General features: G+C 42.7%; 1 protein-coding gene across 4 annotated transcripts; it reads right to left on the bottom strand.

Annotated features, from left to right (window-relative positions):
• Positions 1-17215: 17215 nt before the first annotated feature.
• On the bottom strand, positions 17216-68912 carry TRMT9B (tRNA methyltransferase 9B (putative)). Of its 4 annotated transcripts, none has more exons than XM_056551682.1 (4): positions 68641-68912; positions 34215-34369; positions 20287-20460; positions 17216-18329 (listed from the first exon to the last, which is right to left on the bottom strand). In XM_056551682.1, exons 2-4 carry the CDS (start codon positions 34366-34368, stop codon positions 17323-17325), a joined length of 1335 nt encoding a protein of 444 aa, XP_056407657.1. In that variant the 5' UTR covers position 34369; positions 68641-68912; the 3' UTR covers positions 17216-17322. The 4 variants fall into 4 exon arrangements, with proteins under 4 accessions (XP_056407657.1, XP_056407658.1, XP_056407660.1 ...); XM_056551683.1 differs by lacking the exon at positions 68641-68912 and adding an exon at positions 57750-57794; XM_056551685.1 differs by lacking the exon at positions 20287-20460.
• Between the last annotated feature and the right edge of the window lie 3177 nt (positions 68913-72089).

The following is a 72089-nucleotide window of genomic DNA, read 5'->3' as shown; positions in this document are numbered from 1 at the left end:
GGAGATAGCGCGAGTCTCAAGAGAGACATGCGTGACCAGAGCATAAAAGGAGGGGTTACAGCACGCCAGGTCAATGCTTGAAAGGGAGTTACTACCAACGTAGAAACATGAATATTGTAAGAGGCGAGGGAATTTACATCTGAACACATCTAACCAACCCACCTCAGATAGGAAGGAGGCCAGAGGAGTAGAAGTGGGAAACAGAGACAATGCGGGTGTCACATGGAGGCGATCCAACACAGGGTCCGGAGTTAAATTATATGCACCCAAGCATAGCACCCGAGCATAAGGAAAGCCCGCTGCGAAAGTGACCGCCTGATGCAGCACCTCCAATGTGGCCGGAGGGGGATTGTAAATACCTAATAAAACAAAAGGCGTATTATTAATGAAGGCATGCACAAAGACATAACGACCCAAGGGGTCCACCCTAGTCTGATCCACCTCCCAGCACAAGGACCTATGGACTAACAGGGAAACTCCCCGGAAGTAGGTGGAGTACCATGAGTGCCCCGCCCACTGTATCCACGGTTTGTGAAATACCCACAGGTGATCGGGGACCATATGGGTCTCCTGGAGACAGACAATATGTGGGTTAAACATGCGGATATGGGAGAAAACCAGCGATTTCTTTTTAACAGATTGGGGGGGAACGGGGGGGGGAGGAAAGGAACAGGAGGGAGAGAAGGGGGAGAGTACTCATCAGTGGAGCAGGATCAGGAATCTCAGAAGCTCAGGAAGACAAGTGGAACAGCATCATCAGGAGACCTCAGCATCGGGGGGATCCTCGCTGTCTGCGCACCCAATCTGCAGCTTCTCCCGGATCATTGAAGAAGAGGGCACGGTCGCCATCCACAACGCGTAATCCAGCCGGATAGGCCATGGAGTAGGCGATCCCGAGGTCTCGCAGCTTTCTTTTCACCTCCACAAAGGTAGCTCTGCGCCGCTGCAGATCCGCAGAGAAATCTAGAAAAATGGAGATCCTGGCATTATCGAACTTCAGATCAGGGGTCCTCCGTGCCACCCGAAGGATTCAGTCCCGGTCGTTGCAGTTCAGGATACGGGCCAACAAAGGCCGTGGCGGGGCCCCAGGAGGAGGAGGCTTAGCAGGGACGTGGTGTGCCCTTTCCACCGTGAAGGCAATAGAGAATGGCGCATCTGGAAAGGAGTCCTTTAACCACTGCTCCACAAAGGCCCCAGGGGTAGTACCCTCAGCACGTTCAGGCAAGCCAATGACCCTGATGTTGTTCCTACGCAGCTGGTTTTCGAGATCGTCCGCTTTCTGCTAATTCTGCATAATTCCAGCTGGGAAGTCATGTCAGTCAGGGAGGCAGGGACAGGAGCCAGAGTATCTTCAATGGTCAAGATTCTGCATTCAGCATGGGAGACCTACATACTCTGCCTCAGCAGTCCCACATCAATCTTCACCTCCTCCAGCTTCTACCGTAATAGAAAATAGCTCTACCGTAGACATTCTTTGATAATTCTGGGCCTTGGTGTTTTTTGTTTTTTTTATCTCTAAAGTGTTTTGCTACTGTTGTTTCATGTATCTTAGGTTTTTGTGTAACCTCTTTGCTATCTTTCTTTTGTAGGAATCTCCTTATTACCGATTTGTGTTCAGTTAGATGTACTTTTGTCTTGTAGTTTGCCCTATATATGCTGGGCCACACAGGTATTTTAGCATGTAAATTCAAATTTTTTTTTTTTATAAACAAGTATAGAATCCTTTCACCGGTATTTTATGGCCATATTTTGGATGTTATGTGGCTAGTATAGAAGGATCAGCGTAGATTTTAATATTTATATAGGCTCATCTATAGTGCTCAAGCATTCGAATTATCAGTGCCGCACAAAAAGTCCTTCAAATTTCTTCCTCTATGTAAAATATAAATTTTGTGCATATATAAAAGGTTCCTTTAATGTATTTTCACTTTAGTTTGGTAGACAGGTGTGTAGGCAGGTAGTATGGAAGGCAGGTGTGTAGGCAGGTAGTATGGTAGGCAGGTGTGTAGACAGGTAATTTGCTAGTCAGGTATGTAGGTAGCATGGTACCTGTGCCAGGTTGAGAGAAAAGGATAAAAAAAAAAAACAAATACAGATACTTACCGACTGTAGATCAGCGATCTACCAGCCACGTCCTGGTTCCTTCACAGTGCAAGCGCGGATGAGTGACATCATCGCACCTGCACTTCGTGGGGGAAGAGTTCTTGCTCTCCTGTCAGCGTAAGCCGGATGTCTGCGACTGACACCGGCAGGGACCTTGCTGGTGTATGTGCATACTGGTGAAAGTGGCGCTCACTCATCTGGGGATTCGGGACAAGTGTCTTGGATCACCATCAGCGAGCGAGCCGGCATCAGACCTGGGGCTATGGGGGCCACACCCGGGGCTATAGCCCTGTTAGCCCCCCCCGGCGATGCCCCTATATACAGCTAAGATTAAAGGGAGGCTTTAATTTACCTTTCAGAGACAGTGCACATCACGCTCAGTTTTCTGTGAGAGTAGACATAGCGGGAACCTGAGCATGTGAGTAAACCTCTGCTGGACACAGGTATTAACCCCTTCATAGCCTGAAATTATGAATAATTTAACCAGGGGCGGACTGACAACGTCCAGGGCCCCCGGACCAAAAAAAAGAAAGGGCCCCCTTCGAGGCTCTGATGCTGGTCACACTTCTGCCACAACCTTATTCCACCCAAATTCCAGTCACCACCCCTACACACAAAATAAACTCAAATATATATATATATATATATATATATATATATATATATATATAGATATATACACACACACAATATATATATATATATATATATATATATATATATATATATACACACATATTTATATATGTATATATATATATATATATATATATATATATATTTATATATATATGAAACACTTTAACATAGGTAAAATAATTTTCCATGACCAATAATACCAGTATACAAGGAGAAAATATATATCACCACACAATAACTGGATAATCATGCCATTCTCTACACAATCTTCCCAACTATAGGCCCACAAACTGTAGTAAGGCCCTTCTTGGTGTCCTGCACAGTAAAAGGGCAAGTAGGAAGGTAGCCAGGTGAATAGGTAACTAGGTAGATAGATTAGTAAAGCCAGATATGTAGGTAGGTGAATAGCTAGGTAGGTAGGTAACCAGGCATATAGGCAGGTGGCTAGCTAGGTAGTTAGGCAGCCATGTATGAAGGTCAGGTATGTACACAGGTAGTTAGGTAGCTAGGTATGTAGGTAGGTAGCAAGAGATATAGGTAGGTAGTTAGGCAGCCAGGTATGTAGGTAAGTAGTTAGGCATCCAGGTATAAAGCCAGCACCCCCCTCCACCCAGTGGCGGATCCAGAGTCCAGTCTCGGGGGGCATTATCAGTGTATCTTGTCTTAGAGGACAGACAGTAGTGGCCCCTAGTAGATCATGCCCCCAGTTAGTTTATGTCCCCCCCAGGTAGATAGTCATGCCCCTTGTAGATAAACCCCCCAGATAGCTGCCCCCTGTATGAAAACTCCCTATGTAGGTAGTCGTCCTATTAGTTTGGTAATTTGTCCCGATATTAGCTAGGCAGGAACATAGTAGTTCCCCACATATGGTAGGCAGAAGTCCCCTACATATGGTAGGCAGCAGAGTTCCCCCACATATGGTGTAGGCTGCAGAGTTTCATCACATTAGGTGTAGTCAGCAGAGTGCCCCCCCATTAGGTGTAGGCAGCAGAGTTCCCCCACATTAGGTGTAGGCAGCAAAGTTCCCCCACATTAAGTGTAGGCAGAAGAGTTCCCCCACAAAGTGTAGGCAGAAATGTTCCCCCACATTAAGTGTAGGCAGCAGAGTTCCCCCACATTAAGTGTAGGCAGAAGAGTTCCCCCACATTAAGTGTAGGCAGAAGAGTTCCCCCACAAAAAGTGTAGGCAGAAATGTTCTCCCACATTAAGTGTAGGCAGCAGAGTTCCCCCACATTAGGTGTAGGCAGCAGAGTTCCCCCACATTAAGTGTAGGCAGCAGAGTTCCCCCACATTAAGTGTAAACAGAGTTCCCCCACATTAGGTGTAGGCAGCAGAGTTCTCCAACATTAGGTATAGGCAGCAGAGTTCCCCCCAGTAGGTGTAGGCAGCAGAGTTCCCCCACAGTAGGCATGGGCAGCGGAGTTCCTCCACATTAGATATAGGAAGCAGAGTTCCCTAACATTAAGTATAGGCAGAAAAGTTCCCCCACATTAAGTGTAGGCAGAAATGTTCCCCCACATTAAGTGTAGGCAGCCGAGTTCCCCCACATTAGGTGTATGCAGCAGAGTTCCCCCACATTAAGTGTAGGCCACCGAGTTCCCCCCCCATTAAATGTAGGCAGCAGAGTTCCCCCACATTATGTGTAGGCAGCAGAGTTCCCCCATTAATAGGTGTAGGCAGCAGAGTTCCCCCACATTAAGTGTAGGCAGAAGTGTTCCCCTACTAAGTGTAGGCAGCAGAGTTCCCCCACATTAGGTGTGGGCAGCAGAGTTCCCCCACATTAGGTGTAGGCAGCAGAGTTCTCCAACATTAGGCATAGGCAGCAGAGTTCCCCCAGTAGGTGTAGGCAGCAGAGTTCCACAATAGTAGGTGTAGGCAGAAGAGTTCCCCCACAGTAGGTATGGGCAGCAGAGTTCCCCCACATTAGATATAGGCAGCAGAGTTCCCCAACATTAGGTATAGGCAGCAGAGTTCCCCAACATTAGGTATAGGCAGCAGAGTTCCCGAACATTAGGTATAGGCAGAAGAGTTCCTCCACATTAAGTGTAGGCAGAAGAGTTCCCCCACATTAAGTGTAGGCAGCAGAGTTCCCCCACATTAGGTGTAGGCAGCAGAGTTCCCCCATATTAAGTGTAGGCAGAAGAGTTCCCCCACATTAAGTGTAGGTCACCAAGTTCCCCAACATTAAGTGTAGGCAGCAGAGTTCCCCCACATTATGTGTAGGCAGCAGAGTTCCCCCACATTATGTGTAGGCAGCAGAGTTCCCCCATAGTAGGTGAAGGCAGCAGAGTTCCCCCACATTAAGTGTAGGCAGCAAAGTTCCCCCACATTAAGTGTAGGCCACAGAGTTCCCCCAAATTAAGTGTAGGCAGCAGAATTCCCCCCACTGAGTGTAGGCAGAAGAGTTCACCCCATTAAGTGTAGGCAGCAGAGTTCTTACACATTATGTGTAGGCAGCAGAGTTCCTCCACATTATGTGTAGGCAGCAGAGTTCCCCCATGGTAGGTGTAGGCAGCAGAGTTCCCCACAGTAGGCATAAGAAGCAGAGTTCCCCCACATTAGGTATAGGCCGCAGAGTTCCCCCACATTAAGTGTAGGCAGCAAAGTTCCCCCACATTAAGTGTAGGCCACCAAGTTCCCCCACATTAGGTGTAGGCAGCAGAGTTCCCCCATAGTAGGTGTAGGCAGCAGAGTTCCCCTACATTAAGTGTAGGCAGCAGAGTTCCCCCACATTAACTGTAGGCAGAAAAGTTCCCCCGCATTAAGTGTAGGCCACAGAGTTCCCCCAAATTAATTGTAGGCAGCAGAGTTCCCCCCATTGAGTGAAGGCAGCAGAGTTCCCCCCATTAAGTGTAGGCAGCAGAGTTCCTCCACATTATGTGTAGGCTGCAGAGTTCCCCCATGGTAGGTGTAGGCAGCAGAGTTCCCCACAGTAGGTATAAGAAGCAGAGTTCCCCCACATTAGGTATAGGCAGCAGAGTTCCACAACATTAGGTATAGGCAGCAGAGTTCCCCAACATTAGGTATAGGCAGCCGAGTTCCCCCACATTAGGTATAGGCAGCCGAGTTCCCCCACATTAGATATCTATAGATATACATGTGGAGTGAGGAATATATACATATATATATATATATATATATATATATATATATATATATTCCTCAGTCCACTTTCATTACTTATTACTAGAGATGAGTGAACTTACAGTAAATTCGATTCGTCACGAACTTCTCTGCTCGGCAGTTGATGACTTATCCTGCATAAATGAGTTCAGCTTTCAGGTGCTCCGGTGGGCTGGAAAAGGTGGATACAGTCCTAGGAAAGAGTCTCCTAGGACTATATCCACCTTTTCCAGCCCACGAGAGCACCTGAAAGCTGAACTAATTTATGCAGGATAAGTCATCAACTGCCAAGCCGAGAAGTTCGTGACGAATCGAATTTACTGTAAGTTCGCTCATCTCTACTTATTAGTATTATTTTATTATTAATTACTTAGTTATTTTATATTTATGTATGTATCCCTTCTCCTATATATTGTTTATATATTTCACACCTTTGAAAACCAAATTTGATCTATATTTATTCATTGTGGTAATGAGAATTTCTCCATCTTACTTATGCCCAATGTCTCCTACATATCACTCTCTTTCTGTATTTTTATTTTATTCTATTTTTATTCTCAATTACACCAACATTTACTTATGTTCAAAGATACTGAATTTAGTCTATATATGATCTATTCCTCACTGTGTCTCGATCCTGGTGTTCGTTTTTTACCTGAAGACCAATTAACAAGTGACCAAATATACCTCTTGAGAATGAGATCAGAAACTTCTAGAGCATTACCCATTTGCAGTCACTGAGGAAAGGTGCTAAGGTATCCCCTGAAACATATGTGACACACACCCGTTTCTTATCAACTCTCTGCATCCCCATCATTGACTTTTTCAAAAACCCATGGCACTGTAGCTAATCTCCCTGGGCGTGGACGGAAGATAAAAATTGAAAGGTGTCAATGCAGGATAGTCCGGCTGGTGGATAAGCAGCCCCAAACAAGTTCCAAAGATATTCAAGCTGTCCTTCAGGCTCAGGGAGCATCAATGTCAGTGCAAACTATCCGTCGACATTTAAATTAAATGAAGACTCAGGAGGACCTTGGTATCTTAGCACTTTTCAGTTAACCTCAGAGTTCTCTATCTACTACTGTGTGCTGCACTATTTGTTTTTTCTTGTAATTAGACTGGAGTACTCCCCCCCCCCCCCAAAAAAAAAATCCCCTTGGTGGGATTTGAACCCAGCATGCAGTCTTCTAGAGTCACACTCAGTAGTAAACTTTTGACAGGACATATATATTTCAGAATACGAGCGCTCCACACTGTTGGACTTCATTTATTAGTTGTGGTTTAGCTTTATACAACACATTATTCCTCACAAAATACAAGTTTCAATTTGAAACAGGTTCCTAGTATGAGGTGACCATTACACATCTGCTGACAGATACACATATCACAGAATACACAAACATTTAACTTTAGTCTATAAATATATTATTACAGAAGTGACATCACTACTTTACTAATATGAATAAGAACAAACTGTACATAGCAGCATTTTATTGCGTTGTCCACTTCAAAGCGAATCTCTCATCAGACTTATGCTACTCTTTTCATTAACAGCATAAAATAAGGGCAGGTTCCTGGTTCTCTGCGGTGACTGTCAGCTGTAAGGATAGTGGGGAGAGGCAGGTAAGTACTCCCCTCATGAATACACCAGTCTTGTAACTGTGTCCAGCATATTCGTCAATTTCTAATATTAGCTTATTTTTAGCACTGTTTTGGTGAATCTGAGAGCATATCTGTCTCCAATCTATATTGCCCTTACTTTCTGATAACAGATCTTTATTTGATTGTTGTCTGTATTTCACTATCCATTTATGTGTCTTTTAAATAAGACTGAACTGTTGCATGGGATAAGAAAACATTTCAACTACTCTGGAAACTAATGCAGAGGGGAGGGACACCCATCTATTAATGGAGACCTGCTTCAAAGAGCATCTCACAGTCTGGAGGAACGTGGAAAGACTGTTCTTGACAGCTCAATGATTTAAATTATGACTTGTGTAATATCAAATTTCTCCTGCAGTGGTGCAGTACGAAAATTAAACACTTGCTGCAGGGTTCAGTAATAGATTACAGCTGATCGCTAAGGGTCTCAGCAATGGGACTTCATGTGAACAGACTATCATCATGGGACCCATATAAGAAAAATCAGTTCTCCAATGGACAAGTTCATATTCATTAATAACATATTATGAAAATGCCCTGTGTTGGGTCCCTTACAGTTGTCATGCCAGATTAGATTTCACCTCACATTTTTCAAGTGTACCTGTCGTTAACAAAAACTTTTTATATAATGTAGATCATGCCATTATATGTATATTTGTAATATACATTGGTTAAAACATTTGTATAATTTTGTCCCTACAGCTATTGTCTGTGTGTCTATATGAGGAGTCCAAATACAGGAAGTACAGTGGACAAGCAAGGTTCTGTACACTGAGGACAAGCAGGGCTTTGTACACTGAGGACAAGCGGGGCTCTGTACACTGAGGACAAGCAGGCCTCTGCACACTGAGGACAAGCAGGGCTCTGTACAGTGAGGACAAGCAGGGCTCTGTGCACTGAGGACAAGCAGGGCTCTGTACACTGAGGACAAGCGGGGCTCTGTACACTGAGGACAAGCAGGGCTCTGCACACTGAGGACAAGCAGGGCTCTGTACAGTGAGCACAAGCAGGGCTCTGTGCACTGAGGACAAGCAGGGCTCTGTACACTGAGGACAAGCAGGGCCCTGTACACTGAGGACAAGCAGGGCTCTGTACACTGAAGACAATCAGGGCTCTGTACACTGAGGACAAGCAGGGCTTTGTGCACTGAGGACAAGCAGGGCTCTGTACACTGAGGACAAGCAGGCCTCTGTACACTGAGGACAAGCAGGGCGCTGTACACTGAGGACAAGCAGGGCTCTGTACAGTGAGGACAAGCAGGGCTCTGTGCACTGAGGACAAGCAGGGCTCTGTACACTGAGGACAAGCAGGGCTCTGTACACTGAGGACAAGCAGGGCTCTGTACACAGAGGACAAGCAGGGCTCTGTACACTGAGGACAAGCAGGGCTCTGTACACTGAGGACAAGCAGGGCTCTGTACACTGAGGACAAGCAGGGCTCTGTGCACTGAGGACAAGCAGGGCTCTGTACACTGAGGACAATCAGGGCTCTGTACACTGAAGACAATCAGGGCTCTGTACACTGAGGACAAGCAGGGCTCTGTGCACTGAGGACAAGCAGGGCTATGTGCACTGAGGATAAGCAGGGCTCCGTGCACTGAGGACAAGTAGGGATCTGTACACTGAGGACAAGCAGGGCTCTGTGCACTGAGGCTCTATTACATGCTCCAGGCCCACACATCAGGATGATTGACAAGCCAGGAGCCAGCACAGAGCTTTGCATGTCCTGCACTCACTTCCTGTATTTGGACTCCTCACAGAGACATACAGACAATAGCTGCAGAGAGAGCAATTTTTTCACCCAAAAATATTCATATTTTTTAAATAATGTATATTACAAATATACATATAATAGTATTATCTACATTATACCAAAAGTTTTTGTCAATGACAGGTACACTTTCAGTAGCACTTTTACACCAGTATTGATAGAGCTCCCCAATTGTGTGTTATCTGTAGATAAGGTACCCTGCCTCTCACTGACGTCTGATAGCAAGGTGTTCATTCCAGCTGCTTTTTCCCAGCTATCTTAACCAGTTGTTAAAAAGATGGTTTACAGAACTGAGAAGTATGACACCAATACAATTGAACAGCCTAAGGGTGCATGCACACTACGTTCTTAGGATACGGGAGCGTATACGGCTGGGGAGAGGGGGGCAGAGTCGGGGGCGGGGCAACCGCATGCTGCCATATGCGGTCCCGTACCTAATGTATTTCAATGAGCGACCAGAGTGAAACGCTGCCTCCAGTCGGCTCAGTTTTGCCCTGTATACGGTTTCCCGACCAGACCTAAAAACGTAGTCGACAGCGTTTTTAGGTCCGGTCGGGAAACCATATGCGGGCCAAAACGGAGCTGATCGGAGACAGCGTTTCACTCCGGTCGCTCATTGAAATACATTAGATACTGGACCGCATACGGCAGCATGCGGTTGCCCCGCCCCAACTCTCTGCCCCCCTCTCCCCAGCCGTATATGGTCCTGTATCTTAAGAAACGTAGTGTGCATGCACCCTAACAGCACTGGCAGTTCAAGGGAACTATCAGTTCCCTACCATGCCACTTGGTAGTTTTTCAAAGATGACATTTTACTGACTGCATAGTCCCACAGGAGAGACCACAGATTTATTGGACTCTGTTTACTGGGTGCACAGCATGTGCCATTATTTTTAGGGGAGAAATGTAGAGCATTTGCTTTAGGGGGATGTGTGGTGTTTTATTTTCAGTGGCACAGAATAGAAAAGCCGTATAGAAAAGAAAAAAAAAAAAAAGAGACAGGCTCCAAAGATGTCATTGAATCTAAATGTTTAATTTGCCTCTGTCTAATGAATCTGAAAACTGGTGCTATATGTTTGTGCACAGCACTGTTTGAGATATAAACAAGTAAATCCAATCAATAGTGGTGAGCTTAATTCTGGTGCTCTATTTATGTACTGAGCTTGGTTCTGTTGCTATGGGTACATGCTGGTTCTGGGACCATATCACTAAACCTTAGTTCTGGTTCTATATTATGTGCTGTGCTTGGTTATGGTACTGTATTTATATACTGTGCTTGGTTCTGTTGCTTGGTTTATGTATTGAGCTTGGTTCTGGCAATGTATTCTGGTACTGTATATTGAGTGTGGTCTTGTATTGTATGCACTGAGCTTCATTCTGTTTCATATATGTAATAAGCTTGGTTATGATGACAAATTTCTCTCAAATGATCTTGCATTTGGTGCTTTACTATACTAAGCCATGTGGCATCGTTGTAATGCTGTACTGAGCTTCATTTTGTTGTGTGTTTATCTACTGAGCTTAAAGGGGTACTCCGGTGCTTAGACATCTTATCCCCTATCCAAAGGATAGGGGATAAGATGCCTGATCGCGGGAGTCCCGCCACTGGGGACCCCCAGGATCTTGCACGCGGCACCCAATTTGTAATCAGTCCCCGGAGCGTGTTCGCTCCGGGTCTGATTATCGGCGACCACACGGCCGGAGGCGTGTGACGTCACGTCTCCACCCCCGTGTGATATCACGCTCCGCCCTTCAATGCAAGCCTACGGGAGGGGGCATGAGAGCTATCACCGGAGTACCCCCTTTAACCTTTAATTCTGGCAATATATGTGCAATGACATTAGATTTGGTGCTGTATTTATGTACTGAACTTGGTTTTATCACCATATGTCTGTATAAAGCTTGGTTCTGGCACTATATACAGTCATAGCCGTAAATGTTGGCACCCCTGAAATTTTTCAAGAAAATGAAGTATTTCTCACTGAAAAGGATTGCAGTAACACATGTTTTGCTATACACATGTTTATCCCTTTTGTGTGTATTGGAACTAAACCAAAAAAGGCAGGAAAAAAAGCAAATTGGACATAATGTCACACCAAACTCCAAAAATGGGCTGGACAAAATTATTGGCACCCTTTCAAAATTGTGGAAAAATAAGATTGTTTCAAGCATGTAATGCTCCTTTAAACTCACCTGGGGTAAGTAACAGGCGTGGGCAATATAAAAAACATTCCTGAAAGCAAATAAAAGGAGAGAAGTTCACTTAGTCTTTGCATTGTGTGTCTGTGTGTGCCACACTAAGCATGGAAAACAGAAAGATGAGAAGAGAACTGTCTGAGGACTTGAGAACCAAAATTGTGGAAAAATATCAACAATCTCAAGGTTACAAGTCCATCTCCAGAGATCTAGATTTGTCTTTGTCCATAGTGCGCAACATTATCAAGTAGTTTGCAACCCATGGCACTGTAGCTAATCTCCCTGGGCATGGACGGAGGACAAAAATTGATGAAAGGTGTCAACGCAGGATAGTCCAGATGGTGGATAAGCAGCCCCAAACAAGTTCCAAAGATGTTCAAGCTGTCCTGCAGGCTCAGGGAGCATCAGTGTTAGCGCGAACTATGCATCAACATTTAAATGAAATGAAACATTACGGCAGGAGACCAAGGAGAACCCCACTGCTGACACAGAGACATAAAAAAGCAAGACTACTTTTTGCCAAAATGAACTTGAGTAAGCCAAAATCCTTCTGGGAAAACATCTTGTGGACAGATGAGACCAAGATAGAGCTTTTTGGTAAAGCTCATCATTCTACTGTTTACTGAAAATGGAATGAGGCCTACAAAGTATAGAACATAGTACCTACAGTGAAATATGGTGGAGGTTCAAAATGATGTTTTGGGGTTAATTTGCTGCCTTTGGCACTGGGTGCCTTGAATGTATGCAAAGCGTCATGAAATCTGAGGATTACCAACCGATTTTGGGTCGGACTGTATGGCCCAGTGTCAGAAAGCTGGGTTTACGTCTGAGATCTTGGGTCTTCCAGCAGGACAATGACACCAAACATACGTCAAAAAGCACCCAGAAATGGATTGCAGCCCTTCCAATAAGAGAGACCTGGAGCAATTTGCAAAGGAAGAGTTGTCCAACAACTGTAAGAAGCTTATTGATTGTTATAGGATTATAGGATTGTTATATAGAATTTCCAAAGGGTGTGCAACCAAATATTAAGTTAAGGGTGCCAATAATTTTGTCCAGCCCATTTTTGGAGTTTGGTGTGACATTATGTCCAATTTGCTTTTTTTCCTCCCTTTTTGGTTTAGTTCCAATACACTCAAAGGGAATAAACATGTGTATAGCAAAACATGTGTTACTTTTTCTGTGAGAAATACTTCATTTTCTTGAAAAATGTCAGGGGTGCCAACATTTACGACCATGACTGTATATGCATTATTTTTAATAAGATATATGTAGATGTACTTGAGGGTTGTGTTTAAAAGCCAGGTGATATGCCCCACCCTTGTCACATTGCACTGTCCAACCAAATAAGCTATGCACGCCTAATGTTTAGAAGGGGCACATATAGGTCTATATGTAAGGGGGGAGTTTAATATAGCGAGTGTGGGTGGGTACCTGTTTTTTTATACATTGTGTGACAATCCAATTAAACATTCTATGCACTTGACACACAAGTTAGGAAAGATTATATGATAATCCTGTTACATACAAAAATATTTATTTAGTTCACATTAACATATAATGTATTTTTTAGTACTGTAATTGTTTGGTTTAATTATTAGTTTAGGAATAATATTCTATTGTACACTATTCTGCAGGGACCCCACGAGTATATATTTGATGGTCCTCCTAAGCAAGAACTCGAGCTCCTAGTTCTAGGTAATATTGCTGAATATGGCTTAACAGGACGCAGAATAAGATTGTTGTCTCACACAGGCCTTGTGATATTTTGGTGTACTATGAGTTAAAATGTTCCATTAAATTTTACCTTTGTGTAACATATACTATTATATTTTTCCTCATCCTTGACATATAAATTTCCTAAAATCTACATATATAAATTATAAATAATAGCCCAATTCTTTAGGGATACATACACTGTATGTTTCTTTCAGAGATATGGAAATGCAATGAAATATACAGTATGCTTCTCCTTGTCTGCTTTTAAGGATACCTACAAAAGAAATGTATAAGGACCTTTCCTTAAAGGGGTATTCCAGGCAAAAACTTTTTTTTTATATATATATATATCAACTGGCTCCGGAAAGTTAAACAGATTTGTAAATTACTTCTATTAAAAAATCTTAATCCTTCCAATAGTTATATGCTTCTGAAGTTTTCTGGCTAACTGCTCAATGATCATGTCACGTCCCGGGAGCTGTGCATGATGGGAGAATATCCCCATAGGAACTGCACAGCTCCCGAGACGTGACATCATTATTGAGGAGTTAGACAGAAAACAACAACTCAACTTCAGAAGCTAATAACTATTGGAAGGATTAAGATTTTTTAAAAGAAGTAATTTACAAATCTGTTTAACTTTCCGGAGTCAGTTGATATATAAAAAAAGTTTTGGCCTGGAATACCCCTTTAAAGGGGTACTCTGGCGCTAAGACATCTTATCCCCTATCCAAAGTATAGGGGATAAGATGCCTGGTCGCAGGGGTCCCGCCGCTGAGGACCCCTGTAATCTTCCACGCCGTACCCCGTTAGAATCAGCCCCCGGAGTGTGCTCGCTCTGGGTCTGATTACTGGCGATCACGGGGACGGAGCATAGTGACGTCACGGCTCCACCCCCGTGTGACATCATACTCCGCCCCCTCAATGCAAGCCTATGGAGGGGGCGTGCCAGCTGTCACGCCCCCTTCATAGGCTTGCATTGAGGGGGCAGGGCGTGACGTCACACGGGGGCAGAGCTGTGACGTCACTATGCTCCGTCCCCGTGATCGCCAGTAATCAGACCCGGAGCGAGCAAGCTCCAGAGGCTGATTCTGACGGGGTGCGGCGTGGAAGATCACGGGGGTCCCAAGCGGCGGGACCCCCGCGATCAGGCTTCTTATTCCCTATGCTTTGGATAGGGAATAAGATGTCTTAGCACCAGAGTACCCCTTTAAATCCCAAGGCAGACCTACTGATGTATTCTGATGACAAAGCCGCATGGCTTCAATCAGCCGCTTTATGTATGAAGAAATTCACCCCTGGAATCTGATGGAACACTGTAAAACTTTCTGAGGGTCACCCTTTAGAAAAAACCTTTGCATATACCTCCATATGACATAGGAGGCACATGCGGGTATAGTAGACTCTTTCTATGGCAGCCCCATTATGGCCTGTATACTGCCCAATCATCCTGGCTTCTTTAGCTGGTAGATTAGAACAGTATCTGGCTTGTCTTTAACTCTGCGGGAACTATATACTTGTTGCAAACAAGTTTAACCCTTTATAAATTATAAAATTTGTATATGTCCTCAAACAAAGAAAAAACTCCCTATAAGCCAGCCTTAGGGTGCATTTAGGTGCGGTTCTGCTGCAGATTTTGCTCCCCACTGATTTCAATGGGTTGCAAAATCTGCTACAGCAAATCTGCTGCAGGAAATACACGTGTGAACTGACACATATAATAGAGCTCATTTAGTGTAGCAAGCAGGGAAGTAAAGTGAACAACCTCACACTTCTTCTTGATCATTCTCATGAAAACTCACACCTCAATGGATTAAACATTTTTACGTGTCTCTGCAACATGTCAAAAAAAATTTTTCTATAAAGGACAGGAACACTTTGAATATTGTATGTTGTTTTTGCATATATTTTTCTATAGACTTTTACCAAATGTCTGTCAATAGCATAGTAGCCAACCAAAAATATACAGAAAAAAAAACACAGAAAAAATGCTTTAAAAAACAACATTGTGGAATGCTGTTTGAAGGTGCCCTGAAGTATATATTTAATTGCTTTGTAAAGTAAGCAGCATTTAAGTGAATACATGTGGTTCATCTTAGGTAATTGCCTAGTAAAAGAATAATAATAATAATATTCTACATAGAAATCCTCTAATTATCCTATTATTACCTATTACCAGACAGAAAGAGGTAAATGAATCAGTAATGATGGGTGGCAGCTACGGGAGCATCATGTAACAATGCCTTTTTCCAGAATCAGTATTGCTTCAATCCAATCCTTGTTAAAAAAATGAATGAAAGAAAAGTTATAATAGGAAACAAGAATAGTAAAAATACACCATTATCAACTAATGGCTAATCTGTATAAAACATTATTTCAAGTATTGTTGTTTGCACATGTAATAAATAAAATAAATAGCAAAATTATTATTTTTGCAGTACAAAACAAAAATACATTACAGTGGGGATCAAAAGTTTGGGCACCCCAGGTAAAAATTTGTATTAATGTGCATAAAGAAGCCAAGGAAAGATGGAAAAATCTCCAAAAGGCTCAAATTACAGATTAGACATTCTTATAATATGTCAACAAAAGTTAGATTTTATTTCCATCATTTACACTTTCAAAATAACAGAAAACAAAAAAATGGCATCTGCAAAAGTTTGGGCACCCTGCAGAGTTAATATCTTGTATTGCCCCCTTTGGCAAGTATCACAGCTTGTAAATGCTTTTTTTAGCCAGCCAAGAGTCTTTCAATTCTTGTTTGAGGTATCTTTGCCCATTATTCCTTACAAATGTCTTCCAGTTCTTTGAGATTTCTCGTCTGTCTGTCACGCACTGCTCTTTTACGGTCTATCCATAGATTTTCATTTATGTTGAGGTCAGGAGATTGTGAAGGCCATGGCAAAACCTTCAGTTTACACCTCTTGATGTAATCCCCCCGTGGATTTCGAGGTGTGTTTAGGATCAATATCCATTTGTAGAAGCCATCCTCTCTTTAACTTCAGCTTTTTCACAAATGGCATCAAGTTAGCATCCAAAATTTGCTGAAATTTTATTGAATCCATTTTTCCTTCTACTCGTGAGATGTTCCATGTGCCACTGGCTGCAATACAACCCCAAAGCATGATTGATCCACCACATGCTTAACAGTTGGACAGAGGTTCTTTTCATTAAATTCTGTTCCCCTTCTTCTCCAAACGTACCTTTGCTCATTCCGGCCAAAAAGTTCAATTTTAACCTCATCGGTCCACAGAACTTGTTTCCAAAATGCATCAGGCTTGTCTATATGTTCATTTGCAAAGTTTGAACGCTGATTTTTGAAGAATAGGTTTTCTTCTGATGACTCTTCCATGAAGACCATATATGTACAAGTATCCCTTTATAGTGGAATAGTGTACCACAACTCCAGTGTATGCCAGAGCTTTCTGGAGAGATTGTGCAGTCAAACGTGGGTTTTGAATTGTTTTTCTCACAATCCTGCGGGCTGTTCTGTCTGATATTTTTCTTGGTCTTCCAGATCTTGCTTTAACTTCCACTGTTCCTGATGACTGCCATTTCTTAATTACATTCTGAACAGAGGATATTGACATCTGAAAATGTTTTGCTATCTTCTTATAGCTTTGTGAGCGTCAACTATTTTCAGCTTCAGATTTCTAGACAACTGCTTAGAAGAACCCATGGTGCTGATTGTTGGGGCAAGGTCAGATGAGTCTGAGCATTTAAAACCTTTGAGATTGACATTACCTGGTCTTCCCAGATGATGATTGAGAACAATCCATGACACTGGCAGGTCTCAACTTTGCAAAGGGGGCAGTGCATGCTATAAATTCTGCAGGGTGCCCAAACTTTTGCAGATGCCATTTTTTTGTTTTCTGTTATTTTGAAAGTGTAAATGATGGAAATAAAATCTAACTTTTGTTGACATATTATAAGAATGTCTAATCTGTAATTTGAAGCCTTTTGGAGATTTTTCCATCTTTCCTTGGCTTCTTTATGTACATTAATACAAATTTTTAGCTGAGGTGCCCAAACTTTTGATCCCCACTGTAAGACTTACTAGTACGAATCAACCATGACTTTATGTAAAAATAAAATACTTGTAGGATAAGATTATTTTTTTTCTGCAATTACACACCAGTTACCATGGTCAAAAGAAGAACTTATAACGCTAAGTTCTGGAACATCGGTTTCCAAGAGGCTACGCAGTTCTCCCTCACGGAAAACATGATAATATCGCATGTATGCTGTTGAGTCAACAGCATCTGCCTCTTGGTCACTGGCTGCCACGGTTTCATCCAAAACTGAGTCGCTGGACTCTGTGGTTGAAGTTCTTTTTAAGATTTTGTTTTGGGTACCAGTTTCACCCTCACTGCTACAAATACAGCTAAAGTATTTGCCATCTTGCTGAAAGTTTTGCTTCATATCATTCCGGACCAAACCAACATGTCTTCCATTTTCATTTTTCGAGGGATCTAAAGCTAAAAACCACTGATGCTTTTTGTGCGTATCATTTTTAATAAAAACCTCGTCATCATCGAAACTATGCTCCTTTAGTAGAAACTTCTGGTGTCCAAGGTCAAGACTACAGTGTCGAGAAGGCTGCACAGACACCGTGCTGTTCACCCACCCACTGACTGGGCTGAGAGACTTCATCTTATCAATCTGCCTCTTTAAGATGGACTCATCAAGGGACCTGGAGAAGAACCATGAGCGAATAGATCTTCCAAAAGCACTGTAGAGTCTACTATCATCATTGGGAAATTTCATGCAGCATGTTTCACTTGCTTTACAGGTGCTAGTATTATGTGACTGCTTAGAATCAAAAGTCTGCTTTAGGTTATGCAAATTGATGCTCTCCGACTCTTGGACCAACTTTTGGTCGATTTCATTAGACTTAATATTGGGGTTTGCTTTATTTTCATACTGGTTTATTTCTGGGGTTCGTCGAGGCAATAATTCTTTGTTCCATGGCACAAATACATCTTGTTTTTCAAACCGACGGCTTTTTTGTTCCATTGCCCAAACATACAACATTATCTGACCACCGGGATGCAAAATTCTTGCCATTTCTTTTATTGCACGAATTCTTCTTTGCTTAGTGGAAAAATGATGAATCACTAGGAAAAAAAAATTGAAAACATTTATTCTCCAGAAGTTTTTCAAAGTCATGTCCAGCTATAAGATTAGAATTAGAAGCTTGTGGTAAAGTTTTCACTTTTTATTATTATTTGCATGTATTATTTACACAACCAGAAGAAATAGGCATTAAATTAATATCTTCATGTTCCAACATCATATGAATGAGAAGTTAAGAAGTGAAGAATACACATAAAGAAAGTGTGCCGTCACAGACATATAAAGTCAGCTGGCTAATACACGGACATCATAAGTTCACCAGAGTAAGGCGGGGTTTCCACCTTGCAGTCTTTTTAGAAAGCCGCCACTGCAGCTTTTAAGCCAAAGCCAGAAGTGGATCCAGCAGGAAGAACAAGTATAAATCCTTCCTTCATATTTTCTTTTTCTTTTTAATCTATCCTTGGTTTTGGCTCAAAAACTGCAATGGCAGTTATTCAAAAAGTGCCCAATCGAAACCCAATCTGAGAGCTGCTGTTTGTTAGTGGCTCTCTGCTTGGAGGGTCCCTGCTATGGTGTATATGTATCCTAATAGAGTGTATATAGAGGGGTTGTCCTGATGGAACAACCTCTATAAAAGGGTATTACACTCTTGTAGCTTACCATCCCCAGCCTGCCTACACCTGATGGAGGAGGTTGGGAATACAAAAGCATAACTGGCATTGACATGAAAGTTGCATAAGCAGCGTCAGCGTAGCTCCGTGCTACTAGCCCCGCTTACCACCGCCTAGTGATTGGCAGATTTCTTACTCTGCGAGAAACCTGCCAATCATTAGCTAATGGGTGGGGTCAAGAAGGGTAGCATAACCTATGTTATGCTCTATCAGTCATACTGTAGAATTATGCCATAACATTATAAGATGGGAAAACCGCTTTAATACTACATTGTATAATATCATTCTTTAGAATGATGTGTTTTCACTGTTCAAAGACTTTTCATGTTTATTATTGCAAAACCAATGTTGTCATGAAAAGATCTGTAATAGAGATGAGCGAACTTACAGTAAATTCGATTTGTCACGAACTTCTCGGCTCGGCAGTTGATGGCTTATCCTGCATAAATGAGTTCAGCTTTCAGGTGCTCCGGTGGGCTGGAAAAGGTGGATACAGTCCTAGGAGACTCTTTCCACCTGAGCACCTGAAAGCTGAACTAATTTATGCAGGATAAATCATCAACTGCCCAGCCGAGAAGTTCGTGACGAATCGAATTTACTGTAAGTTCGCTCATCTCTAATCTGTAAAACTGTCATACACATAAGATTCAAGTTGGCTGAACCTGACGATTCCGGCAGGATTGGCCAACGATCTGATGTGTATCATACAATTATTTATAGAAGCATAAATGCAGCATATGCAAACCTAATAATAAGCAGGTACATATGAGTCATAGCTATAAAGGGCTTCTTGTCATTTTATCTTTGATAACACTTTAATCTCAACAACGTAATCACCAAGGAAATAAGAAAAGTTTTAGAAGTTAAGAACTGTGTCAAGTAATAAGAGTTGTAGAGATTACAATCACAAAAGGACACAGAAAGGACAATGACATATCACTATGATGTATGTATTTGACTTTAAGGGATCATTACCAGGGCTCAAGTCCTGCAGCAATGCATTGGTAACTTTTTCCCCAGGACTTGACCCTAGATTATTACACTAAATAAATATTGATTTCTCGAATGTGTTGACTGTAATGCAGTAAGCAGAAGGGAGGAGTAGAGTAATAGTTCAAGATGGTTTGTCCTGACCATGGGCACAAACAATATATGCCTTGTTTGGGAATATTGCTGTCTTATGCCAGTTGGCAGATTAATGGAATCCTATCATATATATTAATATGAATAAAACTCTAGCATAGTATGTCAGCATATATTGCACAATTTTCAATCTACAGTAATGTACAGTAATTGCTGAATGCAACAATACAAATATCAGACTTACCCCCAATAGAGATAATGGTGTCGAAACACTTGTCCCTAAAAGGGAGATTGAGATTGTCACATACCATGACTTCAAGGTTGTTATTTCTGCCAATCTCCACTAGAGGTTCACAGTAATCACAGCCAAGATTATATGTATTGCAGTTTACACTGAGATACTTTCCTGTACCACAACCTGCAATGACAAAAAAAAATTATATTATTTTACTTCTATGCAGAGAAAACATGGTACAGATATCAAGAAATAAATAGGCAAGAAAGATTTATTAAATATCATGGTAGAGCTGCCATGTTCTGTACACAGTCTGTGGTCTATTGATACTAATAACATAAGACAGGATATACCTTTGTTACTTCCTTGTAACAGACATATTAGAGTCCAGTGCTGTAGGTGCAGATAAAATCTTCACTACTCTATTCTATTAGAACAGGCCTGATGTAACGCCCCACGGGTGTGGACTCACTGTGCCACAAGTGGAACCCAGCCAGGCAGACAGAAAAGGGCAACACTGACACTATGGAAGCATCAAACACAGCAATGCTGATAAAGGTGTTTATTTACAAAGCAGGTACAGAGTCCAAAGGATAAGGCAAACGGCTAGTCCAATAGATAGGCGAGGCAGGATGAGGACCAGTAGACAGAACAAATATCCAACAGAACAGGATACCAGGACAGAATACAATCTTGCTGAACCCAGGAACAGCAGATGTAGTAGGTTTAAATAGGGAGTGCCAGACAGGGATAGGAGGAACATTCCAATAGGAAATGCACGCTAGCTCTATAAAATTCAGCCAGTACTCATGTGCGGCCCCTAGAGGACAAAGTGGAAAGAGCAGGAGACACACCAGAGAGGGAAGACCAGGAAACACAGAAGAAACAAGACACAGAAAGCGTCACACAATGTTGGTAAGACCCAGGACACATGGTATGCTGGTAGTTGCCAACATTACACCTGAACAACTTGACACAGGGGATTCTGCAGTGTGGCTGCACTCACAGACTGCACAGCAATATGTCAGCACTCACTTACCGCACTGCTGTATGGTGGCACTCATTGACTGCCCTGTTGTGTGGGCCACAATCCGCAAACACATCTCCTGCTCATTCTGCAAAGTTTGGCAAGGAGAGATGTTGCACATACTGGGCAGTACAGTTGCTGAGGCACCTGCACAATGCCCAGTGATTACCGTGCACAAGTCCTATTCTGATTATTAGAACCCACTGAGTTTCAGTACAGTTGCCTCAGCAACTGTATCACTCATCATGTGCAGCGCCTCACCACACTGAGCTATGCAGAATGGGCGGGTGAGCAATGTTGGACTTGTGCTTTAAGTACCCTGTTCCTGCATAATATTATGGTTATACAAAGTTTCAGACACACAGTTGTGCCCACTTGGCTCCATCACTAACAGCAAAGCACTATGTGGTACCCACTTATTGGAAGCAGAGCTCCCGTACCTGCATTGAAGTGGAGGAGGCAGCTGATCTCCACTTCTACTCCTGCACAGGTCCAGGAAACATAGTTGGAAGATGTTGGCTTCTCATGCAGTTCCAGTCAGCAGCTGCCTTCTCTATTGAGATACACATACAAAAGACTTTACAAGGGTACTCTGCACCTAGACATCTTATCCCCTATCCAAAGGATAGGGGATAAGATGTCTGATTGCGGGGGTCCCGCCGCTGGGAACCCCCGTGATCTCTCCTGCAGCACCCCCTGTCATCTTGTGCACAGAGTGAGCTTTGCTCCGTGCCTGATGACTGGCGATGCAGGGGCTGGGGGATTGTGATGTCACGGACACGCCCCCTCATCACGCCCCACCCCTTTAATGCAAGTCTATGGGAGGGGGTGTGGCAGGTTTGACTACACTTTACTAGAATTCCTACACTGTGCTCCGGTCAGTAATCTCAGAGCCTTTTAACAACCAGGACCATTTAATCTTTCTTCTTCTTATCTATTTCAGAATAATAAAAACGGAAATCTTTTTACTGTATTTGATTTGAGTCCCAATGTCCCTATGACACATGCTTGGTTCAGAGTGCAAGCCTGAGGCATGTCACAGTTCTCCCATTATTCCTATTTGGGAGCTTGCCATAAAGCCAGCATTAAAAAAGAAAACTTTTTGTCATATCTTCCACTCAATAAAGAAATCTGCATCTGATAGTTCCTGTACTTGTTAGAGCCTATAGTCCTGACCTGTCCCCAATTTGCCTACGTGCAGTAGTACACTGCAGGAAAGATTTCAAGAAGGGAAACTGTATAAGAATCAGAATCATAAACAGGTTAGTGCAGGTGATGCTACTGATAGATTTCATTTAAAGCGTTATGGGGGAAATTTATCAAACCCTGAGCAGAGGAATAGTTGCCCAATTGCCCATAGCAACCAATCAGATCACTTATTTTATTTCTCAGAGGATTTTTTAAAAATGAAAGAAGTGATCTGATTGGTTGCTATGGCCAACTGGTCAACTTTTCTCTGCACAAGTTTTGATAAATCTCCCCCTATGTTCCTAGGATATGGGATAAGTGTCTGATTGCGGGGACTCCGACCGCCAGGCCCCTGCCACCACCACCAGCACCCCCTAAGCAATCTCCTGCCCAGTGCCCTGGTTCTCTAAGAGGAGTGTGTGCTAAGGACAGCCTGCACTTTATTCCTTTCTATGGGAGTGCCTGAGAGACCCAAGTGTTATATTCGGGCATTTCTGGCACTCCCATAGAAATTAATGGAGTGTGTTCCATCTGTATCACACACTCCTCTCAGAGAGCCGGGGAGCCTAGGGATAAGGGACAAGATGTTTTTACCCCTTTAATTTCTAGAGCAGCAATGCAACAAGACAACAAACATGACAGATACCATTGGTATCAATGGACCTCACTGATTATAATTGAGCCCATTGGATTTTACTGTATAAAATAGCACAGCACACTAAATGATTATAAAACCTATCTACAAAAGCGCAATTTATAAAAAAAAAAGAAAAGAAAAAAAAAACACAATATGAAATCCCCATTAATTCCCAATGATTAAATCTATCACCTCACAACATTATGGATAGAAATATGCTGAAATAATTCCTAAAATAACATCCTTTTAGAGTCAATAAATATAACAGTGTGAAACTCTGAATTTTTAAATATTTAGACTATAAAACGTGTTGCATTTATTACCAGGGACTCTTTCCTCGGCTAGAATTTCCATTTCTCTAAATGTTCCTTTTCCTTGTTATGTAAGAAATGATCGCTCATTCTTCACACAGGGTAAATCGTGCTTACTTAAGTGTTAGCTCAGCACTGTAACACATCGCAACCTATTTTTATCTATTGTCTATTTCTGTCATTGTTCAGAGTAGGCTGACATTACTCGGAACTCAGGTAGCTGGAGCCAGTGAGATGCCTGTCAAGGTTCCTCTTAACATCATATACAAAAGATTCACCCAGGATAATAATGATAGACAAATGGGTTCACTTACAAAGCACACAATGGGGAAGATCTAACAATTACAGAATTTCCCATAAGTGAGTCCACCCCTCACATTATATACATATACAGTATCTCCCATAAGTAAGTCCACCCCTCACATTATATACATATACAGTATCTCCCATAAGTGAGTCCACCCCTCACATTATATACATATACAGTATCTCCCATAAGTAAGTCCACCCCTCACATTATATACATATACAGTATCTCCCATAAGTGAGTCCACCCCTCACATTACATACATATACAGTATCTCCCATAAGTAAGTCCACCCCTCACATTATATACATATACAGTATCTCCCATAAGTAAGTCCACCCCTCACATTATATACATATACAGTATCTCCCATAAGTGAGTCCACCCCTCACATTACATACATATACAGTATCTCCCATAAGTAAGTCCACCCCTCACATTACCGTATTTTTCGTCATATAAGACGCTCCGGCATATAAGACGCACCTAATTTTATAGGATAAAAATCTAGAAAATAAAGATTCTGAACCAAATACAATGTAAAGTATAGGACAGTGATGTTCAACCTGCGGACCTTCAGATGTTGCAAAACTACAACTCCCAGCATGCCCGGACAGCCGTTGGCAACATCTGGAGGTCCGCAGGTTGAAGACCACTGGTATAGGAGGTTGTATTCACGTGTCCTCACCGCTCCGGACTCGTCACCGCTGCCCTGGATGTCACCCTCCATCGATGTTGCCGTGTCCCCGTCGCTCCGGAATGTCTGTGCTGCCCAGTATCCTCGCTCTCCGTGATCAGTGATGTCCTGTATTAGCCACGGGTCCCGGCCGTTGATGGCCACAGGGACCGCCGCGATAGGACAGGTATTTGCCGAATAAGACGCACCAACTTTCCCCCCCCCCCCCCAGTTTTGGGGAAGAAAAAGTGCGTCTTATACGGCAAAAAATACGGTATCTATATACAGTATCTCACATAAGTAAGTCCATTTATATCTTTTCATGTGACAACACTGAAGAAATGACCCTCTGCTACAATGTAAAGTAGTGAGTGCACAGCCTGCATAACTACTGTATATATATGTTTACCTATTACCCTTTACTATGCCCGAATATGGCTAGTTAAAGAGGACTTGTGGCCAACACAAAAAAAAATAGCTGTTACTATCATGAAATAGCTTAGAATGCCCTGATCACACACCTTTATACAGTATAAAGTGATATGTGGGTTTACAATTTGTGACAACTCCGGTATTAGTCAGAGAGGCATGACTTTACTTTCAATACTGAGATGGATGAGGAGATGGATAATCATTTTACAGTCAGGGGGTGTGAATGTTTTACATTGAGTAGCGTGTATACCTAATGCACACCCCACTGACTGTATAATCCTACCCATCATCTGATATTCACTCTTATTATTAAAATGTATACAGTAGCAAAAAAGATGAAGCGGAGCACTCACCAGGTTCTTATGCAGGTGCTTCTTTACTGCTTGTCAGGCAAGGCGGGGTGAGACATACAGGGGAGCAGATGGACGAGATGCAGAGGTATGTGTCACGATGCCGGCTGGCAGGTAGTGGACCCTCTGTGCCAGAGAGGGATTGGCGTGGACCGTGCTAGTGGACCGGTTCTAAGCCACTACTGGTTTTCACCAGAGCCCGCCGCAAAGCGGGATGGTCTTGCTGCGGCGGTAGTGACCAGGTCGTATCCACTAGCAACGGCTCACCTCTCTGGCTGCTGAAGATAGGCGCGGTACAAGGGAGTAGGCAGAAGCAAGGTCGGACGTAGCAGAAGGTCGGGGCAGGCAGCAAGGATCGTAGTCAGGGGCAACGGCAGAAGGTCTGGAAACACAGGCAAGGAACACACAAGGAACGCTTTCACTGGCACTAAGGCAACAAGATCCGGCCAGGGAGTGCAAGGGAAGTGAGGTAATATAGGGAAGTGCACAGGTGAAAACCCTAATTGGAACCACTGCGCCAATCAGCGGCGCAGTGGCCCTTTAAATCGCAGAGACCCGGCGCGCGCGCGCCCTAGGGAGCGGGGCCGCGCGCGCCGGGACAGAACAGACGGGGAGCGAGTCAGGTAGGGGAGCCGGGGTGCGCATCGCGAGCGGGCGCTACCCGCATCGCGAATCGCATCCCGGCTGGCAGCAGGATCGCAGCGCCCCGGGTCAGAGGACGTGACCGGAGCGCTGCAGCGGAGGGAGTGAAGCGAGCGCTCCGGGGAGGAGCGGGGACCCGGAGCGCTCGGCGTAACAGTACCCCCCCCCCTTGGGTCTCCCCCTCTTCTTGGAGCCTGAGAACCTGAGGAGCAGACTTTTGTCAAGGATGTTGTCCTCAGGTTCCCAGGATCTCTCTTCAGGACCACAACCCTCCCAGTCTACTAAAAAAAAATTTTTCCCTCTGACCTTTTTGGCAGCCAAAATTTCCTTGACCGAGAAGACGTCCGAGGAGCCGGAAACAGGAGTGGGAGGAACAGATTTGGGAGAAAAACGGTTGAGGATGAGTGGTTTGAGAAGAGAGACGTGAAAGGCATTAGGGATACGAAGAGAAGGAGGAAGAAGAAGTTTATAAGAGACAGGATTAATTTGACACAAAATTTTGAAAGGACCAAGATAGCGTGGTCCCAACTTGTAGCTAGGGACACGGAAGCGGACATATTTAGCGGAGAGCCATACCTTGTCTCCAGGGGAAAAAACGGGGGGAGCTCTTCTTTTCTTATCCGCGAACCTCTTCATGCGTGAAGAAGCCTGTAAGAGAGAATTTTGGGTCTCTCTCCATATAATGGAAAGGTCACGAGAAATTTCATCCACAGCGGGCAGACCAGAGGGCAAGGGGGTAGGGAGGGGGGGAAGAGGGTGACGGCCGTACACCACGAAAAATGGGGATTTGGAGGAAGATTCAGAGACCCTGAAGTTATACGAAAATTCGGCCCATGGAAGGAGATCTGCCCAGTCATCCTGGCGGGAGGAAACAAAATGTCGCAAATAATCACCCAGGATCTGGTTAATTCTTTCTACTTGTCCATTGGACTGGGGATGATATGCAGAGGAAAAATTTAATTTAATCTTGAGTTGTTTACAGAGAGCCCTCCAGAATTTAGACACGAATTGGACCCCTCTATCCGAGACAATCTGCGTAGGCAACCCGTGAAGACGAAAAATGTGTACAAAAAATTGTTTAGCCAACTGAGGCGCAGAAGGAAGACCAGGAAGAGGGATGAAATGTGCCATTTTGGAGAATCGATCAACGACCACCCAAATAACGGTGTTGCCACGGGAAGGGGGTAAATCAGTAATAAAATCCATACCAATCAGAGACCAAGGCTGTTCGGGGACAGGCAGAGGATGAAGAAAACCAGCGGGCTTCTGGCGAGGAGTCTTATCCCGGGCACAGATAGTGCAGGCTCGCACAAAGTCCCCAACATCCGTCTCCAGAGTCGGCCACCAATAGAAGCGGGAGATGAGTTGCACAGATTTCTTGATGCCCGCATGACCTGCGAGATGGGAGGAGTGACCCCATTTGAGGATTCCGAGGCGTTGGCGTGGAGAAACAAAGGTCTTTCCTGGAGGAGTCTGCCTGATGGAGGCAGGAGAAGTGGAGATCAGGCAGTCAGGTGGAATGATGTGTTGCGGAGGGAGATCAACTTCTGAGGCATCCGAGGAACGAGAGAGAGCATCGGCCCTAATGTTCTTATCGGCAGGACGAAAGTGAATCTCAAAATTAAATCGGGCAAAGAACAGAGACCACCGGGCCTGGCGAGGATTTAGCCGTTGGGCCGACTGGAGGTAGGAGAGGTTCTTGTGGTCGGTGTAGATAATAACAGGAAATCTTGATCCCTCCAGCAGATGCCTCCATTCCTCAAGTGCTAATTTAATGGCTAGAAGCTCTCGATCCCCGATGGAGTAGTTCCTCTCCGCTGGAGAGAAGGTCCTAGAGAAAAAACCACAAGTGACAGCATGCCCGGAAGGATTTTTTTTGTAGAAGAACAGCTCCAGCTCCTACTGAGGAGGCATCAACCTCCAATAGGAAGGGTTTGGAAGGGTCAGGTCTGGAGAGCACGGGAGCCGAAGAAAAGGCAGACTTGAGTCGTTTAAAGGAGTCTTCTGCTTGAGGAGGCCAGGACTTGGGATCAGCATTTTTCTTGGTTAAAGCCACGATAGGAGCCACAATGGTAGAAAAATGTGGAATAAATTGCCTGTAATAATTGGCGAACCCCAAAAAGCGTTGGATAGCACGGAGTCCGGAGGGGCGTGGCCAATTTAAGACGGCAGAGAGTTTGTCTGGATCCATCTGTAGTCCCTGGCCGGAGACCAAATATCCTAGAAAAGGAAGAGATTGGCATTCAAACAGACATTTCTCAATTTTGGCATAGAGTTGGTTGTCGCGAAGTCTCTGAAGAACCATACGGACATGCTGGCGGTGTTCTTCTAGATTGGCAGAAAAAATTAGGATATCGTCCAGATATACCACAACACAGGAGTATAACAGATCACGAAAAATTTCATTGACAAAGTCTTGGAAGACGGCAGGGGCATTGCACAGTCCAAAGGGCATGACCAGATACTCAAAGTGTCCATCTCTGGTGTTAAATGCCGTTTTCCACTCGTCCCCCTCTCTGATGCGGATGAGGTTATAGGCGCCTCTTAAGTCCAATTTAGTGAAGATGTGGGCACCTTGGAGGCGATCAAAGAGTTCAGAGATGAGGGGTAAGGGGTAGCGGTTCTTAACCGTGATTTTATTAAGACCGCGGTAGTCAATGCAAGGACGTAGGGAGCCATTTTTTTTGGACACAAAGAAAAATCCGGCTCCGGCAGGAGAGGAGGATTTACGGATAAAGCCCTTTTTTAGATTCTCCTGGACGTATTCGGACATGGCAAGAGTCTCTGGGGCAGAGAGAGGATAAATTCTGCCCCGGGGTGGAGTAGTACCCGGGAGGAGGTCGATAGGGCAATCATAAGGCCTGTGAGGAGGTAGAGTCTCAGCTTGTTTTTTGCAGAAAACATCCGCGAAGTCCATATAGGCCTTAGGGAGACCGGTTACTGGAGGAACCACAGAGTTACGGCAAGGGTTACTGGGAACCGGTTTTAGACAGTTCTTGGAACAAGAGGACCCCCAACTCTTGATCTCCCCAGTGGACCAATCCAGGGTTGGGGAATGAAGTTGAAGCCAGGGAAGTCCAAGGAGAATCTCCGAGGTGCAATTGGGGAGGACCAAAAGTTCAATCCTCTCATGATGAGATCCGATGCTCATAAGAAGGGGCTCCGTGCGGAAACGTATGGTACAGTCCAATCTTTCATTATTTACACAATTGATGTAGAGGGGTCTGGCGAGACTGGTCACTGGGATGTTGAACCTGTTGACGAGAGAGGCCAAAATAAAATTTCCTGCAGATCCAGAGTCCAAGAAGGCCACTGTAGAGAAGGAGAAGGCAGAGGCAGACATCCGCACAGGCACAGTAAGACGTGGAGAAGCAGAGTAGACATCAAGGACTGTCTCACCTTTGTGCGGAGTCAGCGTACGTCTTTCCAGGCGGGGAGGACGGATAGGACAATCCCTCAGGAAGTGTTCGGTACTAGCACAGTACAGGCAGAGGTTCTCCATACGGCGTCGTGTCCTCTCTTGAGGTGTCAGGCGAGACCGGTCGACCTGCATAGCCTCCACGGCGGGAGGCACAGGAACAGATTGCAGGGGACCAGAGGAGAGAGGAGCCGAGGAGACGAAACGCCTCGTGCGAACAGAGTCCATATCTTGGCGGAGTTCCTGACGCCTTTCAGAAAAACGCATGTCAATGCGAGTGGCTAGGTGAATAAGTTCATGTAGATTAGCAGGAATTTCTCGTGCGGCCAGAACATCTTTAATGTTGCTGGATAGGCCTTTTTTGAAGGTCGCGCAGAGGGCCTCATTATTCCAGGACAATTCTGAAGCAAGTGTACGGAATTGTACGGCATACTCGCCAACGGAAGAATTACCCTGGACCAGGTTCAACAGGGCAGTCTCAGCAGAAGAGGCTCGGGCAGGTTCCTCAAAGACACTTCGGATTTCCGAGAAGAAGGAGTGTACAGAGGCAGTGACGGGGTCATTGCGGTCCCAGAGCGGTGTGGCCCATGACAGGGCTTTTCCGGACAGGAGACTGACTACGAAAGCCACCTTAGACCTTTCAGTGGGAAACAGGTCCGACATCATCTCCAGATGCAGGGAACATTGGGAAAGAAAGCCACGGCAAAACTTAGAGTCCCCATCAAATTTATCCGGCAAGGATAAGCGTATCCCAGGAGCGGCCACTCGCTGCGGAGGAGGTGCAGGAGCTGGCGGAGGAGATGACTGCTGAAGCTGTGGTAGCAACTGTTGTAGCATAACGGTCAGTTGAGACAGCTGTTGGCCTTGTTGCGCTATCTGTTGTGACTGCTGGGCGACCACCGTGGTGAGGTCAGCGACAACTGGCAGAGGAACTTCAGCGGGATCCATGGCCGGATCTACTGTCACGATGCCGGCTGGCAGGTAGTGGACCCTCTGTGCCAGAGAGGGATTGGCGTGGACCGTGCTAGTGGACCGGTTCTAAGCCACTACTGGTTTTCACCAGAGCCCGCCGCAAAGCGGGATGGTCTTGCTGCGGCGGTAGTGACCAGGTCGTATCCACTAGCAACGGCTCACCTCTCTGGCTGCTGAAGATAGGCGCGGTACAAGGGAGTAGGCAGAAGCAAGGTCGGACGTAGCAGAAGGTCGGGGCAGGCAGCAAGGATCGTAGTCAGGGGCAACGGCAGAAGGTCTGGAAACACAGGCAAGGAACACACAAGGAACGCTTTCACTGGCACTAAGGCAACAAGATCCGGCCAGGGAGTGCAAGGGAAGTGAGGTAATATAGGGAAGTGCACAGGTGAAAACCCTAATTGGAACCACTGCGCCAATCAGCGGCGCAGTGGCCCTTTAAATCGCAGAGACCCGGCGCGCGCGCGCCCTAGGGAGCGGGGCCGCGCGCGCCGGGACAGAACAGACGGGGAGCGAGTCAGGTAGGGGAGCCGGGGTGCGCATCGCGAGCGGGCGCTACCCGCATCGCGAATCGCATCCCGGCTGGCAGCAGGATCGCAGCGCCCCGGGTCAGAGGACGTGACCGGAGCGCTGCAGCGGAGGGAGTGAAGCGAGCGCTCCGGGGAGGAGCGGGGACCCGGAGCGCTCGGCGTAACAGTATGGAGCTGGCGACGGACCGTTGCGTGCCGAAGCGCTTTGTCAGGCCAGAGCGGCACGCTCTGGCCTGACGGAGCGCCTCGGCGTGCAGCAGTCTTTCGCCAGCTCCATACTCCTGCATCTTGCCCATCTGCTCCCCTGTATCTTTCATCCCGCTTTGCCTGACAAGCAATAAAGAAGCACCTGCATAAGAACCTGGTGAGTGCTCCGCTTCATCTTTTTTGCTACTGTATTATACTGTCTGGTCATCTGAGTGACAGCACCTACAGAAGATTTGCAGCAGCTTCCAGGGGCCGTGTAAGTTCTATATCCAAATGTAATCGGTGAACGTTAACCTAGTGGTGCAGAGTGTTTCTATGATAACCAATTATTAAAATTAAGTTCATGCCCATCTGACTGATTCACTAAGTTGTCAAAGAAATGATAAACCCTCATATCAAGGGAATGGGAAGACATATAAAGAAAACTGTAAAAAGGTGTGTGAGCGGTTAGCTATTTAATGATACTAATGTCTCCTTTTTTGAGGGGTTGGCTATAGGTCCTCCTTAACAAAGCCCACCTCTTTAATAACTCTGCCGCATATTACCACTCCTCTTAGTTATTCTCTTTTAAAATATAATTGCAAAAAGTTTTAAAAACATAATGTAATTGATAAATGCCTTGTCCTTTAAAGAGTACCTGTCATGATCTTGTTAAATGTTATAATCCTCCAAGTTCACTGCCCTCATCATAATAAACCACCCCCTCCCTTTATTTTTATAACTTTTTTAGTTTTCTACCTTGATATAACTGTATTTTCTGCTCAGTCTCAGTCAGATTCACAGACTGGGAAGGGGCGTTACCCAGCAGGTTGTGACTTCCTCTGAAGCCATACAGGGGAGAACTTCCTCCCTCACTCTGCTACACACAGCCCAGAGCAGTTCAGTGTGAGATGAGCTATGATTGGCTAAGGCTGCACACCCACCTCAGCACTCCAGACTGCATTTCCTGATTTTGGACTTCTACCAAGCCAGCAGGAGTCCAAAGTCTGTGCAGAGATAGGGGAAATGTGCTCTGGACAAGTAGGAAGGCACCTAGGGACAGCTTTTTTAAACACAAATAAGACATAAAAAACTTTATTTATTTAAACTTATTTACCATAAGGAGTGCAAAAGCAAAAATTTAGTTTTAATGAGAGTGCCCATTTAATGCTGTGAATTTACCCATTTTGCCTTTTAATCCCTTCCCACAACAGCAATTTTCATGTTTTTCTTTTTTCCTCCTCGCCTTCTATGAGCCATAAGGGTATGCTCAAACTATGGAATTTTTGTGCTGAATATTCTTGCAGCAGCCTCCCATTGATCTCTATCGGAGACTGCTGGTCTATGCACATTGCGGAAGTTCCACTTATGGAACTGTCAATGAGGATTTGATTCCGCTGAAAAAATTAATGTTCATTCTAGAGTCAGAATCCACCCAGAACAGCACTTGTCTATGGGACATTAAGTAGCAATTCTGGAGGAGACTGACGCACATGGACTCCTTGTGAAAATTTAGCGTGGAACTTACCCTAATGTTTTTTTAGTTTTCCAAATGACAGATTTTTACGAGGGCCAATGTTTTTGCTTTTTTAATGGCAGTTCACTGTGAGGTTAAAATGACATATTTCACTGTGAGGTAAAAATTTAATATTTATTGTATTCTGCAATATCAGTATCATTCGTATCATTTTGGAGTAGACTGGACTTTTTGGGCACTTCGTAAGGTGACTAAGAAAACACAAATTTGGCATTGGGCATTTTCTTTCATTTACAGCATTCACCATGTAGGTGAGATATGGGTATAATAGTTATTTCAGCATATGGCAATACCAATTATGTACTTAAAAAAAAAAAATAGTTTCTATTTATTTCTCTGAAAAAGGGAGTGATATGAAAATGAGAAGTATTTTTCTTTATATATTTAAATTCTTTTTACCCTTTATAAGTCTCCCTTGAGTGATCATTCAATTGCTTGTATACTACACTGCAATGCTTTTGCATTGCACTGTATTCTTTTATCTGTGCTCTGCTAGTACAGTCTTTTGACAGCACCTGTAACATTTACTTTTGATATCATCCAGGGAATAAGGGGCTCAGGAAAGATTATAAGTGCCTTATCTGACATGTGTGTTGTCCCTGTATTAAGGGTGAATATTGCTCACACAGCACGGATGATGAGACAACAGGGCTGTGAGTACAGAACAGACAGACTTCCTGCCTTCTGGACAGAGAGAGGAAAGGTCACACAAGGGCTTAGTTAGCAAAGATCAAGTATACTAGTAAAGGTTTTATAACATACCTGCAACAGTAAAGAGTTTTCTCTGTCTGGAATACCCCTTAAACTATACCAGTGGCTTGAGAAACACTCTGTTAATGTAATAAATATAAAATTGTACAAAAATACTGTTTTATATCACCATACAATAATAGAAATGAGGCAACCTACAGTCACTGTGAAGAAAACAAGTGAACGTCTGGTAATCTTTAATTCAAGCTTTTTAAAATTACAGGTGGATCAACACTAGAAAAAATAATGAAGGATAAAACCGCAAACGAAACTCTGACGCGTTTTGACTTGTTAACATGTCTTAGTCATGGCACTTTATCATGATACAACATAACATTTAAATGTGTCACATGACATACATGTTAGATACACGCCCACATAACATACTACTCTGTCATGCCTAATATATACGTAATACACTTCAATTCAACAATCTAAAGAAGCGAGTGAACATTGTAAGTAAACAACTTAAATATATACAGCAAATGTCCGTAGGAAGAACCTAAATAATACACTTTAGTTGAATTAAAGTGTATTCAGTATCCTTTAGAAATGACAGAGTAGTATGTTGTGTGGGCGTGTATCTAACACATATGTCATGTGACACATAGGGTATTTAAATGTTTTGTTGTATCATGATAAAGTGCCATGACTAAGACATATTAACAAGTAAAAATGCGTCGGAGTTTCGTTTGCAGTTTTATCCTTCATTATTTTTTCTGGTGTTAATCCACCTGTAATTTTAAGAAGCTTGAAATAAAGATTAATAATTTATCTCCTATTGGGAGCCAGACATTTACCTGTTTTCTTCACTGTGGAAAACTACACCTGGAGACTTGGCTGCAGTGTTCATCTCCGGGCCTCCATACGAGAGTTGTGCTGCAACTCATACAGGACTGGTTCATATGAGTGGGTGAGCTGATCGTCTTTATAAACCTACAGTCACTGTATGTAACACTACAATAAGAGATCCTTACCTATGTCAACAACAAGACTGCCTGGTTTTTGCTCCAGCAGAAATTGTCGAACCTTCGGCCATGCTTTACTCTGCAGCTCATTGAAATACGGAGCTGTACTCTCATACACGCTGTGCACATGTTGATTCTCCAGCTGGGCAGCTTCATGGTCCATGCTACAGGAGACCAACAACAATAAGTTATGTTCATCTTTGGTATACTTTTCAGATATGTTTGACACAGAAATTAGATACCATTCAGAAGATACATTTCCTATTATTATTCCTATTATTGATAGAGCTTTCCTACAATACTTCATATCGCAGAATACTACATCACTTTTAACTAGAGGTGTTGTCTGGTTTATACAATCCATGTTACATAGTACGGTTGAAAAAAGACACGTCGTCAAGTTCAACCAAGGAGGTAAAGGGAAGTGGTATTAGTGAAAGAAGGGGAGTGGATTCTATATTTCTGCATAATCAATAATGTTATTTTGTTCTAGGAATGTATATAACCCTGTTTTGAATCCCTCAACTGTTCCTGCAATGACAGGCTGAGACAGACTGTTCCATAAATTCACTGTTCTTATGTTAAAGAAGTCATGTCGCCCCTGGAAACTAATCAATTTTTTCTTCAGAACAAAGGGAGTGTTCCATTGTCTTTTGAGTGGGTTTACCTGGAACAGTTTTTCCCCATATTTTTTTGTATGGGCCATATATATATATTTATATTCGTTGATTATATCCCCCTTATACGTTGCTTCACAAGACTAAGCAAATTTATTGTTTTAATCTTTTCTCATAGCTAAGATGTCCCATATCCTTATTAGTTTAGTACTCTGTATGTTTTCCCCCTTTAGGCAGCACATAGATTCCCCCATATTAGGCAGCACATAGTTAGAGCCTCCCTTTAGGCAGCACATATTTAGATACCCCCATATTAGGCAGCACATAGATTCCCCCATATTAGGCAGCACATAGATTCCCCCATATTAGGCAGCACATAGTTAGAGCCCCCCTTTAGGCAGCACATAGTTAGAGCCCCCCTTTAGGCAGCACATAGTGGGATTTTAACCCAAGGCCCCAGCGCTGCAAGTCAGCAGTGCTAACCTCTGAACCACCATGCTACCCTTACCATACATCTAATATGCACGGTTGCTAAAATGGACAGAGATGTCAGCAGAGAGTACCAGAAAAATTAGGCATGTACACATGGCTGAAAAATGTGGTATTGTTGCAGCCGCAGCTGTAGCAGCGCCCAGAAAAATTGCGGCAGCATAAAAAGTGCAGCACCAGAGGCCAGAAAAATTAGGCATGTACACATGGCTGAAATATAAGAACAAGCGCATTTCCAAAAGTCCAGAAGACTCTATGATGCAGGACGGTGAAAATCACAGAGAAATCATTTTCAAAATAAAATGTTTCATCAAATCAAGATAAAAGCAGCGGCCAGAAAAATTGCAACAGCAGAAAAAGTGCAGCACCAGAGGCCAGAAAAATTAGGCATGTACACATGGCTGAAATATAAGAACAAGTGCATATTCAAGAGTCCAGAAGACTCTATAATGCAGGATGGAGAAACAGACAAAGAAATTTTCTAAATAAAATTTTTCATCAAATAAAGAAACAGAGTTCTTCCCTCTCTGTATTTTACTTTTGAAAATGTAAGTTAAAAAATCACACGCAACAAGCGTTCCTTTGTGTAATGGTTAGTACTCTTGAAAATTCAAGTTTAAATTGTCATAAAGTCCAGAAGACTCTATAATGCAGGACGGTGATGCGGTGTGACTCTCCGCTTTGAGGCAAGTCAACCCCAAGATGGCGTGACACTGCCGTATCCGGGATGTGGAATAGCACCTGGGGAGCTGGGGGGGGTGCCGGTGATGTGGAGCAAGACGCAGCAGTGGAAGAGGACTTGGCTGAGGAGGTTATGGAAGAGGATGGAGTAGGAGGAGTAGAGAAGGTGGCAGCAAGCCTGCCTGCAAGTCGTGGCGGTGTCACCAACTCCTCTGCAGAGCCACGCATTCCATGCTTGGCAGCCGTCACCAGGTTTACCCGATGCGCAGTGTAGGTGATATACCTGCCCTGACCATGCTTTGCAGACTAGGTATCAGTGGTCAGATGGACCCTTGCCACTACACTGTGTGCCAGACATGCCATAATTTCCTTTTGCACAATGGAGTAAAGGTTGGGGATTGCCTTTTGTGCAAAAATTTTTTGTCCGGGTACCTTCTACTGCGGTGTCCCAATGGCTACAAATTTTTTAAAGGCCTCAGACTCCACCAGCTTGTATGGTAAAAGCTGGCGGGCTAGCAGTTCCGACAAGCCAGCTGTCAGACGCCGGGCTAGGGGGTGACTTTGAGACATTGTCTTCTTGCGCACAAACATCTCCTTGACAGACACCTGACAGTGGGCAGATGAGCAGGAACTGCTCAAGGCGAGAGACGGAGAGGCGGATGGTTGAGAGGGGGCAAAGAGGGCAGCAGTGGTTGACCTGGCTGAAGATGCTGGACCAGGAAGAGGATGGCGGCTTTGACTTTGTGTGCTGCTTGTACTGACATGTTGATCCCATAGGCATTTGTGATGTGACATCATGTGCCTTCGCAAAGCAGTTGTGCCTAGGTGTTTGACTTCCCATGACTCACTTTCTTCTGGCACAGGTTGCAAATGGCCTCGCTGTTGTCAGAGGCAGACACACAAAAAAATTCCACACTGCTGAGCTCTGTGATGACGGCATTCTGGTGGTGGCAACAGCATCCGTTGATTGGCGTCCCGTCTGGCTGACCTCGGATGCCGATGCATGCTGTCTGACTGTGCCACTAGCTCCTTGCGACGACCTCCCCCTGCTTCCAACTTGTCTCATCCTCCTCTCTGTCTCCCCATCTGAACTTTCCCCCTCTTCTTCTCTTCTAGCGGGCACCCACGTGGCATCCACAGACACATCGTCATCAACACCTTCACCGCTATCTGACACCTCAAGAAAGGAAGCACCAGCAGGTACAACATCATCATCACACCGTACGTCCATGTGTGTAATGCTGCCTGACTGAGACATATCCCTGTTAACTACATCCTCTGGCAATAATGGTTGCGCATTACTCATGTCTTCAAACTGATGTGTAAATAACTCCTCTGACGGATCAAGTAAAGCTGCTGTGGTGCTAGTGTTGGTGGTGGCGGCAGGCGGGAAAGTGGTAGCATGAGAGGTGCCCGAAGCTAAGCTAGAGGAGAAGGACGGTGCACAACTCTCACACTTAATGTGATTTGCACTAGGGTGACACAATTTGCCCTGCAGGCAAAAAAACTGGCAACCGTGATGTGAACTGACAGTGATGACTGATTTTATTTAACAGCCAAAAAAGTTATATTTTTTTTTTTTTATTTGCACAACTGTCACACCAAATGTGATTTGCACTAGTGTGACAATGAGCAAAAAAGCTTGCCAGCGGAGTTCCCCTTTTAAGCAGTGGTCCCCAACCAGGGTGCCTCCAGCTGTTGCAAAACACACGGACTGATATATTTCAGCCCTTTGAATACTGTAGTAGTTAGTTGCTTTAAAGAAAAAAAGGTTGCCAGCGGAGTTCCCCTTTTATGCAGTGGTCCCCAACCAGGGTAGGGTGCCTTCAGCTGTTGCAAAACACACTGACTGATATATTTCAGCCCTTTGAATACTGTAGTAGTTAGTTGCTTGAAGGAACTTACGTTTTATACTGTAGTACCCCTTTTAACCAGCGGTTCCCTCCCAACCAGGGTGCCTCCAGCTGTTGCAAGACACACGGACTGATATCTTTCAGCCCTTTGAATACTGTAGTAGATAGTTGCTTGAAGGAACTTAAGTTTGATTCTGGAGTACCCCTTTTAACCAGCGGTTCCCTCCCAACCCAGAACTGATATCTTTCAGCCCTAAAAAGGGCTTTTTTGGGTGCTGTCCTTAAAGCAGATGTTACACTAGTGCTTTAGAAGTAAACTGGACCCTGAATACACCACCTAGCAGCAACCTAGATATCGCTTTCCCTATACAGCAGGAGCAGCTTCTCTGACCCTCCACTTCCTAAGCCTGCAGCATGCTGAATGAGGCTAAAATGGCGCCCGTGCAAGAGGTAGGAGGGTCTGGAAGGGAGGGACTGCTGCTGATTGGCTGTAATGTGTCTGCTAACTCTGACTCACAGGGTCAAAGTTTACAGCAATGTTAAAGTATAGGGGGCGGATCGAACTTCACATATGTTCGCCCGGCGATGCGAACGCGAACATGCTAAATTCGCCGGGAACTGTTCGGCGGCGAACAATTCGCGACATCTCTAGTGGAGACACAACGTTCCTATGTCTATGCCTCGTTCATAGAAATTAATGGAGGGGGTGTGTTTCGACCAACTGACATACTGGTTACAAAACGCGCTCTAGCAGCACAAAGCCGGGGCTCTGTAAGGGAGATCCCCGCCTCTCCCATATAGATTTCAATGTAAACTAAATAGCTGAACATAACATCAAATCTGCAGCTTCAAATCCTGCGCATCAAATATGCTGTACATGTGAATATACACTAAAGGTTAAATCAAGCTTTTCTGTTAAACATATTTTTAAGAATTTTCTTATTTTCCATTATGTTATATATAAAAACAATTATTCTGAAATCTTGCAGTTTTCATTCTGGCCACTAGGGAAGTCTATTGTGTCTGAGACAGTTTATTGTTTCTATGACCAAGGGACTTGCAGCATAGCGTATCTCTAAATGCTGTTAAAAACAGATCAGACAAGATGGCTGCCCCATAATAATTTCCTAAAGATGAACCATAAAAAAAATGTTTCAGTATCTGTATCTAATCAGTAAAAAAAATCTAGGTGATACTTTCCCTTTAAGGACAATAATAAAAGCTATACACACTCAAATGATTAAAGAAACCTGCACTTACAAAACTTTAAAGCGTCATAGAACAGTGAAATTGTTTTTAACTAAAAGGATTGTTCTGTAGAGTACAAGACAAACAGCGATATATTTAACTGCTGTAAATGTATAAAACTGTATATCTATATATCTGTTGATCTAATTCTTGGAGCTCTGAATGTCTCTAAGTCTCTAAACACTGCCAGGGTTCTTATATATCACAATTCTCATGGTCCATGACTGGCAGTAGGAGATGAGTTGGCTCCTGAACTCTTCTTAAAAAGCAAAGTAGAAAGAAGTAGAGAACACTGAATATGAGAAAATCCATTCACATCTCATGAAAACTGTGAATTCACACTGAAAGCCTCTACAGTTCATAGAAATAATTTTTTTCTTTTCAAAAATGGTCCCCATGGAAGTCTTTCTATCCAAAAAATCTGCTAAATTGGCAACATGTCCCGCATAATAATGCTTAAGAGCACAAAAATTGGAGTGCTAAGGAAATGTGTCCTGCCGGGCACCCACCATTGGCATTATCATCTCTTCTTCCCACACCACTAGCCCTTGTGGTACTTGGTTGTCACGAAAGGGATTTCACAGGTGCGCTGGCACGATGCTAAGTTGAATTTTTGGGGTCAGTATTTGGCTCAAATGGATGGCTGTTTGTAGAGGAAGTGGGGAGGTTATGTGACTTGTATGTTGTTGGCATTCAGTGGCTGCTACCTAGGACACCAGGGCCTGTAAAGTATTCATTTTTATGTTTGGATGTTTTTTGGATGGCATTTTAGAACGTTGTTTTGTTGTTTTTATAATAAACTTCTACCATGCCTTTGTTCTAGCACTGTTTAAATCCTGTACAACTTTTATGGGAAAACAGCATGCTGCATTTTTACGACAAAAAAAACAAAAAAACAATTATACTTTAAGGGTACGTTCACACTGAGCAATTCAAGAGGAATTCACAAGGAATAATTTCGTTCAGGAAATTGTTGCCTTCTCCATCAAGCAGAATTCAAGCGGAAATGAAGAGGAATGAAGGAGGGGGCTATTTAATCTACCTTTCTGAATTCCGCTTGAATTCCGCTCGAATTGCGCTTGAAAACGTTGTTGGGCAGAATTTTTTTTTACTATTGACTTCTATTGGATTCTGCTTGCGGATTCCGCTTGAAGAATGAACATGTTTCTTTCTTTCTTCAAGCGGAAAGGAATTCAGCTAGCAGAATTTCCGCAGTATGAACAGGACAGCAGAAATAACATTAAAGTCAATGGGAAGAGATGTGCATTAATTTGGAGAGGATAATTCAATAGGAATTACTCGAGTAAATGAATCTTGAATTACTCAGTTTGAACGCACACTAAGGCCCCATTTACACGTATCAGATTTTGCACTGAAATTCATGAAATGGAGTTTTTACAACCATTTGGCATGCAACAGAAAGTTGTTGTGTGGGTCATTTGGCGCCACGTCCTAGTTTTCTTTGCAGATTCCAAATGGGAAAGCTGAATGTCAATGGGGTCCCGTGTATCCATGGCACCACAAGCTGCAAATCTGTGGCACATACCCAGCAGAATATCAAGTTTGAAGGAGACTTGTGAACATCCCCATACAAATTATCTAGCTGCAGCGAACACCAAAAAAGTACCCTTTTTCAACAAAAAACAAAAACTGTGTATAAAACAATGCTAACACTTATTTTGTGATTGTTTTTCATGATTTATGCCTGGAATGAGAATCCTTTGATCCAGTAAATCTAGGATTTCTGTACAGGACCCTCCAACGTGTATTGTTAACTCATTTTCTCAGGTTAAATAGGACTTCTCAGTATAGTACTGAACCACAGAAAACAAAGTGATGCCAGGCAAAGTGATAAATGATTATATTAAGAAGCTTTTACCTCCAGTGTGGTCTTTATCTGAAATCAAGAGGAAGTCCTTTATGTAACTGCTGGGATGAAAGGACGATTATCATTTCCTTTTCATAACAATTGCTATATATGTTTAAGGGCACTATCTCTGTGGATCTAGTTTCTTAATATCGTGCAGAGGGTAAAGTGCCCCGCAGATCAGCTAACCGGTGGACTTCAGTCTGTCCAATCTCTGATAAGAGATCAGATAATGTTTCATCTCTCTTTCTCATAGAGAATAATTGAACCGGCCTGGAGAGAAGGATATAGACATTATTTATACTTATTTATTTTCCCTGTGAGGTGTGAAAGCATTGTACACTTGATAATTATGTGAATTTTGATTCTCCAAAACCGAATGCTTTATTGTCATACAAAATAGCATATTACATACTGTGCAATCTATATTATAAAACCATACCCTCTAATAAATGGTTCCTGGGGGCAGAAATTGGATTTCGTTATTTTGTTATATAGGTGAATCTGGATGATTTGTCCAGGATACCGAATATAAGCCGAGGCCCCTAATTTCACCCCAAAAACCCAGGAAAAGTTATTGACTCGACTATAAGCCTAGGGTGGGAAACACATCATCCCCCCATGTCATCATCCCCCCCTGTCATCATCCAGACCCCCGTCATTAACACCCCCGTCATCATCACCCTGTCATCATCCCCCCCTTCATCATCACCCTGTCATCATCCCCCCTTCATCATCCCCCCCTTCATCATCACCGCCTGTCATCATCACTGCCTGTCATCATCCAGACCACTGTCATCATTCCCCCCACTATATCATCACCGCCTGTCAATTCCTTCATCAGTGGTCTTCAACCTGCGGACCTCCAGATGTTGAAAAACTACAACTCCCAGCATGCCCAGACAGCCATCGGCTGTCCGGGCATGCTGGGAGTTGTAGTTTTGAAACACCTGGTGGTCCGCAGGTTGAAGACCACTGCGGCCTTCGTCATCATCCAGACCCCACCTTTAGTTTTCTACTCACCTCCCCTCAGTGGGAAAGAAGGGTGAGCTGTTCCGGGCCATCTATGTTGCAGGGACCGTCCGGTGGGGAGGGTTAGTCTTTCCGGGCTGTCCATCTTCACCGGGAGGCCCTCTTCTCCGCTCCGGGCCCGGCCCCAGACTAGTGACATTGCCTTGACAACGACGCACAGGGACGTTCATGCGCAGGGACAGATGTCCCTGTGCGTCGTCATCAAGGCAACTTCACTAGTCCGGGCCGGGCCCGGAGCGGAGAAGAGGGCCTCCCGGTGAAGATGGATAGCCCGGAATGACTAACCCTCCACACCGGACGGTCCCTGCAGCATAGATGGCCCAGAACAGCTCACCCTTCCTTCCCACCTAGGGGAAGTGAGTAGAAAACTAAAGGGGGGGGTCTGGATGATGACAACGTACCTTGGCTCTTGCCATGCTGGGGAACACCTCTTGGGCTTTTGAGCCTCATTTGCATAACAACAAAAATGCTTATATCTTAGTGTTGGAAAGGGCTATAAGGATTTAAAAAAAAAAGGTATGCCCAGTATCCTGATGACATTATCTTGCCATGTGCTTATTTACTCCCCTCTTTTAGGTTTGATTTAACTGTTCAATTATTGAAAAATAAAAAAAAATGGTGTGTGGTCTAAAATTTTCCTGGCATTACCTTATCTTTGTTACTTGAGCCCTTGCATGTCTGTGTTAACATCTGTTCCACAGTACTGTGTTTTGGTGCTGACAGACCACCATTACTTCTTGATTGCTTGACTATGTCCTACTATTCCCTCTTCATCATCCTACCCCCCCCTGGTTTTATCCTAATACTGATTTCTGTTATCACTGCCCATATTAACCCATTCCTGTGTATTCTGGTTCTGACCCGGAACAGTCCAGAGTCAGCTAAATACATCCTCTCTTTGCCATATGGTTATTTTCTGTGTTGTCGTTGGTACTGATAAGGATGACCCTTATGTTTCTGATGACTGATCAATATATATATATATATATATATATATATATATATATATATTAATACTAATATGCCAATGCTGATGCTGGAGAAAGATATTTGTTAAACTCCCCTTAACCCATAAACCAGCTTGCTATTTGCTTGCAACTGAGAAACCTTGGAATGACGCCAGGAGGCCCATGATGAGACGTCAGAAGACAAAACATTTGAGGTAGATACAGATTGTATAGAAGGGCAAAGATCTGGGATTTTCCAGTAAGAGGGCGGCATAAATGAACTTTGGCCAAGAAAGAAATGGATGCTAAATACGCTAATATATACAGAGATAAAGCTCAAATAACCAATCAAAATGTAACATGATGATTTTGACATCATAACTAAACCTTCCTTTTTTGTCAAATGTAAAAACAATGTGTAATTAAACAGAACTCCTTGAGCAGCTCTTTAGGGAGTATGTCGAGAAGGGGATATGATACCAACATTCTGTCTGGTGTGTATTCCTTGAGCCGGGACTCAGCAGTATATAGTGGCAGTCACTCACATTTTAATGCCTCACCTCAAGTCATCCTTGACAGTTGGTGTCAGAAGTTGGATTCTGTGCCCTGGACCAAACTCAAGGGAGGAGCCAAGTCTGGTGGACCGACACTTTCCCAGACGTCCATGGGGAACCAGAACTGCCCAAACTAGGAGTTAAAATCTCCACAAGAACACGGTAAGTCTGCTGATTTCTTTATGAAACTGTAGCTTATCGGCGTCTTTTGGGCAAGCCATGGAAATGGCTTCTGTCGACCCACTATGACTAGCCCTAGCGACGGGGAATCTTCCCCTCTGTGTGTGGTCTCAATTTCTAAGAGTTCTGAGAGTTTTTGGTTGCCGATGACTCACATTTTAATGCTTCACCTCAAGCCATCCTTGACAGTACCAGATCACTATAATGTGTATAACTAATAACAATGATATCCAGTGGGTTCAGATGTTATAAAGCTGTCTTATAACAGGAAAGTGAATAGTCACAAACCAGTGCAAACCGGTCTTTGTATGTTAGTTTGCTTTTACTCTTGTGCAAAATGATGACATCCATAACACTATGTCCCATAAGACAGGCTGATGTGAAAACAGATGCTATTTCTTGTCTCACAAGACCAATTATGTGCCGAATATACTTGTCATAATTTGAGGATCCCCTTCTTAAAGCCAGATTTACACTGCAACTTTTTTGTCCACAAGACCCAATGTACTACTTTGCCCGGCAGCTGTAGCTCAATATTTAAAGGGGTACTCCGGTGGAAAACAATTTTTTTTTTTTTTAAATCAACTGGTGCCAGAAAGTTAAACAGATTCATAAATTACTTCTATTTAAAAATCTTAATCCTTCCAGTACTTATCAGCTGCTGTATACTACAGAGGAAGTTCTTTTCTTTTTGAATTTCTTTTCTGTCTGACCACAGTGCTCTCTGCAAACACCTCTGTCCATGTCAGGAACTGTCAAGAGCAGGATAGGTTTGCTATGGGGATTTGCTTCTGCTCTGGACAGTTCCTGACATGAACAGAAGTGTAAGCAGAGAGCACTGTGGTCAGAATTTTATTTTTTTTTTTAAAGAAAAGAACTTCCTGTGGAGTATACAGCAGCTGATAAGTACTGGAAGGATTAAGATTTTTAAATAGAAGTAATTTACAAATCTGGACAAAATAAAAAAAATGGTGCAGCTCACAATTACACACTGACCGAGGTGAATTGGGCAATACACTTATACCCTAGGTGTGTAAAATTTAGAAAATTTAGAAAAAAGGAGGAGCCCACACCTCAAGGACAATGGTATTTTATATAGTTGAAATAGATTTGTCTGAGACAGTGCTTCAATTATAAAGAATAATAACATTTATAAAAATTTAAAAATACACATAAATTCCCCCACAGGGCCCTTGTGGAAGGAATAACTACATTAATAACATAAAATTCAAATGGCAATTCATAAAAAAATTATTCAATAATAGCTGCTAAATATTTCGGCAGAATGACCGATACTCCGGCAATGCCGATAATATGATAGTCCTGAAAAAGTGCTAGTTTTGAGTCCAACAATAAATTATATTGCAGATATTGAATGGAAATGTCCAGATTCAGATGTAAAAGCCACTGATGTGGGAAAATACATTTATATTACCAGTTGGGTTTTGCCGTCTTTTACCAGAATACCCCTTTAAAATCAATCATATAGCGCTACAAAAAGTCACTAAGTAGCCTTAGCCCAAAGCTATCTGATATCCTATGAAAGGAAATAATGGGATCACTGACAAGTGTAGGTCATCCACATTAGATGCATAGCGGCCATGCCTTTTTAGTCAGCACCTTCTCTTTAAACTAAGTATCTTGCCAACTGAATGGTCAAGTAGGACCATGTGGCTATTTACTAGGTACTTTTCATAGATATTCAAAGCCAAGTGGCAATTATATGGTTCCTATCCAGATGGTATGTGTAAAAGTGTTCTGTGATACTGTCGTTTTGGTCATAGTGACATGATTGTTGTGGTCAGCCATTGTCCTCTTTGTGCATGTCATTATATAAAGTATACAGTATGGTCAAACAAGATGGAAACACAGGAGACTGGCAGCAGGAGAAGGTAGATGAAACAGTTGGGAAAATATCTCCCCACAATAACATTATCACAAGATGGAATTCTAACACAAAAGGAAACATTATCCCTAGTATATAATAGTTAAGAAACTGTAGTATGGGTCACTATTCCCTCTCAATATACACCACATTGGAGCAGAAGCCTAAAGGTCAAAGTCAATCTGTCAGCTGCAATTCCATTCCAAGCTAATAGTTAAAAGGACAAGGAAACACATGGTACCTTTCATATATCTGTAAGTGGTATCGAAACATAGAAAAATTATTTTATTCTCCTGGGCCAAGTGTCAAAGAGGTGTTCCCAAACTCCTGAAGTGCTGACAGCTAAAACAACTCTTCGATCCCCCTCCCATCTCTATCCATGATTGATTGACAGGGTGTCTGCCTATATATTGCTAACTCACCACCAGTATTCCTGTAATGTCATCTGTTTCATCCCAGCTCCTTCATATCTATACAATTAATTACTACAGCTGGGTCATGTGATCCCTAGACCGACAACCAGAAAATTATATGCTCTAACATGCGGACAGAAAGTCAATCTTTTCTGTGTTGAGGACTTCCTGTGAACTACAGCAATACATCATCTTCACCAATGAAATCCCTCCAGGTGGCTCTGGCTTTTCCCCCACCCAGCTCTGTCTGTATATACCTCAATTTATAGAATGTTGCTGCTATCTCTACAGCGCTTGAGTGCAATGATATATAGTAGTAGGTGAGTCCATACCCTGATTAGCTGCAGACTTACAGAGTTATACAGCACCCAGATCACACTCATCTGTGTCTAAGAGCTACAGTAGCAGGGAGAAAAGGAGAAAGACTGCAGCTATATTTCATATGATGAACTATTAATTGGCATAGTGGGTAATTTCATTGGTAGGCAGATGGCATGGAATGTCAGACTTTGAGTTCCTATAGACAGTTTTTGTTAATTCTTTATATATATACCGTATATATATATATATATATATATATATATATATATATATATATATATAGTTTTTGTTAATTCTTTATATATATATATATATATATATATATATATATATATATATATTATATATTCTTGCTTTCTTTTTCAGAAAAAGGCAGTTAGCATGCAGTCATAAATTGACTAATACCATCAGTCCCACGTTCACAGCCCTGGATGCAGATAGCACTGCTCAGTGAGTCTTTTAGCCTTGGTGTTAATTAATAGCTCCAAGACGTAGGTCGCTTTGCCACTAGCAAGGTGAAGAGGTCACCAAGTATGAACTACGATCTTGTCATGTCTTTCCGCCTGTCATTCTCTATGGAAACTTTGCCGCCTAAGCTTTGTTTGCCCTCATTACTTCTATCTTATCATATACAGTTCTGAGATTTCCACAATAAATCAATGTGGGCGACATGAATTGCATGAAGGAGAAAGCCGCAATGCCTACATGTCCATCACAGACATTTTACAGGGCTTCTCTGGTGTAGTCAGGAAGCAGAAAGGAAGAGATATATTTATAGAAACATGCATGAAAGATTTATTGCTACATTCTGAACATATAGCATTAAAATTCATATTGCCATGGCAGGCTTCTTCTCAAATGCAGAGTCTGCTTATAGACCTATATTCATTTGGTAAACTAACAGATTGGATTTCACATAAGGGAAGCTGGGAAATTAGTAGTTCCCTATTATATTATGATTAAAGAAATCACTGCAGTTACAAAATATAGGACCAAATGGGTAACATTGCTCCCGGAGGAGAGCACCATAAAGACATGTGGAGACTTATAGGCCATTCGTGCTTCATTGGGAATTCTGAGAAGCATATGTAAAGCAGATCTCTGATGCCATATTTTGGTCCCACAAGTATACGCCTCTCTGCAGCCAGCCAGCACGCTGCTCTGTAAAGATGAGGCAAGGACCCTGAAACAGCTGTCTACAGGTACGCTCTCCCTCTGGGGAGGTTCTGGTCTCGCTTATTAAAGCGCAACTGTCATGAAATCTGGATGTAATAACGTGCACACAGCCTGTGTACTGTGTGCAGGTGGTGGGTATAGCAATGTTTTCACCTAATATTTGCAGGCTTTTGTGACCCCAAAAAATGCTTTTGATCAAAGTCACTGACGGTAGAAAAGGCGTGGTGCGAGGTATGTCAGCGCTGGGACCGCTGTGTGATTGACACACAGGTCCCAGCGCATGCGCCCTTCAGCTAATCTAGCATGCGCGCCGCTGCATGTCATCCAGCTAGCACTGCGCAGGTGCACTGAGGAGGAAGACGGTGGCGGGAGCGAGCGCTTGCTGGAAGAACCAGCGTTTGCTGGATAACACGCAGTGACGTGCACGTTAGATTAGATGAAGGGCACATGCGCTGGGACCTGTGTGTCAATCACACAGCAGTCCCAGCGCTGATATACAGGGGGTGGGCGTGGTGGCGGCGGAGCATTGCATACCTCACGCCAAGTCTATCCGACCGTCAGTGGCTTTCATCAAAAGCGTTTTTTGGGGTCATGAAAGCCAGCAAATATTAGGTAAAAACATTGCTATACCCTCCACATGCACACAGTACAAAGGCTGTGTGCAGGTTATTGCACCCAGATTTCCTAACAGTTGCGCTTTAAATCCCCAGTCATGTCCTAAGGCTTCTTAAAGCGTACCTGTCGGATTACACAAAAAAGAAAAGAATTCATATATTACTCAGTGCCTAAGCCTGACCATGTACATCTAATTTTTATGCCTCTAACATATATTTATATATATATATATATATATATATATATATATATATATATATATAACTCAATGGCCAATGACTCAATTTACTAAGAGTGGAGTGTAGGTTTCCATTTTCCTACATTTTCCCCTTACCCTACACTTTGCTTTTTTACACATGCTCTGATCTGTCTGGTTTTCCTCAGCTAAAATCCACCACATTGCTATACCCTCCACATGCACACAGTACAAAGGCTGTGTGCAGGTTATTGCACCCAGATTTCCTGACAGTTGCGCTTTAAATCCCCAGTCATGTCCTAAGGCTTCATAAAGCGTACCTGTCGAATTACACACAAAAAAAAAGAATTCATATATTACTCAGTGCCTAAGCCTGACCATGTACATCTAATTTTTATGCCTCTAACATATATTTATATATATATATATATATATATATATATATATAACTCAATGGCCAATGACTCAATTTACTAAGAGTAAAGTGTAGGTTTCCATTTTCCTACATTTTCCCCTTACCCTACACTTTGCTTTTTTACACATGCTCTGATCTGTCTGGTTTTCCTCAGCTAAAATCCACCACATTTTATGTGGAAACCTTAGTAAATATGTTGGGTATTTGTGAAAATGTCGGGAACACGCCCCTTTTAGGAGAATACGCCCCCTTTCCCCAGGGACCACGCCCCTTTTAGGGGTTTTCTTAGCAAAATGGAGCGTTAGTCAGGGTTTTTACAATTCTGGCGCACAATCTGGCGCAGACACAATGCAACAGAATCTGGCGCACAACCCGACAAAACATGTCGGGTTTGCAATAGCAAATGAGGGCCAATGTGTGTGTGTATGTATGTATGTGTGTGTTTGTGTGTGTGTGTGTGTATATTCCAGCAGAAAAAAATGGTGAAATCCAGCTTCCTAAAACTTCAATGTTTTATTTAATCCATTAAAATTGAACAAAAAAAGTGCAAGTTAAAAGCCAAATGAAACGCCGCTATGAACAAGGTTTTTCTTTAAACTTGCACTTTAAACTTTTAACTTGCACTTTTTTTGTTAAATTTTAATGGATTAAATAAAAAATTTACGTTTTAGGAATCTGGATTTCACCATTTTTTTCTGCGAAGATTCATTGCTTGGGACCCGGCCGATTCTTATCTCCGTGCTTCCTGGAAAACAGACTCCAAGACGGACTTGATTACAACACATGGTGAGCTGACTCCCTGCTTTCTTCTATATTTGTGTATATTCCAGCATCACTTTCAAACCGCTTAAGATATTTCCATGAAACTTGGTACACATGTTACTTATATGCCAACTAAGAATATAGGATAGGTAAATTAACCCTTACCCACCCCCATTTGCGAGAGTCAGGGTTTTTGCTTAAAGTCCCATACAAGTCTATGTGATATATATGTTACTGCATAACTTCCAAACGGCTGGAGATATTGCGATAATAATTGGTCACATGTTCCTTAAATGTCTACTAACAATATAGAATAGTTATTTAAGGACTATTTCAGAATTATTGCTACTCATTACTACCTAGTAGGGTACTGGTTGTACTGGATATGAGTATTTTGGATTCTCACAAGTCCTTAGAGAGGCTCACCAGAAGGCAAAGGTGAAGCAGCATTGCACAAAAAATTTAAAGTGAATCGTCTGAGAGGGAGATGACAACATGTGGACTGTAACTCTGTGCAAGGCACCTTTGACTGTCATTGTTATAGGAGTATTTTATGGATGTCTTAGTTAAAGTGTACCTGTCATTTTCAAAAACATTTTAAATAATGTAGATAACATTATCTGTATATTTGTAATATACATTGGCTAAAAATATATATTTTTGGGGTAAAAAAAATCCTGGCTTATCCCTGTAGCAAAATATAGGAAGTTTGGGTGAGACAAGCAGGGTTCCGTACACTGAGGACAAGCAGGGCTCCGTACACTGAGGACAAGCAGGGCTCTGTGCACTGAGGACAAGTAGTGCTATGTACACTGAGGACAAGCAGGGCTCTGTACACTGAGGACAAGCAGGGCTCTGTGCACTGAGGACAAGCAGGGCTCTGTGCACTGAGGACAAGAAGGGATCTGTGCACTGAGGACAAGCAGGGCCCTGTACACTGAGGACAAGCAGGGCTCTGTACACTGAGGGAAAGCAGGGCTCTGTGCACTGAAGACAAGCAGGGCTCTGTGCACTGAGGACAAGAAGGGCTCTGTGCACTGAGGACAAGCAGGGCTCTGTACACTGAGGGAAAGCAGGGCTCTGTGCACTGAAGACAAGCAGGGCTCTGTGCACTGAGGACAAGCAGGGCTCTGTACACTGAGGACAAGCAGGGCTCTGTGCACTGAGGACAAGCAGGGCTCTGTACACTGAGGACAAGCCGGCTCTGTGCATTGAGGACAAGCAGGGCTCTGGGTACTTAGGACAAGCAAGGCTCTGTGCTGTGAGGCCCTGTGACATGCCCCATTGTCACACAGCAGGATGATTGGCTAGCCAGGAGCCTGCACAGAGCCCTTTTCATCCCTTCCTCACTTCCTGTATTCAGTCTCCACACAGAGGCAAACAGGCAATAGCTGTAGGGACAGCATTTTTTCTCCTAAAAATATTATCTATTTTTAAACCAATGTATACTACAAATATACATATAAAGTTATTATATACATTATATTAAAAGTTTTTGCAAACACTTAATGAAATATACAAATAGAGGAACGAATACTTAAGCAAAAAGTAGCTTACATACTAGAAACATCTTCCTACCCATGGAATACACAGTGCAGAATCAGAACAAGAAAACCACCCACACCTTCTACCCTGTATAGTGAAAAATTCAACATCAACCATTATAAGGGGAAATGATACAATTATCATGGCTGCAGGACACAGAACATAAATTCCAATTTCTCCCTGTATTATAGCTACAATAAGTAATTCAGTGTCCTCCTGAGTGAACATGACAGAGCCTACAGGAATCTTTTATTTCTTTCCTACCATTTCATTTAATAAATCAAATGTACTATAGTGTTATTGCTTTTATGGACAGCCTGCGGACATTTTTCTAAGAGTGAATTAGTACACACATGGATAACATGTTGGGCCACTCTGGACTTTCACAGCATGATGCTTCATGAACTCAGCTATTTTATGGCCCTTTTATACAGAGCAGCAATAGGTCCCTGTCCCCATGGAGGCACCTTAACCCATTAAAGGGGTACTCCGTCCCTAGACATCTTATAAGATAGGGGATAAGATGTCAGATTGCCGCGGCCCGCTGCTGGGGAGCCCCGGGATCTCGGCTGCGGCAGCCTGCTATCACTACTTCACAGAGCGAGTTCGCTCTGCACGTAATGACGGGCGATACAGGGGCCCGAGCATCGTTACATCATTGCTCTGCCCATCATTACATCATGGCTCCGCCCCTTGTGACGTCACGGCCCGCCCCCCTCAATACATGCCTATGGGAGGGGCGTGGCAATCATCACGCCCCCTGCCATAGACTTGCATTAAGGGGACGGGCCGTGATGTCACAAGGGGCGGAGCCATGATGTCACTCTGCTCCGTCCCCTGTATCGCCTGTCATTACGCACAGAGCGAATTCGCTCTGTGCAGTAATGATAGCAGGCTGCTGCAGCGGCGATCCCGGGGCTCCCCAGCCGCGGGACCGCGGCAATCTGACATCTTATCCCCTATCCTTTGGATAGGGGATAAGATGTCTGGGGGCGGAGTACCCCTTTAAGGATGCAGCCCTTTTTCACCTTAAGGACTGAGCCCTTTTTCGCAATTCTGACCACCATCACTTTACGCATTAATAACTCTAAAACGCTTTTACCGAATATTCTGATTCTGAGATTGTTTTTTTCGTGACATATTCTACTTAATTTTGGTGGTAAATTTTCGTCGTTACTTGCATCCTTTTTTGGTGAAAAATCCCAAAATTTCATGAAAATTTTGAAAATGTTGCATTTTTCTAACTTTGAAGCTCTCTACTTGTAAGGAAAATGGATATTCCAAATACATTTTATTTTTATTCACAAATACAATATGTCCACTTTATGTTGGCAAAATGGACATATTTTTACTTATTTAAAAAATTAGAGGGCTTCAAAGTAGAGCAGCAATTTTCAAAAATTTCATGAAAATTGCAAAATCTGAAGGGACAGATGTTACAGAACTACAACTCCCAGCATGTCTGGGCAGTCTAGGCATGCTGAGAGTTGTAGTTTGGCAACATCTGGAGGGCTACCGTTTGGGCACCACTGTAACACTGGTCTCCAAACTGTGACCCTCCAGATGTTGCAAAACTACAACTCCCAGCATGCCCCAACAGCCTTTTGCTGTCTGGGCATGCTGGGAGTTGCAGTTTGGCACTCACTAGGAAGGGCAGCAGTAAATATCGCTTACTGCCCCCTTCCAGCAGGCATCCCGGTCCGGTCCGCAACCGGCTAGCGGCAGGGACCGGAATTCCCACGGGCGTATGCATACGCCCTACGTCCTTAAGGACTCGGGATGCAGGGCTTATGCATGCACCCCACGTCTCCTGAACAGGTTAAAGAGTATCCGTCATATAACACAACAAAAAATGTTAAATGATACCTAATCCTGATCATGTACAGTAGTTTTAAGTGTCTAGCACCTATATTTCTCTAACAAATACAGTGGGGCAAAAAAGTATTTAGTCAGTTACCAATTGTGCAAGTTCTCCCACTTAAAAAGATGAGAGGCCTGTAATTTTCATAATAGGTATATCTCAACTATGAGAGACATAATGAGAAAAAATTAAATTCCATAAAATCACAATGTCTGATTTCTAAAGAATTTATTTGCAAATTATGGTGGAAAATAAGTATTTGGTCACCTAAAAAGTAGCAATATTTATGGCTCTCACAGACCTATAACTTCTTCTTTAAGAGTCTCCTCTGTCCTCCACTTACCTGTTTGAACTTGTTATCTGCATAAAAGCCACCTGTCCACAACCTCAAACAGTCACACTCCAAACTCCACTATGGCCAAGACAAAAGAGCTGTTGAAGGACACCAGAAACAAAATTGTAGACCTGCACCAGGCTGGGAAGACTGAATCTGCAATAGGCAAGCAGCTTGGTGTGAAGAAATCAACTGTGGGAGCAATTGTTAGAAAATGGAAGACATACAAGACCACTGATAATCTCCCTTGATCTGGGGCTCCACACAAGATCCACCCCGTGGTGTCAAAATGATAACAAAAACAGTGAGCAAAAATCCCAGAATCACATGGGGGGAACTAGTGAATGACCTGCAGAGAGCTGGGACCAAAGTAACAAAGGCTACCATCAGTAACACACTACACCGCCAGGGACTCAAATCATGCAGTGCCAAACGTGTCCCCCTACTTAAGCCAGTACATGTCCGGGCCCATATGAAGTTTGCTAGAGAGCATTTGGGTGATCCAGAAGAGGATTGGGAGAATGTCATATGGTCAGATGAAACCAAAGTAGAACTGTTTGGTAAAAACTTAACTCGTCATGTTTGGAGGATAAAGAATTCTGAGTTGCATCCAAAGAACACCATACCTACTGTGAAGCGTGGGGGTAGAAACATCATGTTTTGGGGCTGTTTTTCAGTAAAGGGACCAGGACGACCGATCTGTGTAAAGGAAAGAATGAATGGGGCCATTTATCGTGAGATTTTGAGTGAAAACCTCCTTCCATCAGCAAGGGCATTGAAGATGAAACGTGGCTGGGTCTTTCAGCATGACAATGATCCCAAACACACCGCCTGGGCAACAAAGGAGTGGCTTTGTAAGAAGCATTTAAAGGTCCTGGAGTGGCCTAACCAGTCTCCAGATATCAATCCCATAGAAAACCTTTGGAAGGAGTTGAAAGTCCGTGTTGCCCAGTGACAGCCCCAAAACATCACTGCTCTAGAGGAGATCTGCATGGAGGAATGGGCCAAAATGCCAGCAACAGTGTGTGAAAACCTTGTGAAGACTTACAGAAAACGTTTGACCTTAACGTTTGCCAACAAAGGGTATATAACAAAGTATTGAGATGAACTTTTGTTATTGACCAAATACTTATTTTCCACCATAATTTGCTAATAAATTCTTTAAAAATCAGACAATGTGATTTTATGGATTTTCTCATTATGTCTCATAGTTGAGGTATACCTATGATGAAAATGACAGGCCTCTCTCACCTTTTTAAGTGGGAGAACTTGCACAACTGGTCGCTGACTAAATACTTTTTTGCCCCACTGTACCTTCTATCTGTTGCTCCCTTGTTTTGTCATTCTGTGCTGGGTCTCTTCATTCAATCACTGCAGACTGCTCTGTACCCCTTTCTCTCTTTTTTGCAAGCTACAGTCTGATAGGACAGGAGTGAGCACAGAGAAGTGCTAGTCCCACCTTCACTTACTGGATGATGCTGCAGCCAGACAGGATTATGTTCTGGATTCTATTGAGTTTTTTTTATTAGCCATATTTTTTTATAAAAAAGAAAATACTCTGATAGTGCCCATCCTGAGACTAGACTCCGGATCCGCCACTACTCCCAGGAGCCCTGTAATGTAACTCTGAATTTACTTGTCTCCCTCCCACACATCAGCCACCCTACCCATTGAAGCACACCTGCGACAATTAATCTCCCCCTCACCCAGCGGTCGCTCCACCCATTGAAGCAGACTGGCTGACTAATGATGTAATGTCTCGGGCCGTACTGCAATCTAGGATAACCTGAGACGACACTCCTTTTGTATGCTGTTACAAATAAACATCGGAAGAAAGATCACATAAGATTTTGCGAGACCACCATTAAACACAGGTACAGACACTATATTATGAACTACACTAACTTAAAGGGGTACTCCCACCCTAGACATCTTATCCCCTATCCAAAGGATAGGAGATAAGATGTCTGATCGCGGGGGTCCCGCTGCTGAGGATGCGGCACCCACCTGTTTTTTCACCGGAACCGCTGGAGGGTCTGATTCGCGACTACGGGAACGGAAGTCCGTGACGTCAGGACTCCGCCCCCGTGTGACGTCACGCCCGTCCCCTTTGGATAGGGGATAAGATGTCTAGGGTGGGAGTACCCCTTTAACAGCCCCTGTAGCATAGTCAAATAAAAAAAAAAACAAGTAAGTAAACAAGTAATTTGTTTTTGGAAACCAAACATATGTGGCTCATATGACATGAATACAGTCTAAACCAGTGTTTCCCAACCAGGGTGCCTCCAGCTGTTCCAAAACTATAACTTCCAGCATGCCTGGACAGCCTTTGGCTGGCCAGGCATGCTGGGAGTTGTAGTTTTGCAACAGCTGAAGGCACACTGCTTGCAAAACACTGGTCTAACCTTTAAAACTTCAGCAGCAATGCATACACAATAGCTCATATCACAGTGTATCCTGGACTACACCTTTTATCATAATCCTCTACCTAATCCCCACTGGTCATGTCTAAAAATGCCTGTTTTTCTAACATTTTGAATCCAGCAGAACATATCATATTTTTTTTTCTCATTCTGATGCTGGAGGGCTGACACACACAGACGTCCCCACATTCAGCAAAACCGCAGACACTACACAGGCGAATGATTTCCCAAATGATATTGGATTAGGATACACATCTGCTGCCAGTGTCCACGCTGCAGTCGTCTTACACAATTTACCAAATGTCCAAACACTCTCGGTGCATTGTAAATGTTTCCTATTAATTATATATTTCCTCTATTAAATTATCTTCTCGTTCGCAGACTATTAGGTGGTCATGCCCTGCACGGTTAACATCATCTGTGCCAGATAAATGCTGAGAAATCACTTAACAGCTACTGGGGAAGTAAAAAGCTCCTGTTCGTGGTAAATAAGTCATCATTTCAATATAGTTTTCTACTACTTGAATAACCTTTACCTCACTGAGGTCACTTGTACCTTGTAATTATGTGGGCTGTTCTTTACATATCACAGTACAGTGGTCCCTCAACATACGATGGTAATCCGTTCCAAACGGACCATCGTTTGTTGAAACCATCGCATGTTGAGAGATCCGTGCAATGTAAAGTATAGGACAGTGGTCTACAACCTGCGGACCTCCAGATGTTGCAAAACGACAACACCCAGCATGCCCGGACAGCCGTTGGCTGTCCGGGCATGCTGGGTGTTGTCGTTTTGCAACATCTGGAGGTCCGCAGGTTGAAGACCACTGTTAGAGGAAGTTGTACTCACCTGTCCCCGCCGCTCCGGACCGTTACCGCTCGTCACTGCTGCCCGGGATGTCGCCCTCCATTGCTGTCGCCGCGTCCCTGAGGTATCCCCGACGGTCCTTGCTTCCCGGCATCCGCGCGCTCCGTCGCTGCCATCACGGCGCTACGCACGCCGCTCCTATTGGATGATGGGACGGCGTGCGCAGCGACGTGATGACGTCGATGGAGAGCGCCGACGATGCAGGGGATCCTGAAGAGGACGCGCCGGAGCCCCGAGGACAGGTAAGAGACATCACCGGAGCTCACAGGGTACCGTAAACGGCTATCCGGTGGCAGATGAAGCAGTCAGCGCTGCCGGATAGCCATTTATGCGATGGCCCCGACATAAAAAAGCATTCTATGTTGATGCTGCCTTCAACATGCGATGGCCTCTGAGAGGCCATCGCATGTTGAAATTATCATATGTCGGGGCCATCGTAGGTCGAGGGGTCACTGTATAGTGCAGTGTTTTCCAACCAGGGTGCCTCCAGCTGTTGCAAAACTACAACTCGCGTCATGGTGGGATGCCACTGCTTTCTCTACACCGATACTAACCAATGACATACATAAGGTACCAATGACCTCTGAGGCATATATAGTGTCAATGCATTATCTATGAGCATAACCAGAATGCGTACAACATTCATGTTCATAGAAAAACATAGAGAAAAATGACTGCGTTTTCTATACGCATAGTCAAGGTCTGATTGCATTCTTTTGTTACTTACAGCCAACAAACACATACACTGGATATCATTCACATTTTTACATCTTGTGATGGTGTGGCTAAAATAAAAATAAAAGAATGTTTTCCCCAGATCATTCTACTGTATACGCAATACCCCATTATGACAAAGTGAAAACAGAATGTTACATAACCTAATGGTGGATGTCATTTTCGGGTCTCTCTAGATATGTTTGATTGCGTTCAATTCAGGGCTTTGGCTGGGCCACTCAAGGACATTTACTGAGTTGTCCATAAGCCACTTCTGTACTGTCCTGGCTGTGTGCTTAGGGTCTATGGGGGAGATTTATCATTGCTTTTAGAGCTTTTTTTTTTGTCTATGTTTTGGTGCACTTCAGGCGCAAGCAGCATATTTAGCGACTTTTATGCGTCTTTTGATATAGACAGTTTCACTCTTTTTGCCTACCCGTAGAACTTTTTTTTGTTGACCATGCAGTGGTCATGTATTTATCATTTGTGACTTTTGTGGCTTTTTTGTGCACAAAGATTTTTTTTAGGCGCAAAGCTACAAAACCTACCAGTAGGCGTGAGAATCACTTCTACCTTCCGCAATTCAACCTTTAACTTCTTGGGGAAGACAGTGTCCCGCTCCCCTTCTATGACACGCGCTAAGCGTGTCACAGCTGGGTGGTCCTAGCTGGGTGGTCCTGGTGGCTATCTGCCACCAGGAACCATCTCTAATGCTCACGGTGAGGCTCGGCTTTAACCCCTTAGATACCGCAATCAAATTTGATTGTAGCATCTAAAATGTAATAAAAATATCCCGGCAACTCTGTGAAAGTAAGTAAAAACACCTAACCTGCCAAATTCAGGACCCCGGAAAGTGTCTACTTCCCTCCCTCACAAGCGTCTACAAAAAGTGTATGTGGTAGAGCTTTTCCACCACAGGAGAGCTGTGCAAAATTCATCATCCTGTTGCACCTTCATGATAAATAAGATGCATGCTAGTCAAACCCACTACCCAAATAAACGTGGGAAACTAGCTCTACTGTAGACATTCTATGATAAATCTGGGTCTATGTCTTGTTGGAAGGTGAACCTTTCGGCCTAGTCTGAGATCCAGAGCACTCTGGATCATTAGGAAGATCTCTGTGCTTTGCTTCATTCAGCTTTTCCTTAATCCTGACCAGCCACTGCAAAGCACCCCCACAGCATGATGCTGACACCATGCTACTGTAGAGTTCACTTTTGTTTACATGAGACGAGAGAATCTTGTTCCTCACAGTCTGGGAGTTCTTTAGGTGTTTTTTGGTCTGTCATAAAGCCCAGATTGGTGGTGCTGCAGTGATGGTTGAACTTCTTGAAGTCCTGCACACAGGATCTTTGGAACCTCAGCCAGAGTGACCATTGAGTTCTTGGTCACGTCTCTTACCAAGACCCTTCTCCCCATATTACTAAGTTTTTGGGGTGGCCAACTCTTGGAACAGTCCTGGATGTTCCAAACTTCTTCCATTTAAGAACTAACTATGCAGGCCACTGTGTTTTTGTGAACTTTCAGTGCAGGAGACATTTTGCTGGAGACCCTTCTCCAGATTTGTGCCTCCACATAATCCTGTCTCTAAGGTCTACAGGCAGTTCTTTCCTCCTCATGGTTTGGTTTTTGCTCTGATATGCATTGTCAGCTGTGAGACCTTATGTACACAGGGGATTGTCTTTACTAATCCCGTCCAATCAGCTGAATTTACCACAGATGACTCCAATCAAGTGGACGAACATCTCAGAGATGATCAAGAGAAATGGGAAGAGCCAGAGGTAAATTTTAAGTGTCACAGTAAAGGGTCTGAATACTTATGGCCATGCAAAATTTTAGTTTTTTCCTTTTTAATACATTTTCAAACATTTTTTAACTTCTGTTATCACATTATGGGATACTGAGTGCAGACTGAAGGGCAAATACTTTTTATTTTTGTTTTAGCACACGGCTGCAATATAACAAAATATGAAAAAAGTCAAAGGCTTTGCAAATGCATTGTATAAAAACTAAACCATGCAAACCAATTGTGGGTTGCCGTTGGTTGCTATGGCAAACCTGTGAGATCCAGCCACAGGCTGTAATGTGTGCAGCTCATTAGGTTAATGTATTGCAGCATAGTATAACCTGTAAAAAGTGAAAAATAAAATAATAAAAGGTTCTTCAATAAAAGTATAGAGTGTAAAAAAATAAAAAGTGCCCCTTTCCCAATAAAAGCCCTATATTATCATAAAAAAACAAACACAGATCATATACATACCAGGTATTGCCCCGTCCATAATGACATGTACTATAAAGCTATAAATTGTAACTTATCCTGCACGTTGAACACTGTAATAAAACAGAAAAGCGCAAAATTCGCCAATTTTGGTACAAATAGTGGAATAAAAAAGATCAAAAGGTAGCATGTATCGCTAAAATGATACCAATAAAAAGTACAGCTTGTCTTGCAAAAAATAAGCCCTTACTCAATGGCGTGGGATGAAAAATTAAAAAGTTACAGCTGTCGGAAAATGATAACACAAAAAAAGGGAAAACATTTATTTTGCTCAGAAAAAGAACATAAAAAGCTATATAAAATGGTTATCGCCATAATCATACCGACCGACAGAATAAATATAACATACTTTTACTGCACAGTGAACACCATAAAAAAATGTTTAAAAAAAAAAAAAAGCCAGAGATTTTCCAGTTTTTCAACATGTGTCAACAAAAATTACCACTTATACAGCAGCTGATAAGTACTGGAAGGGTTAAGATTTTAGATAGAAGTAATTTACAAATCTGTATAACTTTCTGCCAACATTTGATTAGAAATATTTTTTTTTACCGCAGTACTCCTTTAATTTTTATTACAGTTGTAATATAGTTTGGGTGGGCCTCTCTGTTAATAGTTGCACCCTTATAGTTGTTGTAGGCCTGGGTCCCTACAACTATAATGGGGGAAGATATTTGCAAAGAAAGCCTACAACAACTTTGTGGGCACAACTTGCCCCTATCTAGTTTGTTGTAGGCCCCTCTCTGCTGCTAATTGTTGCCCCCCCCCCCCCCCATATAGTTGTAGGCCTTAGCCCCAGCTGCATGCCACAATCGAATCTGCCCTGGGCCACCGGCCCCAAGTAATATTATGTATACATTTTTTTACAGTACTCTCCAGTTCTTAGGGCAGGCTCCAGCTCCTCTTCCTTTCACGTTGCCGAAGTTTCGCTCCTTGGCAGTCAGCAAAGCAGTAGCAGACCCCGCACAGCAGCAGGGAAATTCTCCTCTGCTCCACCACAGTGCTAGAGTTTCAGATGCGAGTGCGCTGTATTACAGCACGTCGGACGTGCCTGCACAAGTAGTACCTCCCGTCGGCCACTGGTGATTCAAAGACACAGCGGCTGCCGGCATCGGAAGTATGCGGAGCACGTTGCTTCTTTTGTGTCAGTGTGTGTCTTTGACTGATTGACTGACTTTATGTACAGTAGTCAGTCAATCAGTCAGTGTATAGTGGTGGGCCCCAGTGGTCAGTGAGTGACAGTCACTCACTGACACACACAAAAAAAGTTTTACCAAGTATGGGTTGTACCCCCGACGGCGGCCCTTTATATGGTATCAGTGCACACTTATATTATTTATATACAGTACACTAGGGACATCAATGCATCCTCTATACGAAAACTGAAGACATACGGTATATGAGATATCAGTGCACACTTATACCATATCTATATATATAAAGGGCATGATTGTAACCTCTATACTCATACTGAAGACATCATTGCACACTCTATACTCATACGGAAGACATATATGGAATATCACTGCAAACTTATGCTGTATACATACATGGAATATCATCACATCCTCTACGCTCAAAGCGTATCAATGTACAATTACACCTTATACATACATCGGGCTTGACTGCATCCTCTATACTCATGCTAAAGACATATATAGGATATCAATGCACTCTTATGCTGTATACATATGGGGGATACCATTGCATCCCCTATATGCAAAGCATATATGGGATATCACTACACTATCTACACTCACTCACTGCATCTTCTGTACTCATACTAAAGACATACATGGGATATCAGTGTACATCTATGCCATATAAATACATCACTGCCTTCCTTATACTCATGCTGAAGATATATATGGGATACCATAGCAAAAGTATGCTATATACATGCATGGTTTTTCAATGCATCCTCTATACTCATACTGAAGGCATATATAGGGTATGAAATGCACACTTACAACTTATACATACACGGGGTATCACTGCATCCTCTATACTCATACCAAAGACATAACCATGTATGGGATATCCATGCACTCTTACACATACATGGGGTATCACTGCATCCTCTATACTCATATCAAAGACATAACCATGTATGGGATATCCATGTACTCTTACACATACATGGGGTATCACTGCATCATCTATACTTATACTAAAGACATAACCATGTATCGGATATCCATGTACTATTACACATACATGGGGTATCAATGCATCATCTATACTTATACTAAAGACATAACCATGTATGGGATATCCATGTACTATAACACATACATGGGGAATCACTGCATCCTCTATACTCATATCAAAGACAACCATGTATGGGATATCCATGTGCTCTATTACATACATGGGGTATCACTGCATCCTCTATACTCATACCAAAGACATAACCATATATGGGATATCCATGTACTTTTATACATACATGGGGCATCACTGCATCATCTATACTCATACTAAAGAAATAACCATGTATGGGATATCCATGCACTCTTACACATACATGGGGCATCACTGTATCCTCTATACTCATATCAAAGACACAACCATGTATGGGATATCCATGTACTCTTACACATACATGGGGCATCACTGCATCCTCTATACTCATATCAAAGACATAACCTTGTATGGGATATCCATGTACTCTATTTCATACATGGGGCATCACTGCATCCTCTATACTCATATCAAAGAAATAACCATGTATGGGATATCCATGCACTCTTACACATACATGGGGCATCACTGCATCATCTATACTCATATCAAAGAAATAACCATGTATGGGATATCCATGTACTCTTACACATACATGGGGTATCACTGAATCATCTATACTCTCACTGAAGACATATACAACGATGGGATATCCATGTACAATCACACATAAATGGGGCATCACTGCAACCTCTATACTCATATCAAAGACATAACCATGTATGGGATATCCATGTACTCTTACACATACATGGGGTATCACTGCATCCTCAATACTCATATCAAAGACATAACCATGTATGGGATATCCATGTACTCTTACACATACATGGGTCATGACAGCATCCTCTATACTCATACCAAAGACAAAACCATGTATGGGATATCCATGCACTCTTACACATACATGGGTCATCACTGCATCCTCTATACTCATGCCAAAGACAAAACCATGTATGGGATATCCATGTACTCTTACACATACATGGGGTATCACTGCATCCTCTATACTCATATCAAAGACATAACCATGTATGGGATATCCATGTGCTCTATTACATATATGGGGTATCACTGCATCCTCTATACTCATACCAAAGAAATAACCATGTATGGGATATCCATGCACTCTTACACATACATGGGGTATCACTGCATCATCTATACTCATATCAAAGACATAACCATGTATGGGATATCCATGTACTCTTACACATACATGGGGTATCACTGCATCCTCTATACTCATACCAAAGACATAACCATGTATGGGATATCCATGCACTCTTACACATACATGGGGTATCACTGCATCCTCTATACTCATACCAAAGACATAACCATGTATGGGATATCCATGTACTCTTACACATACATGGGGTATCACTGCATCATCTATACTTATACTAAAGACATAACCATGTATCGGATATCCATGTACTATTACACATACATGGGGTATCAATGCATCATCTATACTTATACTAAAGACATAACCATGTATGGGATATCCATGTACTATAACACATACATGGGGAATCACTGCATCCTCTATACTCATATCAAAGACAACCATGTATGGGATATCCATGTGCTCTATTACATACATGGGGTATCACTGCATCCTCTATACTCATACCAAAGACATAACCATATATGGGATATCCATGTACTTTTATACATACATGGGGCATCACTGCATCATCTATACTCATACTAAAGAAATAACCATGTATGGGATATCCATGCACTCTTACACATACATGGGGCATCACTGTATCCTCTATACTCATATCAAAGACACAACCATGTATGGGATATCCATGTACTCTTACACATACATGGGGCATCACTGCATCCTCTATACTCATATCAAAGACATAACCTTGTATGGGATATCCATGTACTCTATTTCATACATGGGGCATCACTGCATCCTCTATACTCATATCAAAGAAATAACCATGTATGGGATATCCATGCACTCTTACACATACATGGGGCATCACTGCATCATCTATACTCATATCAAAGAAATAACCATGTATGGGATATCCATGTACTCTTACACATACATGGGGTATCACTGAATCATCTATACTCTCACTGAAGACATATACAACGATGGGATATCCATGTACAATCACACATAAATGGGGCATCACTGCAACCTCTATACTCATATCAAAGACATAACCATGTATGGGATATCCATGTACTCTTACACATACATGGGGTATCACTGCATCCTCAATACTCATATCAAAGACATAACCATGTATGGGATATCCATGTACTCTTACACATATATGGGTCATGACAGCATCCTCTATACTCATACCAAAGACAAAACCATGTATGGGATATCCATGCACTCTTACACATACATGGGTCATCACTGCATCCTCTATACTCATGCCAAAGACAAAACCATGTATGGGATATCCATGTACTCTTACACATACATGGGGTATCACTGCATCCTCTATACTCATATCAAAGACATAACCATGTATGGGATATCCATGTGCTCTATTACATATATGGGGTATCACTGCATCCTCTATACTCATACCAAAGAAATAACCATGTATGGGATATCCATGCACTCTTACACATACATGGGGTATCACTGCATCATCTATACTCATATCAAAGACATAACCATGTATGGGATATCAATGTACTCTTACACATACATGGGTCAAGACTGCATCCTCTATACTCATACCAAAGACATAACCATGTATGGGATATCCATGTACTCTTACACATACATAGGGCATCACTGCATCCTCTATACTCATACCAAAGACATAACCATGTATGGGATATCCATGCACTCTTACACATACATGGGTCATCACTGCATCCTCTATACTCAGGCCAAAGACAAAACCATGTATGGGATATCCATGTACTCTTACACATACATGGGGTATCACTGCATCCTCTATACTCATATCAAAGACATAACCATGTATGGGATATCCATGTGCTCTATTACATATATGGGGTATCACTGCATCCTCTATACTCATACCAAAGAAATAACCATGTATGGGATATCCATGCACTCTTACACATACATGGGGTATCACTGCATCATCTATACTCATATCAAAGACATAACCATGTATGGGATATCAATGTACTCTTACACATACATGGGTCATGACTGCATCCTCTATACTCATATCAAAGACATAACCATGTATGGGATATCCATGTACTCTTACACATACATGGGGCATCTCTGCATTCTCTATTCTCATATCAAAGACATAACCATGTATGGGATATCCATGTACTCTTACACATACATGGGGTATCACTGCATCCTCTATACTCATATCAAAGACATAACCATGTATGGGATATCCATGTACTCTTACACATACATGGGGTATCACTGCATCCTCTATACTCATACCAAAGACATAACCATGTATGGGATATCCATGCACTCTTACACATACATGGGGTATCACTGCATCCTCTATACTCATACCAAAGACATAACCATGTATGGGATATCCATGTACTCTTACACATATATGGGGCATCACTGCATCATCTATACTCATACCAAAGACATAACCATGTATCGGATATCCATGTACTATTACACATACATGGGGTATCAATGCATCATCTATACTTATACTAAAGACATAACCATGTATGGGATATCCATGTACTATAACACATACATGGGGAATCACTGCATCCTCTATACTCATATCAAAGACAACCATGTATGGGATATCCATGTGCTCTATTACATACATGGGGTATCACTGCATCCTCTATACTCATACCAAAGACATAACCATATATGGGATATCCATGTACTTTTATACATACATGGGGCATCACTGCATCATCTATACTCATACTAAAGAAATAACCATGTATGGGATATCCATGCACTCTTACACATACATGGGGCATCACTGTATCCTCTATACTCATATCAAAGACACAACCATGTATGGGATATCCATGTACTCTTACACATACATGGGGCATCACTGCATCCTCTATACTCATATCAAAGACATAACCTTGTATGGGATATCCATGTACTCTATTTCATACATGGGGCATCACTGCATCCTCTATACTCATATCAAAGAAATAACCATGTATGGGATATCCATGCACTCTTACACATACATGGGGCATCACTGCATCATCTATACTCATATCAAAGAAATAACCATGTATGGGATATCCATGTACTCTTACACATACATGGGGTATCACTGAATCATCTATACTCTCACTGAAGACATATACAACGATGGGATATCCATGTACAATCACACATAAATGGGGCATCACTGCAACCTCTATACTCATATCAAAGACATAACCATGTATGGGATATCCATGTACTCTTACACATACATGGGGTATCACTGCATCCTCAATACTCATATCAAAGACATAACCATGTATGGGATATCCATGCACTCTTACACATATATGGGTCATGACAGCATCCTCTATACTCATACCAAAGACAAAACCATGTATGGGATATCCATGCACTCTTACACATACATGGGTCATCACTGCATCCTCTATACTCATGCCAAAGACAAAACCATGTATGGGATATCCATGTACTCTTACACATACATGGGGTATCACTGCATCCTCTATACTCATATCAAAGACATAACCATGTATGGGATATCCATGTGCTCTATTACATATATGGGGTATCACTGCATCCTCTATACTCATACCAAAGAAATAACCATGTATGGGATATCCATGCACTCTTACACATACATGGGGTATCACTGCATCATCTATACTCATATCAAAGACATAACCATGTATGGGATATCAATGTACTCTTACACATACATGGGTCAAGACTGCATCCTCTATACTCATACCAAAGACATAACCATGTATGGGATATCCATGTACTCTTACACATACATAGGGCATCACTGCATCCTCTATACTCATATCAAAGACATAACCATGTATGGGATATCCATGCACTCTTACACATACATGGGGCATCTCTGCATTCTCTATTCTCATATCAAAGACATAACCATGTATGGGATATCCATGTACTCTTACACATACATGGGGTATCACTGCATCCTCTATACTCATACCAAAGACATAACCATGTATGGGATATCCATGCACTCTTACACATACATGGGTCATCACTGCATCCTCTATACTCAGGCCAAAGACAAAACCATGTATGGGATATCCATGTACTCTTACACATACATGGGGTATCACTGCATCCTCTATACTCATATCAAAGACATAACCATGTATGGGATATCCATGTGCTCTATTACATATATGGGGTATCACTGCATCCTCTATACTCATACCAAAGAAATAACCATGTATGGGATATCCATGCACTCTTACACATACATGGGGTATCACTGCATCATCTATACTCATATCAAAGACATAACCATGTATGGGATATCAATGTACTCTTACACATACATGGGTCATGACTGCATCCTCTATACTCATATCAAAGACATAACCATGTATGGGATATCCATGTACTCTTACACATACATAGGTCATGACTGCATCCTCTATACTCATATCAAAGACATAACCATGTATGGGATATCCATGTACTCTTACACATACATAGGGCATCACTGCATCCTCTATACTCATATCAAAGAAATAACCATGTATGGGATATCCATGTACTCTTACACATACATGGGGCATCTCTGCATTCTCTATTCTCATATCAAAGACATAACCATGTATGGGATATCCATGTACTCTTACACATACATGGGGTATCACTGCATCCTCTATACTCATATCAAAGACATAACCATGTATGGGATATCCATGTACTCTTACACATACATGGGGTATCACTGCATCCTCTATACTCATACCAAAGACATAACCATGTATGGGATATCCATGCACTCTTACACATACATGGGGTATCACTGCATCCTCTATACTCATACCAAAGACATAACCATGTATGGGATATCCATGTACTCTTACACATACATGGGGCATCACTGCATCCTCTATACTCATACCAATGACATAACCATGTATGGGATATCCATGTACTCTTACATATACATGAGGTATAATTGCATCCTCTATAGTATAGAGCATGCAATTATACCTCATGTATATGTAAGAGTGCATGGATATCCCATACATGGTTATGTCTTTGATATGAGTATAGAGGATGCAGTGATGCCCCTTGTATGTATATGGTGTAAGTGTGCATTGATATCTTATATATGCCTTCAGTATGAGTGTAGAGGATGTCATGATATCCCATATAGGTCTTCAGGATGAGTATAGAGTCTATACTCATCCTGAAGACCTATATGGGATATCATGACATCCTCTACACTCATACTGAAGGCATATCTATACTCATCCTGAAGACCTATATGGGATATCATGACATCCTCTACACTCATACTGTAGGCATATATAAGATATCAATGCACACTTACACCATATACATACAAGGGGCATCACTGCATCCTCTATAGTCATACTGAAGACATATACAAGTATGGGATATGAAGACATATATGGGATATCATGACATCCTCTACACTCATACTGAAGGCATATCTATACTCATCCTGAAGACCTATATGGGATATCATGACATCCTCTACACTCATACTGAAGGCATATATAAGATATCAATGCACACTTACACCATATACATACATGGGGTACCAATGCATCATCTATTCTCATCCTGAAGACATATACAAGTATGGGATATGAAGACATATATGGGATATCAATGCACACTTAGCCCTTCTCTATACATGAAGTATTACTGTATCCTGTACATTCATACCCAAACCTAAGCCTAGCTTTAGCATGCATGCATTACCTGCCGCTGATGCCAGCCTTGGAACCCGTGTTTTGCAATCAGTGCCCAGCATTGTGACCATGGAAGCTCAAACTGCACGGATTGGCATAATGTGCCCCCTCCATACCCTCCTGCTGCAGCTGACTGGGCAAAGTGCCCGTGATCCGGAGAAGAAGCGTGTGCTGGGTGGTCAGGATCAGGCAGCAGGGGGGTCTTGTGTGTCCAGACGGAGCAGGAAGATGCAGGGCTTGCTCCCTGTAGTAATCTGGTGATGTGCCGGGGACAGAGGAGGGGGTGGGGGACTGCTGCTGCTGCTGCTGCTGCTGCTCATGTGACCTTGCTTCTCTTTTCCTGCCTCTTGCTCACATACTAAGCTCTGCAAGGTGCATGGATTGGAGGATCAGTCAGTGTCTCAGGTCCCATGCATCAAGCATATCACGACATGTCATGCCTCAGGCATAGAGAAGAAGTATAGGTCATGTGTAGGACAGTCTTGTAGTGAGCATTCTCTGAAAGTTCACATCTGCAGCCTGGGAACAGACTTCATCCTTATACTCATTGATCCATCTCAGATACAAGTCTAAAATGAGCCCAAAAAGGAAAGCATGAACTATAAGAATATAAATGTATTCCATAGACATGTAACAGTGGTCCCTCAAGTTACAATATTAATTGGTTCCAGGACGACCATTGTATGTTGAAACGATCGTATGTTGAGACCAGAACTCTATGGAAACCTGGTAATTGGTTCTGAAGCCACCAAAATGTCATCCAAAAATAGGAAAAAATGAGGATTAAAGATAAATAAGTAGATAATTAATACAGATAAAGCAAATCCTTACATATAAAAGTAAGAAAAATCAGCTGGGAGCTGTAATCACTGTCTATTTCAGTGTTCCCCAACCAGGGTGCCTCCAGCTGTTGCAAAACTACAACTCCCAGCATGCTCGGACAGCCTTTGGCTGTCCGGGCATGCTGGGAGTTGTAGTTTTGCAACAGCTGGAGGCACCCTCTTTGGAAACACTGGTCTATGTAGAGGACAGGAGCTTCTTCAGGGTCCTGTACAGAACACGCAATTTCCTAAAAAAAAGTAAAATGGAGCTGCTCTCACCTGATGCCCAAAGGAGCAGCAAACCCTGGCACAGGTAAAGAGTACAGAACATGTAATACCTCCCTGTACTGTAGGGGGCGCTACCAGACAGCCAGTCAGTGCATGTACTTTAGGAACACAGGGGTTTTACCAGTGCAATATCCATTCTGATTGGTCGGTTCTTCCAGCCATTGACACATTTCGCAGATTCCATAGCATTGTATGTTGAGTCTGATTTCAAGTTACAATGGTCCAGAAAAGACCATTGCATGTTGAAACTATTGTATGTTGAGGCCATTGTAAGTTGAGGGATCACTGTATATGCAGCATGCTCTGTGTACTGCAAAGAGAATCTTTAGTATTTACAAATACAAGTGACAGTTGATACAATAACAATTAAAACTAAAAACATTCCATCCGGGCTCATAATGATTCAGTTTATTGCTTGTTGTCATGTCTAGACCAGTGTTTCCCAGGCAGTGTGCCTCCAGCTGTTGCAAAACTACAACTCCCAGCAAGCCCGGACAACCGAAGGTTACTGGGAGTTGGAGTTTTGCAACAGCTGGAGACACACTGCTTGGGAAACACTGGTCTTGACATTATAAGATTTAGAATACCTAGAACAAGCCTTGGAGGTTAGATATGTACAGCAGTAGTGCCTTTAGACATATTTATAGGTACATAATATTGAATACTGGTTTTCTACCTAGCATTATTATAGATCAGTGGTCTTCAACCTGCGGACCTCCAGATGTTGCAAAACTACAACTCCCAGCATGCCCGGACACCCGTTGGCTGTCCGGGCATGCTGGGAGTTGTAGTTTTGCAACATCTGGAGGTCCGCAGGTTGAAGACCACTGTTATAGATCATAGATGTTCCAATGTATTAAAACTAAATCTCCAATGTTCACCAAAATGTATATCTGGATGAGCCACTGTGCTTGGATAAATACTGAAGACAAAGGCCTCATTCACACAGCGGAAAATGTGCATAATGTTTGCTCGGCAAACAGCATGTTCCGCTGGTGCAGCACCACTGGGAAATGCGCCGCCTTCATAAACGTCGATGCATTTTCAAGAGGATTCCGCCAAAACAATTGACAAAAGCCAAAATAGAGATTTGCCATGATAATTCCGCCGTGTTCAAAGTGAATTTTTCCGGCGAAATTTCTTCGCACTGAAATTCCGTCATGTGAACATACCCCAAGGGTGAAAATCTGCAACACTAAAGGGGTACTCCAGTGAAAAACTTTTTTTTTAATTTAAATCAACTGGTGCCAGAAAGTTAAACAGATTTGTAAATTACTTCTATTAAAAAATCTTAATCCTTCCTGTACTTATTAGCTGCTGAATACTACAGTGAAAAAATGTTTCCGTTTGAAACACAGAGCTGTCTGCTGACATCACGAGCACAGTGCTCTCTGCTGACATCTCTGTCCATTTTTGGAACTGTCCAGAGTAAAAAGAAATCCCCACAGCAAACATTTGCTGCTCTGGACAGTTCCTAAAATGGACAGAGATGTCAGCAGAGAGCACTGTGCTCATGATGTCAGCAGAGAGCACTGTGTTTCAAAAAGAAAATAATTTGCGCTGTAGTATTCAGCAGCTAATAAGTACAGGAAGGATTAAAAATTTTTTATAGAAGTAATTTACAAATCTGTTTAACTTTCTGGCACCAGTTGATTAAAAAAAAAAAGTTTTTCACCGGAGTACCCCTTTAACCCCTTCATGACCCAGCCCATTTTCACCTTCATGACCTGGGCATTTTTTGAAAATCTGACCACTGTCACTTTAAACATTAATAACTTTGGAATGCTTTTACTTATCATTCTGATTCCGAGATTGTTTTTTCGTGACATATTCTACTTTATGTTATCGGTAAAATTTCACTGATATTTGTATCCTTTCTCTGTAAAAAATCTAAAAATTTCATGAAAATTTTGAAAATTTTGCATTTTTCTAACTTTGAAAGTCTCTGCTTGAAAGGAAAATGGATATTCCAAATAAATTACATATTGATTCACATATACAATATGTCTACTTTGTGTTTGCATTAAAAAATTGACAAGTTTTTACTTTTGGAAGACACCAGAGGGCTTCAAAGTTCCGCAGCAATTTTCCAATTTTTCACAAAATTTTGAAACTCGCTTTTTTTCAGGGACCAGTTCAGGTTTGAAGTGGATTTGAAGGGTCTTCATATTAGAAATACCCCATAAATGACCCCATTATAAAAACTGCACCCCCGAAAGTATTCAAAATGACATTCAGTAAGCGTTTTAACCCTTTATGGGTTTCACAGGAATAGCAGCAAAGTGAAGGAGAAAATTCTAAATCTTAATTTTTTACACTCGCATTTTCTTGTAGACCCAATTTTTGAATT

Source organism: Hyla sarda, chromosome 1 (assembly GCF_029499605.1).
Source record: "Hyla sarda isolate aHylSar1 chromosome 1, aHylSar1.hap1, whole genome shotgun sequence".
NCBI classification, from domain to species: domain Eukaryota; kingdom Metazoa; phylum Chordata; class Amphibia; order Anura; family Hylidae; genus Hyla; species Hyla sarda.
Note: the sequence above shows the minus strand (reverse complement) of the source record. Positions and strands in the feature narration are given on the sequence as shown.

Coding starts and splice junctions, on each gene's coding strand:
- TRMT9B (XM_056551682.1), bottom strand. CDS start 34,368: ATGGACCATGAAGCTGCCCAGCTGGAGAATCAACATGTGCACAGCGTG. Junction 20,461..34,214: donor CAGTCTTGTTGTTGACATAG/GTAAGGATCTCT, acceptor TTGTCATTGCAG/GTTGTGGTACAGGAAAGTAT. Junction 18,330..20,286: donor CACCATTATCTCTATTGGGG/GTAAGTCTGATA, acceptor TTTTTTTCCTAG/TGATTCATCATTTTTCCACT.